The sequence below is a fragment of the Diadema antillarum genome, unplaced genomic scaffold (genome assembly GCF_040938485.1).
Source record: "Diadema antillarum isolate AM-2024a unplaced genomic scaffold, OU_Dant_1.0 seq00000527_RagTag, whole genome shotgun sequence".
NCBI classification, from domain to species: domain Eukaryota; kingdom Metazoa; phylum Echinodermata; class Echinoidea; order Diadematoida; family Diadematidae; genus Diadema; species Diadema antillarum.
In genome coordinates, this window is record NW_027271479.1 from 422,223 (window position 1) to 494,311 (window position 72,089).

The 72,089-nt window shown below is 38.2% G+C and overlaps 1 protein-coding gene across 1 annotated transcript; it reads right to left on the minus strand.

The window, feature by feature from the left end:
* Positions 1–36,095: 36,095 nt before the first annotated feature.
* On the minus strand, positions 36,096–58,821 carry LOC139734470 (adhesion G protein-coupled receptor L4-like). Its single transcript, XM_071645253.1, has 18 exons — positions 58,696–58,821; positions 57,564–57,726; positions 55,134–55,394; positions 51,555–51,712; positions 50,975–51,011; positions 50,628–50,732; positions 50,274–50,476; positions 46,645–46,688; positions 45,883–45,991; positions 44,373–44,479; positions 43,770–43,872; positions 43,012–43,159; positions 42,371–42,437; positions 41,211–41,277; positions 40,480–40,565; positions 39,177–39,312; positions 38,098–38,139; positions 36,096–36,698 (listed from the first exon to the last, which is right to left on the minus strand). The coding sequence occupies exons 1-18, from the start codon at positions 58,765–58,767 to the stop codon at positions 36,597–36,599; spliced, it is 2,010 nt and encodes a 669-aa protein (XP_071501354.1). The 5' UTR covers positions 58,768–58,821; the 3' UTR covers positions 36,096–36,596.
* Positions 58,822–72,089: the final 13,268 nt, after the last annotated feature.

Sequence of the window (72,089 nt, forward strand, 5' to 3'; positions counted from 1 at the left end):
TGAAAGCCCAAAGTTGCCCCAGCATTTATAGAATATTGAAATACATGTATCAGCTACGCATAGCTTGCAATGAATATCACCAGCACCTGTTTTGATTTCGACGCACATTAATTCTTCATTTTCCTGCATATCAAGTCACCAGATAACCTTCATGTAAACTACTAAAAACTAAGTTTCCATTCCATTTATCCATACATTTCGCCGCATAAACCAATCAATCACTCATTCATACTTGATTCGTCAAAATGCTGTACTTTTTGGTTCTTAAAGGAATTCAAGTGGGTTCTCGACACCAGTCAGACTCTCTGCATTCGGCCATGTGATTGTATCTTGTCCATCATACAAAAGTGTGACATCATGGACACAAAATTTTGGTTAGCGGTGGTAATATATTGTTATTGTTTTTTTTTTGGGGGGGGGGGAAGGGGAAGGAGGGGGTCCTTAAAGAATCGCAATTTTTCTTTTAAATCTTAAGATTCTGACTAAAAGCAGGCACATTGATGTTTGGATTTCTTTCTTATTTTTCAAAGAGCCCTTTCCGCAGTGGTATGTGTGCACACAGTTTGGAGCAAGTATGCTTGATGGTCTCTGAACGTCACAGCTCCCACTCTTTACGGAAGGAAATGCCTTAAATGTTTTAGTTGATGTAAATTATTCCCATCAGTTATGACAAGACAACAATGAAAAAGTAAGACACTATTCTAACATGTTCGAAGCACCGAGTCCCTTCGTACTGGATCGTAACTGAACAGCAATTATACCCCGCTTTATGCTATCATAACTGATCTAAAGAAAAGGTATTACTAGTTTACGCCTATCTTATGTCTTTTATGACCCCTGTGAACTTTTACATTTGACCTCATCACACCCAAACTCAACTGTTTCTCTCTTACTTCATTGTGAACACATTATGTAAGTTTGGTGAAGATCCGATCTTCCATGCTTGAGTTTTATAGATGGGAGATTAGGGTTCTTTCATGTTCTTAATGACCTCTATGAATTTTCACCTCATGACCCTCAAATTTACACTTTTTTGTTTATCGTTACCTCATTATGAACACACCCTGCAGGTTTTGTTGAAATACGTTCATCCGTTCTCTAGTTATGCATAAGCAGGCAGACATATATACATACTGAAATTTTTTCCAATATGTAAAGGCCGTGTCACACCTTTCCGGGCAAGCTACATGTACGCGGGCTTGTTGCGAGTAGGGATTTTCCAGCACACAGGAGAATATCTGCGGTCGGACAAGAATGTTTGCGAGTTTTGCACTTACGTCTTACCTGCTAGACGCGTGCTACTTACCTTCTACTTGCGTGTATTCCGTGCGATCTGCGTGGGAGCTTTGAAACCAATCCGTTTTCTGTTACGAGCGACTTACAGGTACTGCGAAGTACCTGCGTTGGAGTTTCCTGCGAGGTGCTGCCGGTAAGGGTCTCCTACTGGTGTTCTGCGTGTAACTCTGCGGGCAAACCCCCGCGAGTCACTCGGAACAAGTTTGAGCATGCTAAAGGCCTTGTCACACTGTATCTGGGGAAGTTTTGCGGGTTGACTGGCGGGGACCAAATTTGCTACCCGGAGCTCTCCGCAGTTGGTCCGCACCTGACAATACCTAGGGCGTACCTCGCCCGTAGTTGCCTGGAGGTGCGCACGCAAGACCGATTTATCCGCAGCCAATGTTTGAGCACGACCAAAACTATTTCCGGGTGAGTCGCGGGGATTAGCTGCAGAGGTCAACGCAGAACGCCAGTAGGAGGCCCTTAGCAGCACCTCACAGGCAACTCCAACGCAGGTACTTCGCAGTCCCGTATGCGGCCAAGATAAAGACATTCTGTGGGACTTCTGTCATTCCTGCAAAGGAATTCCTTCTCTGAGTTGTCAGCCCCCACGCGCCTGGCACGCAGGTCACACAGAAAACCCGCAAGTGGAACTTAAGTAGAACGCGTCCAGCAAGTAAGACGCAGGCAAATCTCGCCCAAATCCTTGTTCGCCAGCAGAAATTGTCCGGTATGCTGGAAAATCCCCACACGCAACAAGCTTTAGCCTTAACAAGATTTAGCTTGCCCGGAAAGGTTTGACGGGGCCTAAACATGGTTGGGCGTAAAAAGGATTTGCGTGAGCACATCCGGGCGACTACAGGTGAGATACGTGCTATGTACTGTCATGTACGGGTCATCTGCGGGGACCGCTGGGTAGTAAATATTGTTCTTCGCAAGTTGCACGGAAGGCTTGCCCGGAAAGGGGTGAAACCGCCTTTACATCCGCATAACTAAATGGTAGAAGGAAACAAGAATGAGAGGATTGTGATCCCTTGCCATGTGGAGTATCATTCTGGAATATCGTTGCTGTGCATATTGAGCAGACATGTAACATTTTATTTTTTGTCTTTTTGTACGTCCATACGAGTTAAACAATTCTATTCGATTCGATTCTATGTCTCTGAAAACGAGACAATGCTTCGAAAACATATAGTTAGAGGACATTGTGTACACAATTATAATCATACAAAATTGTACTAATTATGTCAACATCAGAGTTGCATTTTGGAACATTCATTAAAAAAAAGAACTACAAACGGTAGGAATAAAAAAAAAATCAAAACTACAGGTTATCACCTGCCATAAATCCAAAAAAATATACAAATAAAGAAAAACACAAATTGGCATATGGTATATGATATAATTTTCCGGGCAAGTCAGAGAGAATTGTCACGAATTTAATTTCTTTTTTGATTTTGGTGTTGTTTTCACTGCTCCTACCAGCCTGCTTTTTGCTCTACTCGCAGAGAACAGTAAAATACGAGGAACTCCGATAGCTTTGAAAAGGAAGTACGTGACCTTATCTATGCCAAACAACAACAACTATGATCAATATTGTTGAATCGTACCGCCGCGTAATTAACAAAATCTTCCAAATATGACACTTCCCCAAGGCTGTCATAAATTGGTTTTTACTCTGTCATCAAATTAGTTTCTTACTGAGCATAGCTGCCTGGCGTGCGTATTGTAGATTAGTTTGTTATTCATTAATTTTTCTCCACACACAGTGTGTACAGTGGGCCTGCAATTGAATTTTAATGTTGGAGAGGTTGGAGGTGTACCATGCGCGTTGCTGTCAATGATTAAAAAAAAACATGATAGGATTGCTAGAAACTACAGGATATTAATTGACTGGTGCTAATATCACTTCAATTAACCTTATTTCTCCTCATTCAAATGCTTCTGGCAGGATGTGTGACCCTGAGAGTGCGAACACACCTCGCAACTCACCGTCCATCGATCTGGCCGCCCCATCTGACACAATGCGTGACGACTCAACGAGCCCAGCCAATCCATCTACAGGTGCCATCTCCAAGTATACAGAAAGAGCAGTCGACAAGGAGGCAAGAGACGAGAAGGCCACGAGAAGTCGACATCTCAGAGTTTCTTCGTCAAACGAAGTAGACCACTCGACAGGAAAGTAACCAAACACAGGCAAAAGAAAGCGATGTAGAAAACATCCGCAGGGAGAGACAAAGACGAAGCTACCCCATCTCCCCTGTCTCCAGAAACACCGACCTCTCCTAAACAAGAAGAAGGCATCAAGAAAAGGAAACATAAGAGGCGATGAACTTAATGATGGAACAAAAATCAAGCGCAGTCATACCAATGGATATGAAAAAAAGTAATTTTAATGTCAGCAATATAAACGAAACAAAAGGAAATTAAATCACTGGAAGAGGAACGCAATTTGAGTGTTATGTCAACAGGTGAAGTAAAATTAGTGGATACTAAATTAGTGGAAAAGATAACCCAAGTGAGGAAGAGGAATGAACAAGCGTGTCGCTCTAAAATTGAATGCGGTCGAACAGTACAGTTTCTTGCAATATTCCCACTTAAGTTGAAATGGCTACTTTTCTCTACAAAACTATGGTTAATATTTTAACGGACTTATATCGAGGAGAAAAGAAATCATTTCTTTTTGTATATCTCAAGAATACTAAGTACTCCAGTAATGACTAGTGTTGATCATAGCATACTGATACCACTTTTCTATAATCAACATGGCTACTGCAAATAAAAAAAAAAGCCACATTACATTGTTGATGTCTTTTATGCTTAGCTACGCTTTTTCACAAGTAAGCGATTTAACTCGGCGTGGATCAGGTGCACAGTATACTGCACACGCATTCCTATTTTGCAACAACCCTTGTCAATCAGAGTCAATCAGAGAAATTTGTCAATCAGAGAAGGTGGGGGAGGATAAGCCCTATTCCCCCCCCCCCCCCTCCCCATCCTACATGAGGGAGAATCTATATCTTCTGATTGTATTTAAACGTTTTGGTGCAAACATTTTGTGGCATATTTGGAAAACTGTCTATGTTCAAAGTGTAGCCACAATCTACTTGTATGCATGGGGGCGGGGGGGGGGGGGGCAGGGGGCGGGCGAGCAGGGAGAAGGCGTGGGAGAGTGCTATCACCACCCTTCCAGTACGAGGGAGCTTTTGCCTTTTTAAAGTTGAAATTGAGATATCTCGTATAGGCATATTTGATGGAATATTTGGGAAATTATTAAAAAAATGATCTGGGGGAACTGAGCGAGGAAAGGGTTGAATAAGAATGGATATTCCCCTTGTACATGAAGGAACTTTCGAGTTTTTGGAATATAAGTGATAAGTCTTGTGCACTCAGAACTATTAAGATTTTTTTTTTTTTTTTTTGCTAATCTAAGGCTAGGGAAAGGGGCACAGAGGGGCAGGTTTTTTTTAATTGAAATTCAACGATCTGGTGCACACTTTGAGTGAAATATTGAAAAAAAATATGATCTTGCTTGATGACAGGTTGAAAGGGAGACCCGTATTCATGTACATGCATACAGTATGCACGCATTTTTTATACGCCTTCCAAATCACTGGTCCAAATCTTAGGGGGGGGGGGGGGGAGTGACCGCCCCCATCGACTCCCGACGTCCCCACCCCCTTGGCTACGCCAGTGGTGGCCCGCCCCGCCTATACATGGAAGTTACATAAAAATACAAAAGCTCCGCCGTGTGGGAGGGGGCTATACCCCCTCCCACACGGCGGAGCTTTTGTATTTCTAGGATTGACATTATAATGATCTGATGTGCACTTTTGTGCACGTCTTACATTTATTAGAATCGATATAATACATGCAGATCTGAGGCACACTTAATGAAACATTTGACAATCTGTCAATCTAAAAGTGTATAAAGTAGAGAAGGACTGAACGGGGAGGGTATGGAAGGGGGTATAGGCCTATCCCCCTCTCACGCGAGGGAGATTTTGTATTTTCAGAATTGAAATTCAGCCATCTTTGGGTGAAACATTCAGACAGTTTTCTCTAAAAAAAGTAAGAAAATTTCCACACCTCGGGAGTTACGAGGAGGAGCAAAATGATATGTTTGTCCCCAATATTTTTATGGGGGAACCATCCCTCCCCCCTTTCGACGCCTCTGCATATGAGGGAGCTTTTGTAAGTAAAAGATCTGCTTCACACTCTTTGATAATATATTAGGAAATACGGCAATCTCAAAAGTGTACAAAGTCTATCGAAAGGGACCCAGTAGTGGATCTTTTGCATGTTTATGATTGCAATTTAACAATGTGGTGCATAGTTCTGGCGGTATTTGGATAATTTTCCATAAAGAAAGTTCAAGATTTGTCCTCATCTCGGGAATTGCTTGGGGGACAAATGATTTGTCTACCCCCAACGTCCCTCCCCCCTCGAGATAGAACCGACGCGACGCCCTGATCATCCCTATGTATGCCCATAGATGTATTCTGACTGAGTCATCTGAGTCATCATCGTTTCAGGAATGATTCAGGAAATGGAGGGGGTTCAATTACGGCGGTATAGTTTTTTTGTTACTGTTTGTTTCTTTGTTTGTTTTCGTACATAATCATTTGCAGATGGTCCCGAGTTGCTCGCGTTATGGTATGTTTACATGTAGGCCTACACAATTTGACGTTGGCAACATCGGGACCATACCTTATGTCGATATTACCTTCTTCGCGAACGAGCGAAGCGAGCGAACGCTTGAGAAAATTATGTATACATTTATCCTACAAGATAGAATACTGTTCAGCTCGGTTACCTCTCTGAAGGCGGGCGTACGGACGTCATGGAATTTGCCAAAATTGATAGTGATACAATCACATTTCTGCTTCCTCAATTTTTTTTTCAAAATTTCGGGGGGGGGGGGGGGGGGAAATGATTGTATTGTGTTTATTCAGTGCTTATAATGCTATAAAGATTCGAACCAACACTTGCTGTCGAGCGGAAGCTTGGTGGTCTAGTGGAGATGTCAGGCGATCAGGAGGTCGTACGTTGGAATCCCGCTCGAGTATGTACGCCCATGATTTTTTATCATGGCTACTCCTACAACACTGGTCTATTTAATGCTTATTTACGTCGGTGTAGTGCAATTTGTCAATCCGTTGCAATGAAAACATATCGATGGAAGAATTTCATGAATTTGAATAATTACGCAGTACCCGCTGCATGCTATAAGAATGTGAACCAACACTTGCTGTCGGGTGAAAGCTCGGTGGTCTAGTGGAGATGACGCCTGTCCGGTGATCAGGAGGTCGAAGGTTCGAACCCTGCTCGAGTATGTACGCCCATAGTGTTTTATCAATGGTACTACTAAAACACTGATCAATTCAGTGCTTATTTACTTTGATGTAGGGCAATTTGTCAATCAGTTGCAATGAAAACTGAATTTCATGAATTTGAGTATTTTTTATATTGCTTGAGTTCAAGAAAGCTTTTGATAATATCGATCATGATATTTTGTTTAAAGTTTTGAAACGCTACAATTTCGTGATTTGTTTATTCGATGGATCAGAATTATTCAAAAATGAAGATTTGTAAAGTTATGAACAATGGTTGGTTATCTAGGACGATTCCAATTACTGAATGGGTTCATCAGGGCTGTCCTCTTTCAGCATTGCTGCTCCTTGTACTTGAAATAATGATATAATGAAAATAACTATTCCTCAATGTGAGCAGTCAAATCTAAAAGAAATCAAAGTATCTCAATTGACAGACGATACATTGCTTTTTGTTGATTCTATTCAATCGTGAAATGAAGCGCTGAAAGAAAGCGAAGCTTTTGGTATATGTGTAGGTCCAAAATTCATTTTTTTTTTTTTTTGGTTGAAAACACAGGCAATTATTTATGCTTACAAGGAAACTGCAATGAGTGTATCGCTGGTTTACAATGGTCTGAGGAATGGTTTTGGAATATTCATGGTGAAAATTTTGAATATTTGAATTGGTTCAGGAAGATTGAAAAAATGAAAAGAATAATTGATATGTGGAAAGTGAGAAATTTAAGATATTATGGTAAGATGAATTATTTCATCAATTTTGCAAATAATTTATGTAGCAACAGTTTTTACGATTCCTCCAAGATGCATAATCATGATAATTGATATTAACAAGGTTTGCTCGCATTTCTCTGGAACTCCAAGAGAGAAAACGTGAAGAGAAGTGTGGGAATTAATATTCCAAAAGCTGAGGGTCTTGGTATGGTTGACATTGAGCACTCATAATTACGTCCCTCTGCGCCTATAAACTAGCGAAGGCGCTCAGATTGTCATGGTTACCCAAATTTTTTGATAATTATCCTCACTCCTGGAAAAACACTGGTAATTTTCATTTTCAGAAAGTTGCAACACCTCCCACAAGTTAAGTGATAAATGTTGACTCAAAAGATATGTTTTGTTTGTGTAAGAAAGTTGAAATTCCATCATTCTCTATAGCTTCATTGACTTATTGGGCAGAGATACGATATATGGAATCGTTGCGGGTAAGAAATATTGGCGTAGAATTTTAATGGTTTAACAGTAATATCAAACTTGGGAAAATGCCTTTTTTTTCAAATTTGGAGTAATAATGGTGTAGATATAGTGTCTGATATACTTGTAAATGTATCTTGGGTTGATCAAGCCCAAGTAAATAATAGTTTGTAGTCTGAAAATTTGCTTGTTTCTTTTCAGTATCAGAAACCGAAACACGCCTCCCCTTATATTTGGTTGCATAAATTATGCAATAAAGAAAATAAAAATGACATGAATAGTCAACAGATGTTTGACGTGTGTAGAAGTAATGATTTTTTATATCCTCGGCAAAAGAAAGCCCACAATGTATTATATTGTTTAAAAAAAATGGAAGTTTCAGAACCGAATGTGTTCATTATTTGGCAACGTAAACTCTACCTGCCGTATACATTTGATTGGGTGTAAGTATTTCATTTTAAACTGTCGAAATTGAAATTGAAATTCAGCAAGATAAAAACAATTTAATTTTAAAGTTATGAATAATATCTATATTATATATTTATATTATAAGATGATTTACTGAATGGAATATAACAACAAATGCACAGTGTAAATTTTGTCATGAAAATGAATCTTTTAATGCATAATTTGATGTATTGTCCGAAAATAAGAAACATCTGGCCAAGGATGAGTGACTTTATTTTGGAATATTCAAGAGAAAATATTATTTTAGATGAAACAATTATAGTAATCCGGTATAAAATTGGTAAGAAGGAGTCTTTGTTTATTAATTCAACAGTCATTTTTATGGAATACGCAATTTATAAGGTATATATCATGGAAGAATACAGAAATCAGCGTTTTACTGCATCGTTTATTCTAAAAAAATACAAATATGAGTTTCTGTTATAATGTAATGATACTGCCATAAAAGAGGTAATTCGAGCAATCGATGACAAAATCCGTTACATGCAGAACTCTCATTTGACATAAATTGAATTATGATTGCAATTGTTTTATGCTTGTATTGACTTTTGCACGATTTCGAATAATTGATTTTAAATTGATCTTAAAAAACCAACCCCCCAAGATTCAAGATTCAAGATTCAACATTTAACTTTATTTTGAAACCCACCCCCTCATTTCTCTTGATCATTGTCTGCACCAACGGTGACTATTCTGCAAGATCACAGTGAGCAACGAAATGATCCTAATTAGCTATGCAAAAACCATGTACATTGTATCCCACACAATTCAGAGCCAGGTTTACGTATATAATACTGTATGTACAAATACACACACACACACACACACACACGAATACGTGCACGCACACAGACACACATTAATGTGTATTATGACAAAGTGGCGACAACACTTTTTCAGTGTATATGTAGGCATAAAATATTACCGATGATCGTACATTCTTTATGTCGAAGCAATATCGAGGTCAAATTCTCAAACGTAAAGCAATTCAAACGACATTGAAGAATTAAAGATTAACCATTGAATACACTTGAAGTGTGTCTATTTCAAACTTGAACATGATCATTGTTATTACCGCACTTAAAAACTGTGACTATAGTCTCGTATCGACTGAAAAAATTGTACTGTTGGCGTCAATAATACCTGTATATATATATATATATATATATATATATATATATATATATATGACTTTGTAGAAACATATCGAATATCGCTGAAAAATGACTGCATCACTTGAAAAATGAACACAATACGTTATAAAAGTCTTCTGGGATTCTCTTCCGAAGACAAGTTACTTTTGTTTTATATGTGCAGTAAAATATTCGGCATTCGGGCATTGGAACAAAATTCACCATTACATGCAAATATTATATACTGAGAAATTTGTTGCTGTTATTGTTGTTGTTGTTGAGTTCAGAAAAATATCAGAAAAATCTATATCTTTATGGTATGCGATACTTAACGGAGTGTAGTCCGTGCAGCTATCTACCCATGTACCTGGCAAACAATGGTTTTGAAGAAGAAGAATTTGCTCCGACGACACTTGCTCCCATAAAATATCTACACGCTAAGCCAAACCTCTACATTCTACACACGAATATAGCCCTTATCCTTATCCTTACATCAAACTAAACCAAAGACCCTACGTACCCTTGACCTAACCCTCAGTCCTTGGAGAAATGATACCGGAGTAATCGTCGCCGGGGCAAATGCCTTACCATTGAATTTGAAAAGAATTTGAATTCCGGAGGTTAAAACAGGGAGGGTGTATAGCAACAGCAACAGCAACGGCAACTACCTAATACCAAGGCCCCGTATTACTGAGCTAAAGTTGGCTTCTTTTTGTGTGGTGTGTGTTCATGGTTAAACTAACGTACTTTGTCGCTGTTGGGAAGGCATAAAACAATCTAAATACATTCAGACTTGAATTCCTAAGAGTGATTTGTTGAAGCTTGAAAAAAACCGATACCAATGCAATTCTCCAACATTATTATTGAACAATATGGGCAACTGCTGCCAAACCCATCAGCATAGCCACATCCTAGACTAAGTCATAAAATGGGGGGGGGGGGGGGGGGCGCTGAGTGAAATAAAACTGCAATTGTGATTCCTATATGCTTTAGATGAAGTATGCTGCAATTTTACCTATACACAAGCCCTGAAACACAGTCTTATAAGGCAATTAAGTACTGTACAGTGCGATACTCTACTGTATTGATAAATGTTCAAATTATTAAGTCAGACAGACTATGATTATGATCATGCTGTCATAAGATTTAGTGATGTTCATAATTTTAATGCCATTTTATTTACTTTGATTAAATTTTCAACGAAAAATGAATGCATAATTGTTATGGACAATCATAGACACAACGTAATTCTAAATGCAAGTATTTCAATTATCTACATAAACATGTGAATATCTATATGATATGGAGATAAACAAAACTTTAAACACATTCATATAAAGTTGCGTAATAAAAAAAAAGTCTAGACAACGAGAGGTATCGCATAAAACTTAATTTTGATGTATAATGTGTGTAGTTCTTAATGCTGTCATGATCTTAAACGCATTATATCGGTAAAACGTAACCCATAATATTAAAGAACAACTTCACTTTTTTTAAGGGTAATGAAATACACGGTAAGTGGATTTAATTACATAATTACACCTACGTATGTTTCATTACAAAGAAAATGTAACCATTGACAGTGCATAGCAATGTATTTATGATATAAGATATGAAACGCACACAGTTGAAACAAGTGGTCTGACACTGAGTTTAGTGTCCTTATGGGATGTCATAATGATAATGCACTCGTCCTGATGCGACTAGTTCTACACCTGATCTGCCTGAGTCCGTTACTACGTCTTTATGTAAGGGTTTGATAACTGTGCTGGTATGATGGAAACCATGAATCAGAAATTCTGCATGGAGTGACGCAGCAAACCTCAGACACGTCACATAATGTGGTCATGTTGCACATCAGGCTGCCATTGTCATAAAACCCGATTGATACCTTATTTTATACAGTCACCAGGATTATTAGCAATCATATCAGTATTATAGGGGACGCAGATGCTTCGCTCCCTCTCTTTCAAAACACCAGCTATGTCAGGACTATAACCCTTTGAACCCTGATTTTGCTTGCTTGAGTAGGTTTTTCCTGCAGTGGACCCCCTCACTTCCCCCTAGAATCCGGAACACTGATCAATACATGCACCCATATTATACATCTCAGGTGAGCTCTCATTTATTCCCCCATCTCAAGACATACACCCCTTGAACCAAATTCGAATAAAGAATTTACAAAAAAAAAATAAAAATAAAACGAAAAATCTCATGACACATGTAACCACGTACCTTTGTCCTGTTCATAGCACCGAGGGTCCGATAGACTGAAGATGCTTTAAAGTATTTTGTACTGCTAATATATATCTGTCTTGTGATATTACAGTCAAAGGTGATTTGATTAAATCTAAACCGTATTGCGCAGAAGGGCTATCAATTAATCGTCTACTATTTGGAATTTGCTTACAATACATAAAATTGAATGGTTTACCAATAAACTTGTCTGGCTGACGCGAATTCATTTTGCCAGGATATGGTGCTGTTTTGGAGCATTAATATCAAGATCACAGATGAAATATAATTTTGATCGTAGTACACGATTTTTATTCCTGAAGCGCCCCTAATTCCCATGCAGTACAACGTTAGAAGAATGTTACGTGATTATTGATCGCACCCTCTCAATCGTATTTTACAACAAGCTGCATCGTGCACGCGATTGACTGTACCGCGAAGATTGATACAACATGTCTTGGCCCGATGTTGTCGATTATCGATAATCGATTTTGTTGCTACCACGGGTCGGGCATTTTCTGAGATTGTAATACTTCCGTGAGCCTTTTTGGCTTACATTTCGCATTTTTGTAGCAACCAAACGAGGTCCATATAGTACCAAACAAATCTTTGGTAAAAAGGGATTCCCCGTTTCAACTTCTGTTAATTTCCCGTGGTTACTTGTGGACAGAATCCCACATAGAAAAAGGTGAATAACAGGATGAAAAGTTGTCTAAGACACTTGCACATAGGCACTGCGCATAAGTACGTGATGTAAGCTACCTTGACAAAAAAAAAGTATGCGCAGAGATAAAATATAAAACGTAAACGTTTGACGTTATATCCTGGTGTTGGGTGGTGGTAAATATGTCTACATTTCAAAGTAAAATAATGGTGAACGAAGAAGCTTTAGAAATAGCAGATATTTCAGGAATTCAACCCCTGAGTTTAGCAATGTTTTATAGGTATTCTATGCCCTTTTACAAATAAATTTCCACATTTTTAGTATGGTTTTCCCGCCCAAGTTTATCAGATTTGCATTCGATTTTACGATGTGGTCATTCAAGTTGAAGTCAATTTGAATAAACACCAAGATCAAAATTCAAAAAGGTTTAATTCATTCAATTTAATTTCATCAGCATGCGATTTCAAGAGTTTCTCACACAGGGGTGTAAAAAAAAAGGGCTTTCAAATTAAAAATGCAAGTGCACCGCATTCAAATTCGCATCAGCACCGCCGCGCCGTGGAGAGCGTTTAGGTATTCAAATTCACTATAAAACAAACAATTACAAAGTATGGGCAGTCTTTTTCGTTGCTTGCTTTCATTCCTTGCAGTTACTCAGCTGTTTGAATATGCAAACTGTGATTTTTACTCATACTATAGCTAATAGCTCGTATAGCCCCACTTTCAAACACATACATTTTTACACTTTATTCATACACGATTTTAGCCGCTGCTACATTACAGAGTATGCGTGAACATCTCAAATACGGACAGAATTAGTGGATGAAACGTGACCTTGACATGATAGCTGATCCGATTGTGACGACTTATGGTAAGGACATGGGGAACTAAGAAGTGGAATCAAAATGGGTCAACATGATCAATATGGATTTGGACGTATAGAACCCCTGAGATATTCTGGGATATGGCGGTTACCTAAAATTTAATGTTACATCCATACCACTGTTAGGGATGAGTTGAAGGTCGACAGGAAAGAAATACATAAAATACAATTAAGATGATTGAATGGGACTTTGAAATGAAAATGAAATTGTATCATCCAATGTGACAGTGAAATAAAAGAGGCCCGTAAAAGTTTTGTATGTTGAATGAATTCAAAGTGCGAAGTTGTGTTCCTATAAATGACATTGAAACTGGTATTTGGCACGAATTTGAACGTCTATCCAGCTGCCGCGAAATTGCATGCCAACTTTGAGTCGTTAAATTGAATGAATTTCTCTCTGAATTGAATGAAATACAATCTAAAAGGAATGACATGAAATAAAATTAAATACTCAAAGAATTAAGATGAACCGTGAGAGCAGAGTAGTGACCGAAATCGCTTGAATATGAACGACTTTTCATTAATTCGAAAGCAAATCTGATGAAATTGGGAGGGAAAACCTAATAGATAAGCTCACTATAGCCATACACAGTACACCAGGACTGGCCGGATGTAGCCAGTGGAAAAAAAAATAGGTGGATCGAGCTCGATACGTTTTTCCAAGAGAGGATCACGTGGATTACATATAGAGCCTCCCCGCAACAAGTGTTGCTTTTGATAGAATACCAGAGAGCTTCATTGCGTTAATATTCAATTAACACTTAGCTCGAACTGGAGGGTTGGGAGCGGTGTTAGGTGTACGCAATGCATTTCGTTGGGTCATTCCGGCAAGTATCATGGCTGACGAATGAGGCTAACTCGCATGGATGAACGCGAGGCCGAGTGGCCCAGCTATACGAGACCTTGTGAAACCTCGGTTTTCCCTCGCTACGCAAGCAAATATTTGAATTTTTCATGTTACAGAGCGGCTATATGGCTCAGTCAGGAGCGTGTGTGTCACCTCCATGATAAAGCTTCAGCAATAATCAATGTACTTTTATATAATACATAAGTGGAATACACTGTTAACCCTTAATGTGATAACCGCAGCAACGGTGAAATGTAAGACATTTTAACACCAAATGTAATAAGCGTCGACAACCCTAAAGAAAATGTAATTCATTTCGTATTTGAATCTAGCTGTAAATTTGATAAAGATTATAAATGTAATGATTTTTTACCACAAAATCTAGTATCAACTCAAGTGCAATAACTTGAGTATAAGGCATTATTGACCCAAGAAATATCGACCCTAAATGTAACAAAACTTGAACCGAAATGTGATAATCAAAGTAATCCTAAATGTAATAGCCGGAGACATCGTTACATGAAACACATTTTTAAGGTAATATCAACCCTAAACCTTTCAGATCTTAACCCTAATGTAATGTCTACCCTAAATGTAATAACCAGAGAAACCTTAGATATAAGGCATGTTAAAAGCGATGAGACATCTAACCATATTATTATCTAGATAACCGTCAATTTCCTTTAAAAATAAACTAAGTAATTACAGGGATCTCTTTTTTTCAGCACGTTAATTTTTACATGAATATTGGACTTTTGTTTTTGTTTTGCTTTTTAGGACTATCATTTTTTCTATGATATCAAAATATAGGATCTTGATTTAGACCATACATTTAACTTCTGCCTCTAACATTGCAATCATGGCTGTCAGTGAATTATGTTGCATTAGCCATGTATGAGTAAGTTGAGCTGGAAGCGATATCGATGTACACTGAAAAGATTTAGTCATAATGTAGGCTTGCTGATCATCATGGGGTTGAAGAAGAATTTTGAAATCCCACGCTGTGAGACATACATATTTAAAACTTAGAAGCAAAAAAAAAATCATGTAAGAACTAGTTGTCAGATTATATTCCTATAACCATGCAACAGCCGATGGCACGAGTGTTAGGAATTTTATCCTTGGTTTTCTCGTGCAGCTTGTTCGGCCTTCCAAGGACATTGACATTACATGAATAAATTGATTCACAATAGCGTATCCGGCAATAACTCGAGACAACAATTCAGAGTAACTTACAGTTTCTTTGACTAATCTATATTTATAACAGGGAAGTCATATGACGTCACAAAAACAAGCAAAGAAAATAAAAACCAGCATCGTTGCCTTTATTTCACGTACGCTCCCCTTAAATTTGGAGTTCTATATACAATCAAAGATGACACTCCATTAAGGGTTAAACATGTTATATCTCATTGGCGTCACGGGGGGGGGGGGGTGCGCTGGGTGCGAACGCGTCCCCCTTCAGACCCTTAGAAAAAATACCACTTCACTCTGCCAGCAATCTCAACGCCCGACGCTAAATAATTATTCTTTTTTATTATTTATATCATCATCATTATTACTTTTTTTTTGCACGTACCCGGGCTCTGCCAGCACTGATGTTATACATATCTATTTTACAGTGTTTACTGTCTATCGACCGAACTGTATCCGTACGGTATATTACACTAATTGTGCAACGGATTGTTGAATTTCAATTCTGAAAATGCAAAAGCTCCGTCGTTAGGTCTCCAACCATCCACTTTTCAATAGCAAACTTGGGGGATTGACAAATTTCAGAATATTTCACCAAAAAACATGTTTGATATCTGTCACTTGAATTCATATATATTCAAAAGTTCCCTCATCCTTTTTGATTTATCAAAGTTTCCCCTGCTCGGTTCCTACCCACAGATTAACAAGACTCAACACATTTGGGGACTGACAATTTTTCGCAGTATTTCAAAGAAGTGTGATTCAGATTGTTCTATTTCTGTTCTAAAAATGCAAAAGCTCCGCCGAGTGGGAAGGGGCTACCACTCCAACACCCTTCCCCTTGTGAACTTCCATGCATTACTATGCCTACACAGTGATGTTGCACACGTGGAAACAAGGGCTGAGATGCCGCGAGTTAGTCAAGCAGCTATCTTTTTCCTTTTTTATATGAAAAAAAAAATTCACCAGAAGTGTGCACTAGAACGTTGAATTTCAGATCTGAAAATGCAAAATTTCCCACAAGGTTACTTGCCCCCCCCCTTAAAGTGCCCCCTGTAACAAATTATTTATTAATTATTTACAGACTAAAATAAACAATAAAGCCACTTTTTTCGTCTAACAGTTGCCAATTTTATAATATACATTATTACATCTATACACTAATATTCAATTATGAGTAAATTTAGTGTATAGATGGTAGCCTCGCGTCCTCGAGTGTGCCCCCTGAAACATACCTTAGTAAACCTTACATATTTTCTTTTCTTCTATGCTTCTATGCTCATAAATATAAGAACCAATTGTATTGCTCGAACAATGCGATCACGTTTAAGCTTTTAATGAAAACATTTCAGACGAATGGCAAAGTAAAAGTAGCTCGCTCCCCCTGCCCGTACTTATAGGAAAATGAATAGTTTTTATAAGTTATGGTCATAGTCCTTCGCAGTGATTTTTCTTTATATTTTGTTTAATTCCCTCGAAATTTGATTTAAACATGCTCTGTAAACAAGACTTTTATACTCTGTTTTTACAAAAAGTTTCTACCGTGGGAGGGGGTATCCCCCTCCCACACCCTCCCCCGCTCGGTCGCTTTGCTCCTCGCCGAGGATCTCACACCATCACATAATGTACCCCGTATGTTATAATCATAGTCCTTCACAGTGATATTTTCCACTATGTTAAATGAATAATTTTCATAAGTTATGATCTTAGTCCTTCGCAGTGATTTTGTTACTTAGAAATTTGATTTTAAAGCTCTATAAACCCGACTTTTACACCCTTGTTTTTACAAAAAGTCCCTACCGTGGGAGTGGGTATCCACCCCCTCCCACACCCTCCCCCCGCTCGATCGCTTTGCTCCCTCACCGAGGACCTCACACCGTCACATAGTGTACCCCCGTATGTTAATCATAGTCCTTCACAGTGATTTTTTTTACTATGTTAAATTCCCTATAAATTTTCTTTTAGATGCTATACAAACGCGACTTTTGTACTCTGCTTTTACAAAAAGTCCCTACCGTGGAGGGGGTATGATACCCCCTCCCACACCCCCCCCCCCCCCATCGCTTCGCTCCCTCGCCGATGATCTCAACTGACGAGTCAACTTTTAATGTGCAAGATTTTACCCCCCTCCCCAACAAAAAAAAACACAAAAACAAAAAACAAAAACAAAAACAAACAAACCAGAAGTGTTCCGACGCGCTTGTGGGTGGGTGTGTGTTACTTTGCGTGTTTAATCAAACCATGACTAATTTCAGTTCCATACGTAAAGTACATGTAAACTTCCCGTGACAATTCGTATCCAATACTGAATACAAGAATAATGTCGTTAAGCATGATATTTAAAACGATACTCAACAAGTGTGCACCAGATTGCACAATTTCACATCCCAAATATGTGTAGGCCTACATTGTAAAGGTAATGTGGAAAAATACTTTGAAAACAACTTAACGCTTATGAATACGTGCCACTAGCAATGTATATATACCATCCCATGTATGCATAGTGTATATATAAATGTACATGATGATACAGGAGCCAATCAAACAAATAAAAAAAAAATCTCGCAGGTTACATTTAGTGTCAAAACGCACCCCCCTTGAAAAAAAGCTGGTGACGCCCCTGTATATCTTAAATGTCAATCTAACACTTTTGGTCTATATTCATCAAGGATTGAAATAAATTGCATTTAATCTTAAGATGTATTACATTAGTTTATGGTTGATATCAAGATAAATACATTTAGCGGCAAAGTGTATAGCGTGGGGTGAATATTATTTTTTTGCGACAAAATGTATTACATTGAAAGTTGATATTACATGAAGGGTTAATCTATAATAGTTGGGTTTGATATTACATATACTTATGTAAATTGTAGTACGTGTAGAACTGATACATCGTGCCTAACTCACAATCAACTGACCTGTCATGGAGTACAAGGTGATGCCTTTTGAATGATATGTTGGTCACTGCATTATTAAGATATGTTTTTGAGGTTGTGGTCAGGAGAGGCAGAACTGATACATCGTGCCTAACTCACAATCAACTGATGAATTTCCATTTACATGAGCAATATTGTGTCTATCATGCCGTTCCCTCTTAAACTTACGGGCAAAAACACTTAGCCCCTAACTCGCTACAGTGACTGTATATATATATGTATATGTGCATGCATATGTATACATTTATATATAATGAGTATGTGTGTATGAGGGGTTTGTTTGCAGGGACCGATGGGCATTTTTGAAGATTCTGGGGTGCGGTGTCTGTCATGGAGTACAAGGTGATGCCTTTTGAATGATATGTTGGTCACTGCATTATTAAGATATGTTTTTGAGGTTGCGGTCAGGAGAGGCAGAACTGATACATCGTGCCTAACTCACAATCAACTGACCTGGGTTGAATTTCCATTTACATGAGCAATATTGTGTCTATCATGCCGTTCCCTCTTAAACTTACGGGCAAAAACACTTAGCCCCTAACTCGCTACAGTGACTGGTTTTTAAAGGGTACGTTCTGGTTTCTAGTTTTTGTCTTCTTTACTTTCTCGACATTAAAAAGTCAGTGGTGTTCATTTTAATTATTTTCGGTTACTCACTAGAAACAATATGGAAATCGAGTACAACTGTATTATTCTTGTTTAAAAGGCCCTTCCTATCCACCTGGAATAGCATTTTAAATCATTCAAATAAACTTTAAGGTATTTGATCCTTACTTATATATATACTTGTTTATATATATATATATATATATACATATATATATAATATATATATATATTGTATTCATCGGAAAAGATGTTGCATTGGATGATTGATAGTTATTGTCATTGTTATATATCAAGTTATCAAATAATTAAATATATATATATATATATATATATATATATATATATATATATATGTATATGTGCATGCATATGTATACATTTATATATAATGTATATATATATATATATATATATATATATATATATATATAAATATATATATATATATGTATGTGTGTATGAGGGGTTTGTTTGCAGGGACCGATGGGTCCATTTTTGAAGATTCTGGGGTGCGGTGTCTGTCATGGAGTACAAGGTGATGCCTTTTGAATGATATGTTGGTCACTGCATTATTAAGATATGTTTTTGAGGTTGTGGTCAGGAGAGGCAGAAATTTCCTTGTTGTTCTCTTTGTTCTTCTTGACCTTTAATAGTCGCATGTGTCTCCATTTGGCAAATATGGACTTGTCGGTTTTTGCAAGCAGGCTCTTCTATAAGAATATATGTGTGTATATACATAAAATGGGTGCATGAATATTATGTGATATGTATAAGAAATCACGATTATAGATAGAGAGAGGTAGAGTTGTGCACCAGAGAAACAACATATATAATACTGTATATATATATATATATATGTATATATATGTATATATATAAAATGTATGCATGTGTATATGATCATAACATGGGTGCATGAATATTATGTGATATGTATAAGAAATCACGATTATAGATAGAGAGAGGTAGAGTTGTGCACCAGAGAAACAACATATATAATACTGTGCGATACCGTTTTGTTATATCATGTGGGAATTAGCATGAAGATTTTGTCAGCAATAATTTTGGCATATTTTTTATTTCTGTGTTGTGTACCTAGGGATAAGCGGCAAAACATCATCCCCTCCTTATCTGTACCCGGGTTTTATGTAAAATGAGACTGTAATTATGGAAAAGATAGAATGTTTGTAAAGGATTGCGATTTTTTGATGTTGTATTGGTTAACTGATAGGTATTGTTATATATTCAGTTATTATATAATGTGGATAGAAGGAATTATATAATCATTATGTATGTATGTATATAATATTCATGTGTATGTATGCATGCATATGTATATATATATATATATATATATATATATATATATAAACGATCTCAATATGAATATATATAAATATGAATTATGAATAGATTAATAGACAGATTGATAGACGTGTACACAGCAAAATTATACTGTGCGACACAATTTTGTTATATTATGTGGCAAGTGTATGAAGATTGTTTCAGCAATAATTTTGGTACATAAAATAATGTGTATATTGTATATTTCTGTGTTATGTATATACCTAGGGAAAAGTGGCAACACACTATCCACTCTCTATCCACTCTCTATCTGTAACTGGGTTCCATGCCTGCTATTTTGATTGTTGGTACATCAGCTATAGGGGTTAATGACCATTGTATCGTAATTGTTAACAATCCTTTATCTGCACTGACACAACTGACACACTTGTAACACTGAACCTAATTCTTTATACTACCCCACTCCTGCCTGACATGCACCACCGCACACAAACCTTCCCCCAATATCACATGATCACTCACATCCCGCCACAAGACAGCCACAAGACATCCAGGCAACTCAAACGTCTGCTTAGCAGGTAATTATATTATTTAATTATTTATGATATATGTTTGATGATTTTTATTGTATGATATGTTTGTATGCTACATATACTCACTATACACTCATTTACAGTTATGCATTGTTGAATGTGTTGCAAAGTGCCAAAAAATATTGCCAAGTATGTCATGTAACTATTAACTCATGCTCAACTTATATTTAATATATTGTGTTTATGACTTCAGATTTGTTATGCTCAAAAACATTTATATTTCGTTTCACAAACAGATATTAAAGCTGAGGAAGACCACGGTCGAAAGCTTCACAACTCTGCCGGTTCCATGCGACATCTTCTGTTATCTACATTGTCTCAACTATATATATATATATATATATATTTTTTTTTTTTTAACGGAAATATTTTTTAGAGCAAGAAATGAAAAGATACCAACCTGTTTTCAAATATTTTACACTGGCTAGCCCCGTCCCCGAATAAAAAAAAAGAGTTGTATCGTAGGGTATAGCTTGTGAAACTTATAGCAGGGCTCGACACTAACACGTTTCTCAGGTGGCTTTAAATGTAAAATTTTGGTGGCCCGAAAAAAAAAAATATATATATAGCGGCCCAAGATAAAACGAAACATACAATTTAATCTCGGATTTTAGCTGTCCGATCGGGCCACCAAAAGACTACTTTGGTAGTATGAAATCAATTCTTAGTGGTTTCGGGCCACAGCTAATGTCGAATCTCTATATCCAAAGGACACAGGTCACGAGTCTGATGACTGAGGGATCTAGGACAACTACCCCCTAGAAAACCACCCTCCAGTTAACTACCACCCGGATGATTACCCTAGGCAATTACCCCGATCAGGGCAATTAACCCCTAGGACAACTACCCCGGACAACTACCCTCCTAGGGTAATAACCCAGGGCAATTTCCCCTAGGACAACTACCCCCTTGCCCTGTAATTGCCCTGAGGGTAATTGTCCAAGTAGAAAATGAAAACGGTGAATAAAGAATTTTGATAAACACCGAGTTTATCTACCATTGGTGGTAATAAGTAAAATTATGATATAATTTTAAAATTTGGGACTTGTACATTTCCCGGGGAGACGTTTGTACATTTCCCAGCATTTGTACAAATCCCGGCCTCACATGGCATCCAGATGTTGCGACACACACTCCTACCCAGTTAGCTAACCGCACAACGGAAGAAAATGAATTTGCAGACATAACAGGAGAGTTGAGAGGTTGTGCTCTAGTCTTTCTTCAAGGACTTCTTCGTTATCATGTTGTGTATGCGGAAAAACTATGAAAGCCAATGAATGATAACAACATAATTATTATGATAACATATCCAGCGATCATAAAACCAAAGGAAGAAAGTTGTTGAAAATCCAGCTACACAGATTCACAAACATAATCCACCACAATCTAGGCGAGGTAAGTATAAATGATTCACACATACATTTCCAAATCGTGACTGAACATATACAAAATCAGTGTCCACATTTTCTAATCATGAACTGAATGATATCACTTTATCTTTTGATAATAATACATAAGTTTGTATCAAATTAAACTTACAAATGACATGCGAGACAATGCACATAACATACCTGCCAACCCTGAGACTAAATAAATCTGAACAAAGAGAAATTATTGAAAAATCTGAACTTTCATAAATTTCATATACTATTACAGATATTTCCAAAAAAATCAGAACACACTGAAGTTAATGTGTTTTCTTTCAGTGAAAAATCTGAATATTCAGATTAAAACTGAACAGTTGGTAGGTATGACATAATATTCTTACAAAACAAAGCTTCTCATATCGCAACCTGTGTCCTGTTCTCTTAGAATAATTCAATAGATTGCAAAAGTTCGTATGGCAAACAAAAAGAAAATTTAACAAATAATAATAGACATTTGATACAGCTATAAATTCCGGTTTAAAAAATCCTTCCTTAAAAAGCAAGTGCTGCTCTAACAAAAAGTCGCCAGACATGAATTTTTAGTTAAGACCATATTCTGAAAGAGCAGACTTTAAGCTTTAAAATGATATATAACTCAAATCAAATGGATTCTCCTAACCTATCTGAATATTGGAAAGAAAGCACAAACTCAGGAAAAGTGTGAACTGAGAAAAGAGGCTGTGAAGTACAGTATATATTCAAGCGCTTAATCTTTACCAAACCGTGCTGGCTGTGCGATGATTGGGACAAAAAACAGGAAGTAAACCACCAGAGTAACAACAATGAAGAGATTATCAAATTAAACTGAAATTAAGCAAGCCTCATTAACACATTCTGTCCATAATTAATGCCAACTTTCAAAGCAGTAGCACTCTCCTTTCAAAAGTTATTAGAGGTGAAAGTGAAGAGTGTGGACAAGGTTTTTCAGAAATGAAAAAGAGATTCTAAAGACACACCTAATCACACTATTCTACCAAAAATGTTCAAGATAAACTGCTACGAAAACACACTTTAAATGCTCTTTAGATCAATTTAGATGTCTTGTATCCTACTTTTTCTCCTGCTGCCAACCTGTATCATTGTTTGTGTGTCCACGTGTGCTTGTGGATGTGAACGTTGTTTTACGCTGTACATTGAAATTTCATCAACCTCTTCGAATTACTGGTATTCATGCAGATAGGACAGAATCACCTTTGACTGCATGTTTTCCGCGGATGGCGATGTTTTCTCAGGATCCAGGAGCGTTGCGCTGCCGCAACAGCAGTCGCAATGCATTCTTTGTTTCATCGCTATTGGTCACACTTTCTCCGCGGATCTCATTGAAATTTTTTGTATGTATTACAAAAATGTAGCCACAGTTAACTTGGCTAGAGCGCCCTCAATGTTTAACTTGCTCTACAGCAAAAATACTGCTATTTGGGGACCTGCAAAAACGTGCTCTAAGGGGAAATCCAGTCAAAATATAAGGTAGTCTGATAAGAAAGAAAGAAAGCTCAGCGGTAAACTTTTGATGGAAGTCGAGTGAAAAATAAGGAAGTTATGACATTTTGAAGCTTCGCTGACTTTCAGGAAACAGTTCTTGAACGGTCAATATGAATATGCAAATGGAAAAGTGAGCATGTCATCCCCTCACAACTTGCCATATAGTTTGTACATAACATTTTTAAATTTCCATTTTTTCATTCAAATGCAATTATGCCCAAGGCTCAAATCCTGGTATATCTACCTGATCACTTTTCTGAAGATATTCAACCAGGAATAACATCATGTTTCAGATTTCAATGACAGAAACATTGAATTTTCATCATTTTTTTTTTACACGATGAATGGAAAATTGCGAGGTTATGACATGGTTAGCTCACTCATTTGCATATTCATATCCATTGTACAAGAACTGTTTTGCAGAAAAATGTCATAACTTCCTTTTTTTTGGTCCGATTTTAGTCAAATTTTTACCGTTGAACTTGTAAGATATTACTCTTTTTTTATTATAATTATTTGGACTGGATTTCCCCTTGAAATACAAGCTACACGTAACATGTAGCCTCATTTAATGGTTTTCCTTAGATTTTGTGTAGAGGTACTAGTATACTATTAGATGGGAATAGGCATGTGTACGACAAATGGTGCTACCCTTGTTGATCCATCATTTAAAGTGTCAACGCTAACACGAACCAGCTAACAATATGCAAAATTCCTTGTGAATGAAAGAGCTTTGCTTTGTCATGCTCACTGCATTTCATCAAAACTTGGTGCAGAGGTACACGTCCTGTCAGTTTGATATATAAAGATGTTGTCTTTTGTTTTCTTACTCTTTACAGGCTACTGAGTAACACTTCTTGCTTCCACTTTTTTCAAGCGCCATGAGCACCGAAAGGTGAACTTGTGCGCTATGCAAGTAGTCACTGTTATTATTATTACTCTCCTATCTACGATATAACATTTCATGACAGCGTCAGCAGGAGTTTTGCTATGTAGCAGACTCCAATTTCACAAAATCATGTGATAAAATGTTATAAGGGACTTCAAAACTTGTAGAAATTATTTTGTCTTCATCGAATTAGCAACTCTAAATGCCAGTGAATATCGTATGTTACAGAAAGATTAGATGGAACTGGAAGAATTCATTGAATTCACATAAATTGGACGTAATTGTTAACAAATTTGCCAACTTGAGAGAACATCGATTCGGATCGTTTATGTCCTTGACAAAGAAAGCTCAAGTCATAACAATAAATACGGCAGTACATGTCCACAGAAACGTGTTTTCTTGGAATATCTACTAGTACTTATGTGATGAAAAGCATGCCTTCATTTATTTAGACGCGATATGACACATGACATGTTGACATGTGCACACCATTAGTGAAACGTTTGCTGGAATCATGAAAGAGGAGATAGCTATTACAACTTTCAGCTGCCTCCTTGAGGGCAGTTTGAGGTTTAAAATAACAATCAATAAAAATCATGGTAAAAGGACATAAATGGCCGGTCGAGCACTTGTAGAAGAGGATAGCTTCATGCTTGCAATACAAATTTCAAAAGTTCATCACTAAAGATCAAAAGTGGAGCTCTATCATCTGAAATAATCACGAATTAGTTATCAAGAGAACTGTCAGCCTCTCTCTCTCTTTCTGGAGTTGCGTCCATCCTGTGATTGAAACGGTGTCATCTGCAATTTGTTTCCTTCCTTCTTGAAAAGCTTATCAATTGTCCAATAAGAAAAGAAAAATGCACTAACCGATAAAAGGTGTTTGTTGTTGTTTTTGCTAATCTAGTTCTTTTTGTATAAGTTCAATCATCTTGGCAATAGTTCTAAATGGAATCAGAAGAGAGTCGCTAATCCAAATGATACTCCAAGTAGGATAAATATCGCATTAGGATCTGATTAAAAAAAAATACACACAAATGTTTTGTTAAGAGCTCATGACGTCTGGAAGAGACGTGTGTTGCGACACGGATTGTCGCCCCTACACGGATTGTCGCCTCCTGCTCGGGGCGACAATCCGTGACGGGCGTTGGCGGCACGGATTGTCGCCCCCTACACGGATTGTCGCCTGGCGACAATCCGTGTAGGGGGCTGGCGGCACGGATTGTCGCCCGCCCTCGAAGCACATTTTGCTGGGTAATATCGTTCTGGACATAATCATTGAAATACTAACACATGACTTACATGGCTACATCCATGCAAACATGCCATGTAAAAAGTCATGGTGAGGTTTCAAGGAAGTGTGTATGTGCGCGTGCACATGATAATTTAGTGTCCGTTGCGTGTGCGTGTGCGTGTGCGTGTGTGTGTGTGTGTGTGTGTGTGTGTGATGGAAGAATGTGTTTATTATGTCAGTTTTTTGCGTATGTGTTTTTTAGCTGCGCGTGGGGAGGGATACCTAGTAAGCTGTTGCTGGCATAAGCATTGATATTGATTTTATCAGCAGCTTTGAATTTGATGAGTTTGTTTGGCAGATTTGTATATGAATTCGGAGTGGAGCTTGCGTGCGGGCGGATGCTGCTTTTCTGCATACGGTCCATTATGTCTTATTTATCGACTTTGGGAAATCGTTTCATCAGGAAGGATGTGGTATCGGTTCGGGTGTGCGTCGGTATGTGGGAAGGGGGTTACATTTCGTTATTGCAAGAGTTTGTTATTCTGAAGGCTCATTCGTCCGAAGGCTCATTCGTCCGAAGGGTCATTATTCCGAAGGTTCGTTATTCCGAATTTCATTTTTGGATCAACGAACCACTAGGTATAGGGAATTGTGTGTTTCGGATAAATGAAGCCTCGGAAAAAACGAAACTTCGGAATAACGAACCTTCGCGTGTGTGTGTGTGTGTGTGTGTGTGTGTGTGTGTGTGTATGTATGTATTTGGGTCGGTGAATGTGGGTGTGGGATGATTTAGGTTTTGTTTAATCAGGGGTTGGTGGGTTGGGGATTGGATTTGAAGAAGGATAGTTATAAATGGTATGACGGATGTTGGTAGGATTTAATATTAAGGATAGATGTAGGCCCTAGATTTGTTTCGGTTTGGGAGGGGAGGGGGTGGTGGGGTTTTTATGACTGATTTCATTCTAGATTTGTGTAATATATTTGTGTGTTTTTTTATGTATATGCCATTGTAAGTAAGAAGGTGTTACATGATCCAAACCAATATATTCAAGGAATATAGGTTTGGTAGGGCCCTATACATGTCAAAACTTTCTCGTGAAGAAATTATTTGTAGGGTTGGTCTATAATCGAGTTATCTATGTTGAAGTGGGATTATTTGTGGTATAAATTGACAAATGGATTTGCTTTTGTTTCGAATTGCCATTTGTAACTTTTTTTGTTCATGTTGCACCCAGAATGGGTCGATTTATGAATGATTTGAATGAAATCAATAAATATCAAGGAAAAAAGTGTTGAGTTGGTCTGTTTGCATTATGAGGTTTGTTTGAGTGTTTGTTGGTGTGTGTTTGTATTACGTATGTATTAGCGGTGTGCAATGGCAGCTCGTTTGTCCAAAAATCAAGTAACGATTGACAAATTTTTTACGGCGTGTGGAAATTATTCGCTCATGCATAAAGCATGCCAAACCTATTCTGGGACAAAGAATAGTGGTATGGACGTTCTAGTTTATAAGACTGATGGAAGAAAATGACTGCAGGGAAAAATGAACAAAGACAAATGACATTTGGGGAGGGTACCTCCCTCGTATGTATTTTCTCTCGGTCTCTCTCTCGCCTAGCCCGCCTCACCGCTGATATTTGGTTGACACACCCATACTATCTTTAGATCAACGCTGGTGTGAATTCTTTAAACACGTGCTCATACACTCTGAAGGCGTTTGTATTGCCACAGTAGCGCCACTATATTCCACATACACACGCAAGCATACATGCACACGTATACACACAGACAAACAAACCACTACCACTATGTAACCACCACACATGCACAATTTCTACATTATTGTATTATTATACTCCAAACACACACACAATCACACACACACAACAAATCATACACATCACATATCATGCAGCTCACAATACACACACACACACACACACACACACACACACACACACACACACACATACACACACACACATACGCATAACTTACCAGTCATACCCATCCCACCAAAGCTTAACACCGGAGGAACCACCCCGAGCCCGGGGCGACAATCCGTGACGGGGCGACAATCCGTGTCGCAACAAATTTTTTGCCAACACGGATTGTCGCCTTCGAGGTCAAAAACTGGGAACTGCACAAGCGTCACGGATGGTCGCCAGGCGACAATCCGTGACGGGGGCGACAATCCGTGCCGCCAGCGCCCGTCACGGATTGTCGCCCCGAGCAGGAGGCGACAATCCGTGTAGGGGCGACAATCCGTGTCGCAACAGACGTGGTTGGTTGAAAGAAGATAAAAAAGATGAAGAATTTCTTGCCTACGTTTTGTTTTGTTTAAGCACACACACAAGCGTTTGAATAGAAAACAACTATTATCATGTGAAAATTCTGAATAAACTACGCACACCACTTCAGATATTGCAGATACTACTATTACAAAATTTAATGCAGTGTCTTAAAGAAAATGGAAAGGAGATCTGTAAGGGCAGTTGGAGTTATATTCATCAACAATTGCTGTGGAATACTTCTTAGAAAAGCACGGGAAAGAATACGTTTGACCTTGGATATGTTTCCCGAAATATCTTTCTTCAAATTTGAAATGCAAAAATTTTAACGAATTGTCCATACAAACAATGTACTCGATTGTGACCATTTTATCTTAAATTTTTGTAAAGATTTTCATTATAATACCTGTATTTATTTCTTTAATTTGGCAAATAATAAGCAAAACAGAAGGTGTAATACACTCCTGCTCTATGTATCCCGTTCCTCCCGCAATTCTCCGAGAGCCTCCAATGCCCGCAAACGAGATTCTTTTTGCAGGTCGCAAGAGAACGCACAGTTTGGTGACCAACCTGTGCGAAAGCAGACAAGCAGTGCGTGTATCCCCTTTTCACGGTCAACTACATGTGCCATCGAACAACGCAAAATATCGATAGAACGCGAGGTATGTCTAGAGCGTGCGCTGATGGGCTCAAAAACTCTTTTGTTCTACACAAAAGAGGCACCTGAATGGGGTCAGCGAACGCGAAAATCTATAATAATGCTCAATCTTAATACAATGATCAAACACACCATGCGGCAATTTGTGATGAATTTGTTCAATCATTACAACTTCAATTACAAATTGGTATAATCTATAAACATGTAGCATTTGTAAATTATGAAATAAAAGGCCAGTGTGCTTTCTACGTCCTTTTAACAGATTGCACGCATCAATTGCTTAGTGCATGCAAACAATTATAGCAAAAATACGGAATGTAGATATGAATGGTATGTACATCCCCAAACCTCTTGTCCATAAGTCATCGTCGGAAGGATAAGGGTGTTATTTAATTATTGTAAGATTTGTCTAGGCACAGGTGTTCAAGTCTAAATATGATTCCAATTGTTTTCCTCATTGAAAAAGAAACACATCCAATATATATATAGGACCCTATATATATATATATATATATATATATATATTGGTGATGATAACTTTTCGTCTCAAATGTAAACTCCTAGAAACAAAGTTTAGTGTACCTGTTCTATCAAATCTGTTAATATCATTATATTCCCATTCATTTCCACATGTCTGCGTTAACTTGTAGTAAAAATGTACTCTGTTTATTTTCAATTTTTAGTATCACAGTATTTTTAAACATCTAATAAGTTATGTTCAATTTCCTTTAACTCAATATTCTTGGTATCAGACAGAAAAAAAGAATGAAATAAACTCGAATCAATCGAAAATTGATATAATGTACGGATTGTGGCAAATCTTTTATATAACTTATGAACCATGCATATTTAAATCGGTGTGATAAATAACTGAGCATCCATTTTAATGGTAACCCATGTATGCCATAGTGTTGCAATTTAAAGAGCAAAATGTCATGATTTATCATATTAAAAGTTTCTGCAAAGTCTAAAAATAAGCCAGCAGTAATGTTACACTCATCCATTTGTTTAGCTAATTCATCACTCTACTGGTGTGGTATTCTATTTTCTTCCAAGAATTTAATCAGAGGACTGTTTACAAACTTTTCGAATATTTTACCGATTATCGGAAGGAGAAAGGGATAGGTCGATGATTTGAAGGCGCATCTTTAGCTATGTACCGAGCAGCATCAATGACAACTCTTACTGTGATATAATCATAACTACATCCCTTATTTGCGTTCAAAGAGAGAATAACACAGTGTACTTCAATAACTGTCACAGGTAGCATGAAAAATGATTAATTTAATATCAACTTCTCGTTTCATGAAGGATCGTTTTTACTACTGTCTATTTTCTTAGCTAAGTTTTCTCCCATTTCAACAACAACGACAAAAAATTATTCTACCCTTCAGTTATTTCTCGAGATGTTTTTCATTCCTTCTTAACCCTGCTCACTAATCTGAAGTTTCTCTACAAACGGTTTTCCTATTTTATCATTTTTTGTTTACCATTCCATTAATTTTTTCCCATGTTTCCCGTATGTCCTTTTTATCTTTATTAAAAAGTCATGATAATGCATCGACTTCGCTTTTCGTAAAACCTTTGTTAAGGTATTTCTATAGCGATTGTATTTCCCAATCAAATCGATATCATGCTTAGATACAGGCACATGTTTATACAATGTAAGGTTAGGAAGGAAGAGAAGCAGGTTTGTTTTTTATCCGTTCAAAATGACCGCTCACACAGTTAAGAAAGTTATCAAAGGACCCACAATTCAAATAAATACATTAAAAGATCTTATTTGAGGAACGACACAGTGATGTCAAATATGTTTATTTATAGAGCTCATGAGTAATTACATCCGTTATTCATGATTAGATCAGGTTTTAATAAGATATAATCTCATGGCGGCCCCTATAAATGTAATGACGTGACAACGGCCTTGAGTATGATGACTCCCTTATTACAGATAATTTGTAAAAATATTTATAATATATCTTAACATTTTCATTTACATATTTGCCCTAACTCCAGATATAAATACAATTTTAGACCTGAATTTGATTTTGAGTGGGATCAGCGATTTCTTGAGAAATCAAAACAAGCCTACCCCCAAAAACCCAAATAAATAAACAGAAATGACTAAAACAATATTTCAGCATATTCACTTGAATCTGCGTTATCTAGTGAAAAGGCAATCCGAATGAAAAAAAAAATCCAAACGGAATCAATTCGTGACACTTCCAGTCTCGAAGATTCCGAGTATATAAATGAACTCAGCAGCGAACAATGTTTGATAATATTTTGATTTGTTTGATAATAATAATGATAACAATAATAAAAATAATAATAGTAATGATAATAATAATAATAATAATAATAATAATAATAATAATAATAATAATAATAAAAATACAAATAAATAATTGATAAAGCTACGGAACAGGTTGAATTTCCTAAGATAATGAACTTTATAAATGCTTACATTTTTCATAATAACGAAAATAACTATAATCAGATATCCATACAAGAAATTCCAATACAAACACTGGCACAAACCCACCAGTTCCAATGAAGTAGTTGATGGTTACAAATGTAGGAGACAGTAATGAGTCATTCAAGAGATAAGCTTTGTGTAGGACTAATTTGATCTCAGACATGAATTTACAGGCTAAAGTATCGCATCATAGGACCAGTAACACAAATCAGGGAGGTGCTAGAGAAGGAGAGACAACTACTGCTCTCCTTTGAAGTCATGCGCGGCACCGCCGAGAAGTTATGCGTTCAACTACAGGTGTTACCCATGTGCTTTGACAAAAGAGAGCATCAATAATCGGGACTAGCGCTCTCACATCTAGAAATACTTGCCCCTACTGCAATTCGCTCTCTTTTTCAATGTGATGGCAACAATGAATTTGTGTCCCTTGAATTGGAGCAGCGAATCAAAATGCAGTGTAAAACTGACAATTTCAACAGCAAATAGTTTAAAAGCACGCTGGAACACGCTTTAGCGGAGTACTTTATTTGAAAGATTAAAATATACCACATTGAAAGATTAAAATATACCACATTGAAAGATAGAAAACTAACATGCGGAAATGTGTGCATTGTAGAAAAATATTAGGTCTTCAAGAGGGCCTAATTTTCATTTCATTTCGATTTGCGCATTACGAAGAAACTAGAAATACATGTTTATAATATTGAATTCTTTCCTAAACTATTCTAAATCAATTCGAGTATTTCATTTAAAATTTTACGGTGAAATAAAGCTTGTAATTCAACGAAAGAAGAAATGAGTTCTTCGTCTCCGAACTTCGTCTTGCAACTAGAGCGGTGCCGAGCATGACTTCAAAGCGTAGTGGAATGCTAGAGATCCCATTGTAACGCCTTGAACCCAAACATGTGTTTGCATGAATTAAGAAGAGTTGCCACTCCATCTCTTAACACCTCCCTGCAGAAATTACTCTTTGCTTGCCGTTACAGCGAACGCGGTTTACCCCAATCCGCATTCTGCTTTCGGTACAATAGGCCTATCAAAGATTCCACACTCTAAAGAAAACCAGATGGTATATTTACAAAAGTCAGAGATCCAGCTCTAGAGTTGAGGGGTCTCATTTTAACAAGGCACGTGTCTACCCAAGGCGAATTTGAAGAATCGATTTCACACCTGAAACATGCATAATATGCTGTAATAAAACATATCTAAAATATTCACATATTCATATATACAAGCTTGAAGCTACGGGAAATACATTGTCTTCATCATAAATGTTAAAAGGGTGATACCTTGATTTAATTTATATGAACTTAGATGTTGTAATCTATTTCAGTATTCACATTACTATTCGAGCTTTTTATCTTTTTTTTTTAGTATAAATCGAAATGAGAAGCTCTCAAACTTCCAATTATTACACGAACACACTACATAAATGAGTGTCAGAATGCATAAATCCTCAAATCGAAAACAACCAGAAACATTGAAAGGAATTAACATTGAACATCTTGTGTAGACCTCGTGAGGTGATATTGTCGAAATGCAATAGGAAGGAGTTGAAATTAATATTTGTGAGCAAGCGTAGGCTCTACATATTTAAAGGACAAAACCATACAAATCATCTCAAACAAGTATCAACTATCCTACCCAGGTATTAAGAAACATCGTACTCTTGAAATTATGTTGCGGTACAGTTAGAGCTTGAGTATTTAATACTATCACGTGTTGGGTCCCATAAGGACCCTAAAAAGAAATTTGGCACTGCGACATAATAGATGAATACTCTTGATTTTCAGTAGGACGTCCCGAGTCCGAATTCCGCCACGTGCCTATGTCTTCGGGTCAGATTTTTTTTTTTGGTTTTGTTTGTTTTTTAACCTGCCGTATATTTTTAGCAGGTTCATATTGGGTAACTCGCAACAATGATAACGGCAGGGGCCTCTAGTAGAGCAGTGGCTATACTGAAGAGGTTACTCGGGAGAAAGGAGACCATTGTTGTGTAATTGACTTCAAAGAGAAGGAAGGCTGCATTCCCCAGACAGTAACGCCACTATCAGATTTTGTGTGTAATCTTATTTGTATGATATGTTTTACATAATATTATATATATATATATATATATATATATATATATATATATGATATACCACAAACCAATTTGACAGGGGTATCTCCACATTTATCGGCTAACTCCTATATTAAAATGAGAACGATCTGTTCTAGTCATGCATGAGTGACTATGCAGTCATGACAGAATGGTCACTTTTCATAGGTCAGAATAGTCATTTTTATGAATCTGTGAAACACTGTTTGCTGTTGGTGTTTTATCCATCCTTTGACCCCTCACGTCTATACTGACATTTTAATTCTTTTATCTATTTTCTTTTTACGATACGATGAACACAGTTTCATGGGAAAATAACTGTATTAAAAATCCTCCCTTAACTGCAAAATCCTTTCAATCTTGAAATGACACTGAATGTTTTTTTTTTTCATTTTTCGTTTACAACATGATAACGGCACATCGTGTAGTGTGAACATAAGAGGGAGTCGTGTTGTGGTTGAGTGAGCGTACTGTAAAGATGGATTAGAATGCTAAAATATACTGTTTATACATGTATGACATAGGGTCCAAACACTTAGTGAGTAAACAACAGCAGTAATTAGATTACAAATTGTTCAATCTATTCCATATATTTATCTTTTTTTTTATTGTGATTAAGTACTCATACGTGTGGTCATAATTATGGTGTTATCTGTAGTTCCAGGTCGGTCGGGTACCAAGCTATTAGTGAACCCGTCAAATTAAACCCCGCCTTTTGAACCGACCAGAAATCAGGCCCCTTCTCTGTCGGCGAGGTGGGGATGGGCCAGATCGATGCTATCATTTACAGTTAGTTTTATTTTATTTAATTTCACTTCATTTATTGTTTCTGCAAGCTACATATCGATGCATCACCTGAAAAAAAAAAGATACTATTCATCATGGTTAATCTTGGACAGAAAATAATATATAAAATCATCGCGATAAAGTACAGAGACATACAAAGAAAATCAAAATTACCATCAACAGTGCAAGCTTAATGTTTGGAGCCTCGTTAAATACACAGACATACACAAGATGTAATACACTATCGATATTATAAGCTACAACAAAACAAACTATTTCACAAAACATAATGTACACAAGTGAAAAGGAAAAAGAAAAAGAAAAAGAAAATAATGTGAGAATCTAGGAGAGAATGTAATAGAAAGACTTCTCGTCCACTGTACAATTAATGCGATTGGTGCGTTCACCAAGTTGGCAGGTAACGGCTGGGTAAAGCAACTGAACCAATCATTTATTTGAAGAAAAAAAAAAGGTGAAAATATTCTGTAGCTTGAAGTGCTTCAAATAACAAAAGAATAAATTTGAGGCGATTTGTAGGTTGCGTCAAAGATATTTAGCGACATACATGCATTCAAGAGATTTTTAAACGAATCCATCGAGTAAATTGCACGAGTCTGGGATGGAAAAGAATTCGATAAGTCTGGGCCACTGGGCCGAATGCATAAAACAAGCAATTGCTTGTAAGCAATTGCTTCAAGCAAAAGCACAAGCTCTTCTAGCAAAAGGTCTAGCTCAAGCAATTGCTTAAATCCATATGCCTTATCTTTTGCTTGTGCTTATACTTTTTGCTTCTCCCTCACAAGCAATTGCTTGCGTTTTCAACAAAAGGGAAGCCACGCCTGTGTGAACACAAGAACAAAGGCGAGTGTGGCAGCATGTATTTGAAAGGGCATGTGTGTGCGGAAACATTTCCTGACCCAGTAGAAGAGCTATGAAATGACACTCATAAATGCACACACAGACGCACACACACATCTATACACACACACATGTACTGGCTGATTCCTATAACTGTTTATAGTAGCCCGGATCTCCCAGATCGCACGTGGAGAGAGAGGTCTCCTTGTTCTCCACCGAAGTCAGACATCCTACCTGTTCTTCATCACATTTTGTGTGCTAACCACTGAACATTCCCGTTGTTGAAACGGAAAAGTTTCTTCGGAAACGGAAACGAAAAAGTGTGGTCGGAAACGGAAAAGTGTGGTCTTTCTTTTATGAATATGAAAATGATACTTAAAAGGGAAGTCCCTGTTAAGCAAAAGCTCAAGCTCATTTTACAGAGCTTGCAAAATTGTAAGCAATTGCTAGCAAGAACAAGCAAAAGGTATGTTTTATGCATACGTTTTTAAGGAAATGCTTTGGTCTCTAAGCAATTGCTTGCGGGCAGCAAGCAATTGCTTGTTTTTATGCATACGGATTCGAGTAAAAGGCTAGCACAAGCAATTGCTAGCGTTTATGTATTCGGCCCAGTGTGTCGAATGGATTTATTAGTGTGAGCTCCATAATTAGTTCCGGCACAATACGCATAGCTATCTGTTGCGATGAACTGAATTCGTATAGTACTGTACGAAATTGCTATGAAACATTCATAGCTGATGACGTTGACCCTTAAAATCTCACAAAGGGAAACCACAACATTGACTGGATACAACATCAATAACTGGCATAACGAACTTCAAGAACACTCACTTATTACCAAGCCTTATGCTACCAAAAAATATGTCATAGATGTCACTTTCTTTGTTGCTGTCATCACCTGTTGCTGCGTGAATACACATAAAAGAATAGACAAACCTACAGTCATGGCTGTACAGAAGTACTATGCATGTTTTTTTCTTAATTCACTGTGTCAGATATAATTATACACACATATCTATTTATATAAAGAGAGAGAGAGAGAGAGAGAGCGGGAGAGATAGACATCTAAAATTATGTGAACATCCATCACAAACCAACAAAATCTCGCACACCCTAATTTTATGATACTTGAAATAGGACAACCTACTCAATGTACAGTTGTTTTTTTATTTCTTTTTTTTTTCTAAATGTGCATTTCCTCTATATAAATCTCAAGTGTTGGATCATAAAACGAATGGGAAAATGTGACTTCCTTTTCCTTATTTGCATTTTTAGCTCTTTTCGTAGAATAGTGTGATTAGGCATGTGTTTTCATATTAGTGGCACACCTTTTTGAGATTAAGCACTTAAGTACACACTAAAGTGCAAAGCCTGTTTCCTCTGTTCGTACTTTCCCCAGAGTGCGTATCTTTCATTATATACATTATAAATGTCAATTGTATATTACACTCATACACTCTACATCATTAGACAATACAGTGTATATTGTTCTCATAGAATCTGCCCTTAACTACAAATCCATGTCTGGGAATCTTTGCTGATTTTGTGATACAGGATCACGCATTTATGGACAAATGAAAAAAATATGTATTTTAAAAGAGGTTCACGCAAAAACCACTCAAACAATCTGGGGTTCTGAGTAGCCAAATCGAGAGCAAAATATAAGCTCTTTTAGAACGTCCTTTTGTCCTCAACTTTCTTGTCACCGGCCGCATCGAACTACATCGTTGACGTAGCTGTCGAACTAACAGTCCTGCTGTTTGAAACCCAAGTGCTGTCTTTGACACGGCGACGGTATTTCATCTGAAGAGCACTCTTGACCTGCAAAATGATTCAAACTTTCTCCGGTAACAGATAATAAGGTTTCATAAGCAAAACAAAGTAAACCGAAAAGAGTATGAAATAATTGTGGAACCTTGTAGTAATTATACGTTGTGATAAAAACTGAAGTGATGAAAATGAAATAACAAAACGCAAACTTCGGAAAATGGAGGGACCCACTAAAAAGCTTGTCGAATGATAATGACAAAACTTGCAGAATGATAACACAACACTCCGTCTGTCTGTCTGCCAGAGATTCTAAAGTTAATGACTTGTTGCTTTTATTCTTGACACTGTCAGAATAGAATTCTTTGAACTGGCGCTATGTGGAACAGCGTAAAGCTATTTGAAAGATTATAGAGCGTATAGAATATCAAATGTGACCGTGCACCTCAAAACGAACATAAAGTCGCACACACTGATTTTGCGTGAGGACTGAAAACAAGTGAAATGGGTCAACCTAGCCGAACTTGACTTCTTCATATTTTCTGAAAGAGCGGGTCTTCTTTTACATTATGCTAAAATTTGGTATCATAAAACGGGCAGGAAAGTGTGTTCTTTAGCAGTTTATCTCGAACATTTTTGGTAGAATAGTGTGATTAGGTGTGTCTTCAGAATCCCTTTTTCATTTCTGAAAAAACCTTGTCCACACTCTTCACTTTCAACTCTAATAACTTCTGAAAGGATAGTGCTACTGCTTTGAAAGTAGGCATTAATTATGGACAGAATGTGTTAATGAGGCATGCTGCATTTCAGTTTAATCTGATAATCTCTTCATTGTTGTTACTCTGGTGGTTTACTTCCTGTTTTTTGTCCCATTCATCGCACAGCCAGCACGGTTTGGTAAAGATTAAGCGCTTGAATAGACACTGTATTTCAGAGCCTCTTTTCTCAGTTAACACTTTTCCTGAGTTTGTGCTTTCTTTCCAATATTTAGATAGGTTAGGAGAGTCCATTTGATTTGAGTTATACATCATTTTAAAGCTTAAAGCCTGCTCTTTCAGAATATGGTCACAACTAAAAATGCATGTCTGGCGACTTTTTGTTTGTTTTGAGGTGCAGTGTCACAAATGGAAGTCGAACATTAACCATGTCAAACCGAACACATCTGAACTTGGATTACTATTAGTTAATGTAGAGTGCGACTGTGAAGTTTTCTTACATGGTATCGCAGCTGCATTTAAAAGGTGTACATACGAACTACCAGATTAGGAGATCGTGAGCTGAACATATTAATATTCATAACACGTGGTAGCTCTGTTAACTGTGACATCTATCAAACATGACGCTCCAGCTCCTGAATTTTTAAATCAAAATTTCCATTGACAATCAATCACGATAAAGATTCTTTCTTGTCTTTGCTGTCCAGTTCTTAGTTTTGCCAAGAAAATGTACTCACATCTGGGACATGGAGGCAGTGGAAAATCAGGATACAGACACCCTGTAAAAGAATGGAAATCAAAACGTGATCATAATTAGTTCCACTCTCCTTTTCCATGGTTTTCGGAGCTTAGAAACGATTAATCTTATTTATCAGGCAAGTTTTAAAACAAGATCAGGCAAAGGAATGTGTTGAAGAGTGTTCCAATCATGTTATCATTGTAATTTAGTTTCAAAGGGCTGCCATGGATGAACGGTTAAAACCAGGCTGATGAGACCACAGGATAGCTTTCATGGATGCTTGCAGCACCCGGTTAGAGTCCCATCCCGGCAGATATTTACTTTGGCAAAGCACTTATTATCATTGTCAAGTCTTTTTGAGTTATGCCGTTATGCCGTTATGCCCACGTATGGAGGGACGTATTGAAACGAACTCACTTCACCTCTGGTAAAGTAAGAGAAACCCCCTTTGAAGTGATTGGAAATACAAGGCCTTTGATAAGGCCTATAGTTGTCGATAAGTTGACTTTTCCATGCCCTGTCGGACTAGGGGACTACCAAAGAAATTAATAATATGATTGTAACGATGCGATAACAATATTAGTAGAGATAACGAAAGTGATAAACATAATATTGATATGAAATAGCTGGTACATAATGAAAAGAGGCATGGTGTATATAAATAATCATGCGCAAAAAGGCATCATCCAGCATTAGGCAGATCATGAAAATGAATAAAGCCACACCGATCTTTTATAGTTCAATGTAATGGCAATCAGTTCTTACATGTATTCTTAGACGTTTGTCATTCCATTCGTTACAACGGCACATTTTGTGTTAAAACTTGCTGAATAATAGCTTCTCGGTATTCACATCTTGCAAGAAATCTTCATGTGTGTGTGTTTGTGTGTGTTTGTGTGTGTGTGTGGGTATGTGTGTGTGTGTGTGTGTGTGTGTGTCTGTGTGTGTGTGTGTGTGTGTGTGTGTGTGTGTGTGTGTTTAAGAACCTACATAACACAACACGTACTCTAAAGGTCACCCTGTATAGGTATAAATTTGTGGAAGATTTGCAAATTGCATCTATACTTGAAAGGTTACCTGCAAACTGAAGGCGATGATGAAAAGATACTGAAAAAAGATCATGTCGTCAGACTTGGAAATGCTGGTAATGGTTCCTGCTACCCACGTCAGTCCAAGAACAGGCAGAAGGATGAGGAGGGCTCGAGCCGTTGCCCTGTAGGACAGACCGTTCATTGATATTGATATGAAGTGATTATCTTCACAGGTTGTTGTTGTTTTTTTTTGATGTTGGCTGTCGCCATAAACAACAATATCAAAAGTTCTTTTTCTCTGTTTTTTTTTTCAATTTGAGGATATTTTCATTGCTCTTTAACTAGCAACGAACTATTCGTATTTATCACCTGTTCTACCTTAATTCAATCTAGCTTGCGTGAATGAATTGTGACCTATTGGGGCGAGTTAGACTTTTTTATTTGGGGGGGGGGGAGGAGGTACAGAGACATAAAATTATAAAGAAAAGTTGAATACATTAGTAATTAAAAAAATCAAGATAACGATGTGAATAGGCCAATATTGGGGTGATGAATCATACTAGTACGTCATACAAATGATTGAATGATTAAAGCTACAATGACACTAGTGGTATGCACAGAGGCAACAACAGATTTAGTGAGCGATTATACATAACAGCAATGTCCTTAGCTCTCCCTAAATAGGCATGCTGGAAAGCCATGAAATGTTGTCCTTTGCAGTTATCATCTGATTTGACATAGTGGATAACACTCTTGGCCTCTTATTTCCCAGGTACCTGCATTCAGCAGAGATGGTAAGGGATTTCCTCCTTGGGGCACTTAAAAATCGTTAACCTCTCAAATGTCCACATTAGGACAAAACAACGCAAAACTCAAATATCGCAAAGGAAAAAACCAATAATTATGACATTGCGCCTTCCCGGGAAGAAATAGTATCAGGTGTCGCGGGGGGGGGGGGGGTGATACTTTTAGGGTCGGTAAAAAAAATCAAATTAAAAAAGAATTGGGGGAAAAAGATGGGGGGGGGGGTCACAATACTCATATCAAAGGAAGGTTTCGTTCTTCGATTCTTTGGGTCTTAAGGAGGGGGGCAAGCTCTCGGTTCTGATCTCCCGTCCAAGCACTAAAAAAAAAGGGGGAAAAATGAATAAATAAAAATAGTATAATGAAAAAAGTATTGAAGGCAACTGGATTCTTTCCTTGAATTCATTGAACACCTCATTGCCTCTCTCCTGTAGGATCTTGTGTGTGTCTTCCATATATACTTTTTTTACAGTAGAATTCATAGGAGAAGGGTATAGATAAAAGAATTTACAACATAACGATTCGACAAATCTAGAAATGCTCACTTCAGCTTGTCGACGTTGTCTTTCTGTGAATTCGCCTTCAGAGAGATGAACGACTTCATGACGAACCACAGCATCACGGCATTAAACTGATGGGGAATTATGTATGAATCACGTAAAGATAGCACCAACACACTTGGCATTAGTGTAAAAATAGACAAAGTAAACATCTATTTTCTTTGACAGAATTGAACCTACATGTTGCTCCAGAGTCATTATCTTTTTAATCTAGTTATAAAAATGCCTGGCGATTGAACCACAATGAACTCGGGGAGACCTGATTGCATCGACATGAGAATGAATTCGTTGGCAAATCAGTAGCACTTGTAAGATGTACATAAAATGCACAGACGTGATGACGTTGCATTCTTGTCAAATATGTTGCTTTCCATCTCTCATAATTTATGTCCTGGGGGGGGGGGGGGGGGTGGCGAGGAATAAAGGGAAGTTCAGTTGAACTCTTTTTTGGTAATTTTCTTTTTTATGTTGTTGTTTATATTGTAATTATATTTACTTCTTTTTTCTTAACTCTCATAATGGCTAAGGCCAGAGTCGGCCAGGCAGAAAATAATAGATGGAAGGTATAAAACGAGGTTATTATGAATATAATCAGTAGAGCGTTACTTCTAAATTGTTTATGAGAAACTACAGTCTATACAAATTGCTCAGCCTTGCGCATAGGGTGGGGGCAGACAAAAGCAAGCAATTACGGGATGAATCAACCTGATGCTCACCAGCACTGTGGCAAAAACGCAACCCACAAATACGTAAATTGTGTTGTCCTGGTGACGAAGCCAGCAACTACAGTGAGAGAGAGTAGAGAACGATGATTACGCGGCAAAGAGTGTATTGTAAAGTTAGCACTTAAAACGAAGCAAAATAGAAACTACAAAATGTCAACACACTAAGGGGTGAGGAAAAATCATACGCTTAAATGACATGTGTAATTATGGGAAATACTGTTGGTTATACAAATCTACTTTTCTCTTTGTTGAAGTTACAAACCGAGTCGAGTTGATTTGAAACAGTTTCAACTTATTCTATCTCTGCAAATGAAATGTTGATTACTATGAACAGCAATAACATGCATTTGATATACAAAAATAATATAGAAATACATATCTAAGATAGAATCCTCCTGAAAGTGTGAACAAATCACGAAAGAAGCTCCAAATTCTTGTAATTACAACGTTCATTCTTGTATTTAAGGGTAATCGCACTGTGAAAAACAATATATTTTTTTATATCTATTCTTTATTGACTTTTTAAGAAACAGAAATTTATGACTATCTTCTGTTCATTTTTTCCAAGCCTTTCTACATGACAGTAGACACTTTGAAGATTCATTTTCACCAGCACTTTCACTATCCTTTGATCCTTCCATCTACAGTGTACTGTGGTTGCTTCTATGAAATTGAAGAATGTGTGTTTCGTCATTCAGCGTAACACTTAAGATAATACTAGACAAGAAAAAGAAAATGTTATTTGTTGTTTCCTGAAAAGTGTCATGTTGAATGACGAAACACGCATTTTTCGATTTCATAGAGGTAACCATGTACAGTAGATTGAAGGATCAAGAAGGATCCTCAAACAACAATATTCAATAAAAAGTAAGTTTATGGATTAGATGAATGTTTGCTTTTGGGGGAACAGCAAGTTGCATTTTCTTTTTCTTTCTCCCTTCGTTATTGTCCCTTCATACCCTTTGGAAGCAGAAACCTGATTGTTGATTCATCACTCATGCTTTCTCATTTGAAGTGCTGGCATAACAGAAGTCAAATCATCACAGAAGGAAGGCAACAGAAACAAGAGAGAGAGAGAGAGAGAGAGAGAGAGAGAGAGAGAGAGAGAATCACGGGAACCACATTATATTTTGCATTGATTATAAGCTTACAAGTTAGTAGACCCGTATCCGTCGTAGAGGACGCCAAACGACACACCAACCACCACGAGAGCTCCACCTTTAAGAGCAAACAGAACAAAAATATTCTTCAAATTATTTGCACAGACACACACACACGAACACACACACAAACGCACACACACAAACATACACACACACACACACACACACACACACACACACACACCAATACACAACACACAAACAAACACACACAAAAAACCAAACAAACAGGAATAGGAGCACACAGTTACCTCAGAATCAACTTGCACTCAATCATGAGCAAAACTAAGCTAGAAATGCAGACACGCCATCAATATAAGGACTAGAGACAGTTAGGTACACATAAATATTTGAGCAAATCGTGATTAGTGACATTCAAATCTCAATAAAATCAAGTGCATATTTTCAATAATGTCGCAATGCAATTTCTTAAAAGCCTAGTGAAAAAAGCGCCAAATAATAATTGAAGTTTGATGGAGCAACGCGTGAGGAAGACTGGGCGTTCAGACACAGCGAGCCAATCTAATAATAATAACGATGCCCTTCATGCTCTAGAATATTGAAAATGATGTACCCGGCTACTGCACTTAGCGTCGAATAGATTTATGTAATATCCTCTGTTCTCTTACCCCATGCGACCATGGAGAGATAGCCGATGTGCAGTGGCTTGAAACCGATGGCAGTGGTGCGGTACAGAAAGATGCCCTCTATCATTGTCCAGGCCAAAGCTGCAGTAAACAGATACTGCAGAGTAACGGCAACACACTTGCATAGGACCTGTTGACAGAATCGTTTAAAATGTGAAACGAAAAGTGAACATGAAATTCAAGACCAACACGACTTAAGTTATCATCAATATTTCACAAAGATCTTGAATGCCTTTGGTACTAAATTAAGTAATTGAATAGTTGTGATATGATCAGGGATACCAACGAATGAAAAACAATGAATAATCTAATGGTCCAGGATCATTCAGTTACCTCGGATTGAAAGGATATTTTGCTGAAAAGTACTTCTCATTTTTTTAACCTCTTATATAATTACCCTATGACTTAATTCTATTAGGAATACGTTGTTCAACATTGTGAGAAATATCAAACTAATGTCAGTCCTAGGGAATCAACAAGTGGGTTATGCTGCAATCTCTCATACTAGCACATGGCACAAATTCGTACAATCGTTGTAATGAATTCGGGGTTGGGTTTGTAGTAGATCATGGTCTACAATGATCCGTCATTAGGGAGTTTGCAATCTTCATTCTTCCATTTTGGAATAGCTGTAATGGTAGAGGGTTTTGGCCTCTCTCTGATAGTGGTAACAGGATTGCCCATTAAAATCAAGCATGAGATATGTAGGACTTGTCTGGAACCCCCCGCACCCATCTTACCGGGTATCTGGTGTCTTCAGCCATAGTCAAGAAAAGAAGTTGTCCTAGAGCAGTGGATATGGCGAGATTCATATGAATCTGAATCTTCAGCAACTTCCATGTACTGATGAAAAAAGAAGTTTGGGGGGGGGGGCAGTGTGCCAATCATTATTTCACAAAGTATATGATCAAAAGAGACAAAAACATTCACCATTCTTTTTGTCATTTTTTTTTGCATTATTCCATCATTCTTATCTTCCCACTGTCGTTATCATTATTGTCTCATTTCACTCTTCTGTGTTTTTCTTTATCTTCTTTGTTTTCTTATTACCCGTATTATTGTCATCACATGGATGGTCATTACACAAAACCACACACGCATACACACACACACACACACACACACACACATTCACATTAGTATATATATATATATATATATATATATATATATATATATATGTAGGTGTGTGTGTGTGTGTGTGTGTGTGCGAGTGTATGTGTTTATAGCGCATAAGGGGAGGTGAAGTTGAATAATCGCTCGTTACAATTTTTATTGAAATAAAAATATCATAAATAAGAAGAGCGTAAATGATAATTACTCAACCGAATGTTAGTACTTACCCCGTCACGCAGTACAAAACAACAGCAAGTACGAGACAAGCAATGGATAAACCTCCCAGAGCCTGTGACAGAATACTTTGTACTTTGGCGTGTATTCCTGTGGGTGGCTGAAATTGAAAGTATACAAAACAGCAAAGTCAAAACAGGCAGCATCACCTATATAGAGCTGGAATGAAATAATTCATGCACTTATTTTCCCTCTATCTGATTTCCTGTTTGGTCAACGAAATCACATGCTTCCTTGTTGAAAAGAATCGTTGACAGAAGACGATGCTTAGAACACTAGTTTTGTTTTTGATTTTGTGTTTTGTTTTGTTTGTATTTTATGTTTTTTAACTCCCTGCCTGCTGCAGAGCTGCGAAGTCTTTCGGACCAGACTTGCATACAGACGAAATCTCTGAGATTTCTATAAAACACTTGTCATTTTGTATTTTGCTATTTCTTTCCCCTTCTTTGTAGACAACAGTCAGGAAGATCGTCTATGGCCATATAGTGAAAGACGCCGTTCAGAGGTGTCTAGAGCATTGTGGTGAACTTAATTAAAGATGATTTCACTATAATGATAATCTACATCCTTGCTCAACATAAGACAATCTTCGTTATCTCTTCATGGCCATACTAGAACGATATTTCAAACACTTTTATGTTTTAAGGGTTTTTATTTGTCAAGCTTATAGAATACAACAAATCTCGAGACGCCCGATGCAGTCATGTCTTCCAAACTTTCAAATCAAATTGTCAAAATGCATTGATTAAACTAGCAGGCGACTAGATTAATCACCTTTTCCGTAACTTCAATATGTGTATAGCTATGCTCACCGTACCACACATTCCGCTTATAAAGCACCTAGGTACTGTCGATTACAAAATGTCGTTTCATCAATAGTCAATCAAGTAAAAGGCACTAGAAAACTTCTATTGTCAATAATTCATTTCACGCAATCACAAAGTTAGGTGTGATTTTGTTGCGGTTTTGTTTCTATATATTTAGATGTCAGCTTAAAGACTGACAAGGAAAGAAAGACAGACAGACAGACAGCAGAGGAAAAAGAAATTTGGTCATATCCATAAAAAGTGACATTTGAGAAAGTGTGTAAGTGACGACAATTACAAATTAAAAACAACGAAAAAGTAACATCGGTTTCAAGTCATCATGACAAAAGACTTTCAAAGTATACTATACAAAACCTCCACCTTCGACAAAACATTTTTTTTCGGCCGCTGTTCTATAATGATAGCGGCATGTCTATAATGGACATGGAATATCTCTGCACACAAGACAGAACTTCAGATAGACAGACAGACAGATAGATAGACAGACAGGCAGACAGACAGACAGACAGAGAGTGAGAGACGAAGCGACAGCTTTCAAAACACTGTTCATAAAAGCAATACGTAGTCATAGTAGAATAAGGAACAACAAACCGTCTTCGGAGGAGAGACGGAGCGAGAGAGGCAGAGTAAGGAGAATTTGCATTTAATACAAATCTGTAGAAAGTTATGAATTTACCTTTGCAGAAAGGAGAACGGCGAAGCTAGTCAAGTGGTTGGACCTACATCGCACGACAGTATCGTTAGAAAAGATCGTTTCGCAGCCATTTGTGGACCAGATTCCGGCACTTATTCAAGTAAAGTAGAAAGAAATGGAAGTTAAAATGTATGAAATACAAATACATTGAAGACGTTTATGATGTTGTGAATATTTCAGCACGTATAGGATACAAAACAGAAGTCATCACTGTGAAGATTAACGTGCATGTTATTTTCCATTGCCATTTTTCTAATAATACGGTAGACGAGGGCCATGGATGAAAGCTATCAATCATTATAATGAACCTCTGCAATAGGGCGCCACAACCGACAACCAATCACGAGATTAAACAAATTATTTGCATTAATATAAAAGGGGTTAGGGACTGGGAGAGATAGGGATTATAAATTATTAGAGTGGCATCGAGCAAAGAGTTACGGTCTGAGGGATTGACGCGAGTCCCAACTATTATCTTGATTACCATTTGCATCAGTGCAGCAAATATTCACACGCTTCAACAGAAATGGGTACTGTGCCCCATATCATGATTGAATTTTAATGACATTGAAGGGGTACGACGGATGAATAACAAATTGTACATTTATCACCAGAGTACTCACTACAACGGCAGTGTTGTTGCCTTTTCTCATGTTATCCCCAATTCCGTTTAAACTGCACGCGTGAGTGTGATTAGCATTCAAACACGATGTGAAATGTAACGCAAAAGGAACAAAAGCTCACCTTTCGTTTACAAGAAAAGCACAGAAAACCTTGTCTGTGGAGACCTGTGTATGCCGACGAGGAATAATTCAATGTACAGAAAGTGTCCAAAAAGAATATTATCACTGCTACTGAATAAAACCTTTGTTGAAAATACGCTTTTTATCTCACGGCGATGATAATAATACACTGTTGGGAATATGTATAAAACCATTTTTTTTAATCTGTAAGTTCAATAGTAAGTTAGCAACAACAAAAAAAGTGTTTGAATGCCGATTCATTCAGTGCACATGTACAAGTATATATATACGTCATAATACCAATTACACCTTTAGGAGGATATGAAATAACTTTATATCTACATACCGATGATTTCATCGGCAACGACAACAACACAATTTCTTTGAATGCAAATATATGTAACAAGATTAGGAATTCAAATGGGCCAAGGACAATAATACTCTGTATTATATGCACACCCGCACACTTACGCACAAGATCTTCAAACATTGACGAATAGCATCTCGCACCTACACAAAGTCAGATTAAGATCTGATGCAGAAAATCGGAAATCAATATTGCTGACTCAAAATACTTATTTGCAGTCCCAATGAAAATTGACTTATAGGTCTACAATTTCATGCGATGTTTATGATGCAAAAGTCATTACCATACATCAAGGATGTACATATAAACATATATATATATATATATATATATATATATATATATATTATACATATATATATATATTTATATATACACACACACACTCGAATTGAGAGAAGAGGTCGAGCTGAAACAATATCATCATAATAGGAATAATGTATGTTACTGGAAACTGCAGTGTAAGTATTGCCAGTTATGAGAAATGATTAACTAATAAAGCTGTTCTTTTTCTTTCCTTTTTCTATCTTTTTTTATCTTTGTTTAACGTCCGAGTCACATTCAGTCATCAATTCGAACAGAAAGGGACTATTGGCAAAACCAAACGTTGCCCGAAGCCTGTTTTCAATACTTCAACTTAACTGGTAAGTCTTCAAATTGAAGAAATTTATGGATTTTAAGTTGATATTTACCCGCGATACTAAATCTGTCATGATCCTGAATGCTACAATGCGAAGCCCCATTTAGCTATGCGTATGGGGCTGCTGGTCGCAGTTAGCTATGCGTATGGGGCTGCACGCTGCTGGTCGCAGTTATCATGTAATAATGGTTTCGTACAATACGTGTACTACCTCGCCGCCGTACGGCGTCGCATACTAGTAAGCGGCTATTGCATGATTACTAAGACATGAGAGCACTTTGGGGCGAGTAAGTCTGACAGTGTTAAATATAAAAGGTACTTTAACCTGAAACACAAACTAAGACAAGGAAATTCAGGGAAACTTTTGAGGTACCAAAACTTTATACTTTAAAGATAGCCCTTCCCTTTTGCATTCTTTCCCAAATTGTACAGAACATGATATATTCTACCAGAATGACAAGACTATTGTAAATCTATAACATTTATGTGATATTAGAAGGTTGTTAGCCGTTCAAATTCACATAATGCCCCAAACGCTCACCGTAACGTATTCTGTGTACTAGGCACAGCTGCATACATTAATCCTCCTGTGGTTGTAATAATTATACTTATACTTCGAACAAAAGATATGCATGTTAAAGCTGTCAGTTAGAAATGAGGAATTCACTAGCTTCTCTTACTTTGTTGTCAATAGCAAATAACAACACACCACTTACATGAACTACACGTGCAACTAAGTGCACCACACAGGTCTGTAAAACTAGACTAGTAGTTTAGATTTGTAAGTTTTTCGTAGTACGAAAAGAATATTCAAATCTTAAAGGGGATGGCTAGTAACCGATCAGTGGAAATCAGTGGGAATGCTGAGGGATGATTGTTCCAATTCTTGTGGGATTCATTTAAAAGTACATTATATATCTACTGTTGTGTGAAAATCATTTGCTTCAGAACGGTCTCATATTCAAGTAATATGCAGATTAATGCCCCGTCACTGACCAGGCACGCTAACCTGGAAACATTGAATTGCACATTACTTGAATATGAGATCATTCTGAAGCAAATAATTTTCACACAACAATAGATATATAATGTACTCTTAAACGTATCCCACAGGGATTCAAACAATCATCCCCCAGCATTCCCACTGATTCCCACTGACCAGATACTAGCCATCCCCTTCAACGGTCAATTTACTTAACAAATACAGACCCTCTTGAGTTAAAAATTTACAGGAGGTTTCCAAATAATGTTTTCTTCAAAACCTAAGTGTTCTCACCAATTTTTCAAAAATTTGCATGTAAAAGGGATTGGCTGCATCCGGGACTAGGAAAAGATGCAGCTAATATCTAATGCACTTATTTTAAACATGCTTTCCCTTTCATGAATGTGAATGACGGAACACAGTTCAAGGCAGTGTGCATCTAGATTTGAATAAATTTGCTAATCATTTACACATGCTTCCTATTTGAATCTGAATAATTTCTTTGCACGGACAAGAAGCTCGATGGGGAAAACTATTTCGCGCACACGTAATGAAATAATTTGCTTTCAGTCTACTTTTTGATGAATCATTTAACGAAATTTGTGTATGGAATGAATTCAAATAAAAGAAAATGAATTTGAGGGCCTTTTCCAGAAGATTGAACATTAGGTGAGTCATTCAAAGATGTCTTTGTAACGATAAGAGATTTGAATTAAGAGACAATGAATTTGGACGTTTAAAGGCGGACGATCGTCATCCCTAATGGCACGTAAACTCCAGAACGACCGAAGTTTGTGCATGCAATTGCGCAATGCCAGACTCGGTGCTATATCCATAAAACGTGTGGGACAATGCTGCCACTAAGGCACGTGTGTGTGTGTGTGTGTGTGTGCGTGTGTGTGTACGCTTCATACACAAACATTGTGACCGCGAGCTGCGGTGATTGGAGGAGAGAGGCTAGAAGACGCGTGGCTCTTTTAGCCACTACTCTTCATGCGCATGCGCACTGAGAGTGTGCGTCCATTCGGAAGATCTCGTGGCTCGCTCGGACCGCCATTTTGGGTCATGAGATTTGTAGCACAGAACTCTCGTAGTCTAGAGTGTTGTTTGCTGTCCCATTGAGCCAGCGCTATTCTCATTCGGTGTCGCTTCATTTGATACAGAATGGGGGAGGCAGCGTGTTGCGTTCGTCTCCGTGCCGCACAAACCACTCGCCACGATTGTATGCCTTTAAACCTTTCAGAATCGTATTCTCCCTATTCAAATTTGCTTAACTTCTTTAAAATGTCTGTTGAACGAATAGATAATAATCATGAATGAAAGAATACACAATTAATGAATTCGAATGACGTTTTACGTCATGACGATCACAACTATCGTGAGTACGAGTGTTTTTAAATTAAATTGAATGACAAAGAAACCTATACACTTCTCAACCTTAAAGACCGTGTCACACCTTTTCGGGCAAGCCTTGCGTGTGACTTGTGAAGAACAATTTTTACTACCCGGAGGTCCCCGCAGATGACCCGCACATCTGCGGGGACCTCCGGGTAGTAAAAATTGTCCTTAGCAAGTCGCACGCAAGGCTTGCCCGGAAAGGTGTGACACGACCTTAGATATCTGCACAAACGCATCACCTACTGTTATATCTACAGCAAAATCGATGACGATGAAGTCGTCAGGAGGGGTTAAGTTGGCTGTTTCGTTCCCGATGCTAACAAGGATCTCGAGAACGTTGCTGATAATGGATAGGATGTTGCCGGAATCGTCGAAGCCGTCTTGCCTCACGTTTAGATGTCCTCCAACTACGTCCGTGTTTCTGACGGAACGGAATGAGGCTATGGCTGCGGAATTAAAAACGAAATGCCCCTTTTGTTATTCGAAAGTGAAAATAAAAATAAACCATACAACAATCACCAATAAAACCTCTCTGGATTCCTATAAAAATACTTCAAACGGCAGATTTGTGTATTTTACATTAACTTGTGTCCTTACCATTCATGGCGTACAGTGAAGGGGAGGAGACAGCAAATATTGCTCCACAGTTCTCGTTGCCAAGCAACCGGTTGTCTCCCAGAGCAGTCGATTCATCTTCGCAGGCTGTCATGGACATTGGAACGAGTTAGGTGATTGGGTGAGGAGATGAAATAATATTCAGTATATCATTCAATAACCGCAGCAATGCACTCAGAAGGACATGGATTGTTCAAGTGAGAATAAAGTAATTTGATAATCTAATAATCTGAGTAATTGTACGTTCTATATTATTTTTATCTACACAGGTAAAAAAAAAAAGGTGAAAGAGTTTGAATAGTACATCAGTGAGTGTTACAAGTACCCACCAAATGTAATTTCGGTTGTCTCCTCGTCGTCCTGGCTCTGTTGTGTCGGAACAAAATTAATTGAGAAAGAAAGAAGGAAAAGAAGCAGAATATTACCAACAAAATGTGCTCATTATATTTTGGTTTCGATAATCAATCCCAAATGCAAAATGACAAAATAAAATTGTAATTCGTAGATGTAGAAATTCAGAAAGATAAATGAAATAACAATTTCAGCTGATCCGCAACAAATGTCCAAACCAATTTGAAATTTGAAATCTGTGTCCTTTGCTTTTTTGGTATGAAACCATAGTATGAATAATATTACACACGCACACTGTACTCAGATTGTTCAGTATACTTTCTGTATACATACTGTTTTGTGTATATCTGCGTGTGTGTTCTTGCACAGTCAATGCTTATACTGGAAAATGATCAAACAGACGACTTCCGGTAGACGAAACTTGTTATGAGTCAAACCCCCCCCCCCCCCATATTATTACCTTACCACGAGAATTCAGAGAAAGGTAGAATAAAAAAGACAGAGAAAGAGAGGGGGTGGAAGAATAAACAAAAAGACGACGACGAAAAAAAAAGTTACCTCTGTTGTAACTTCGCAGATGAAAGTATCGAGGTTTGTAGGTTGACTTTCTCCATTCCACCAAATAGTTTTGAGTCCATCGCAAAAGTTGCTATGGAAACCTTCGGGGCCATAGCTCAATAGATCTCGCGCCGCCAACTGATAGGTTGCAGGCCCATCTACATAATCATTGAGTGGATGAATTGATGGATTTAATATAATTACCTGATCATAATAGGCTGATCAGTAAATTTTGGGAGAAGCAAGGGGGATCCCTCCAGTTTCATTCAATTTGTAAGGCGTTTACACGCCAAATTGGCAATTTAACCCATTGGGAAGCATAGAGAGCATTCTTATGCAATATGTGTTGAATAATAATGTCAGCATAAAGCAAATCATATGATGTGTCTTAGTAAGCAACTGGCAAAGAGGTGCATTACACTTGAGTGCCAGGGCCCAAGTTTTCGGGCAGGATGGTGCTACTCGCTCTTGTTTCGGCTACTTGTATTAGGCCACTATGGCCAGCCAATATTCTAATACAGGGTGAGAAGTTGGGGCAGTTGGTTTGCTCGAAGTCACAAGGTATTAGGTTGTACCATGGCCAGTCCATCTTGGTGGTACCCGGGCTAGCCGTCAGCTTTCGTTATGGTGGGAGGTTGGGCTGGATTGGGCAGCTTGCTCATTGCCATGAGCACATTTATGGGGCACCCGGGCTAGCCCGCTGGCTGATGTAATGGTGGGAGGTTGGGCCGGATTGGGCAGCCGCTCATTTCCATGAGCATTTTTTGTCGTTATGTCGTGCGTTTGTCTGTTTGGTCGTTTGTTCTGTCTCTTGTGGTGCTGGGCTAGCCCATTAAGTTTCATTATGGAGGGAGGTTGGGCTGGATTGGGCAGCTTGCTCATTTACTTGAGCAGTGTGTGTTCTGCTTTGTGGGGTGCCTAGGCTAGCCCGTCAGCTTGCATTATGGTGGGAGGTTGGGCCGCATTGGGCAGCTTGCTTATTTGCATGAGCACTTTGGGTGGTACCTGGGCTGGCCAGTAAGCGGCAATATCGTGCGAGGTTATGAAGGTGGCATTAAACTTCTCTGGGCCCCTATACTTCATAAAGAATAAAAGCTAGCACCATCCCGTTGGCGTAATTGGGTGCTGGGACGAGGTACGATCGCCCAGCAAGTGACTACACAACCCAAAACCGAGACAAATACGTTTTATTATGGTGTCAACAATTATTCATTTATTCAAATGCTCCAACTGGTTTAAGCTCTACCTTTAATGGTAGTTTTGATAACATTGATGAGAAGTGCAAAATGGTTACATTAGTGCTGAGCTTGAAATGCCCGTCCATAGATGATGTTTTAAATCTAACTGGCCGTGTTATCAGCAGTGAGCCAAAGATAAAATGTTGATCATTACAGCATATTATTGAGTGAGCAATGAGCATATGGTTTAGTGCTCAAACATTGTTTAGTGAGCATATTGTTTAGTCCAACTTATGTGTTCAAACATATTGTTAGCGTTTATTGTCAAACATGACAATTTGTGTATACTATGTGAGTTACATTCAAGCATTGCCTGCGGGCAGAAATAAACCATCAAGCAATGGCAACCAAGGGTCCACAGTGCTTTCTTTACAAAAATCAAATTTTCGTTGATGGCGGACGGCGGGGTGGTATTATTACTTACTGAGTAGGTGAGTGGTAGAGTTAATAATCCTTTGTGAGCGCTGTTGATTTCGATGAAATTTTCTCTTTGAAAACAAATTGTGTGCGTATGAAAAGATATCCACTTTGTGCCAACGTGTAGTGAATTTCGATTTTTACTTTGCAGTATACTGGAGAAAGATAAATTCCCTGGTATGCTCTTGAAACATGTTTTGGACATGGGATTGTCTTTAATCTGATTTAGCATTGCTACAATGTTGTATTACAATTATTTTGTCAGTCCTTATACATTGACGGTGTATCATTTCATTGTATACAATGCCCATTTCTTCTACATTTCCTTCTTTGAATAAGTTTGTTAATTTGTCTGTATCTTTTTTATTTGGTTTTTGAAAATCAATCATTTCTTCCCTTCAACGTAACTTTTGCCAGATTTCTCAGATGGAATTCAGATATCAAATTCTTGACAAGATTTTGAAAGGACTGTGAATTGAGTCTCGATGGAGCAACCAAAAAACAAACAAACAAACAAACAAACATTGGTTTCACTCTGTTCACTTACTGATAATTTCAATCGTGATATAATGCCATTTTGTATGACATGCATCATCGCAACATCGTAAAGAACAATGCCCATCACCATCACACACGACTTGGCATTCCATTAAGGGCTCTCAATGGTGCGCAGTGGGATAATTTGAAGCACTTTCGTTACCGTTGGCAACCTGTCTGCATGAAATATTGGTTGTTGTTGTTGTTTTTTGTTTTTTGATAATGTGGTCACGGCAGGGTATTAGCCTGGAGTGATCAATATCAACCATAGATATCAGAGACAATTATCATTTTTAAGACAAAGTATAGATTATACTTAGTAGTTGCCTTGGCTATGTATGCGGCTAATTCCTCATTCAAGACAGTTCTCAGATCTTACTGACCCAGACGACAGCTATACAGTAAAAACTTACGTACACTTACGTCAAAATTCTCTTCGGCTATTTGTGTGTTACCAGAAAAATCGGTTACTTTAGGGGGGGGGGGGTGAAGATCTCTGAGTTTCGCCAGAACTTCGGCCGGATTATGAAGATAATGAGTGCAGTACATTTTGCCCTCATTGCTGATAGTATCCCGTAGCTAGAAATGTAACGGTAGTGCCGCGCAGACCCTATCAACTGGATCAATGGGATGATTTGTGCTGCTCTGCTGATATCTTGTATCTATCATGATTTGTTGACTTTGGTGATGCATTGAATTCCTTTTCGATCAAAGCGATGCTTTTTTGATATTTAAGAAGAGGATGTACTCGCTGATAAGAAATGTTTTGGCAAATTGTAATTGATTGTAAAGATGAAGAAATCTAATGCAGCCATTTCTAGTAACATGTCTTCTTTCTTTCTTTAAAACAACAACAACATAACACGTCAAAAGGCAACAGATATGCAACTATGAATATTATTGTCTGTCCTAAGTGACATGTGAAGAGTAAGCCAAATACTTGACTAATGTTTCTGAATAGAAAACATCTAACGTACGATTATTTGAGTATTTACTTTACTTAAAGTAATAATCTTACTTAGGTATTTTTAGACAAATACTTAAGACAAAATATCGTCCTTTGAATACCGCTTTTGTCATTGATCTAGGCCAGTTAGGCAAAGTATATGTCTTATCATAATTGCGATCATTTTTTTGTTTTGTTACATAACTATTGAATTGAATACCGGCCCAGTCCAGTAGAGCCGTCTGGGCTCTATAGGAAAAAAAGAAGAAGAAGAAGAAGAAGAAGAAGAAAAAAAAAAGTGTATTTTACTTCCCTATCTCTCTTTCTCTCTCTGAAATATGCGCATATGTATCTGTATTTCTGTCTACCTTAATCTTTGCGCAAAATAACCAAAAGTGAGGTACAGCATACAGTACATCTTAAATTAGCCATGAATCTTACACGTGTAAGAGATGCTGACACTAATAGCGTGATCCGTGCCATTGGCATGTAGACACACAGATCGTGAATAGACTTCCAACAGGTAGTAAAGAACGTCGTGACATGTCAGCCGGTTACACGCCACTACACCTTGGGCGTAGGTTGTGAGGTCCATCGACTTGAAGCTTGAGTCGAGACGGACGCTCTCCACCACGATGTCCTCAATGTCCACCAAGGGATCCTTACAAATGAATAGTTTGGGGGAGCAATTCTCTAAACTCTCTGAAGGAAAGGGTGGAAAATGAGAAAGTGAGATAAATCGAGCGGCGATGAGGCAAGATAAACACGGGCAGAAGAACGGAGAACAGCTATACAGCAGTAACAACAACTTCAATCATTTGCCAATGATTAGATGCTACATGACAACCACTTTATTTACAAGGATAGGACACCATCTGTTGCTTGTCCCTAACGGAAACGCGTAAGGAAGCTTGCGAATGGAGCTTAACTTTTGTTCTAAAACACGGGCAACGGGGTCGGTAAGACATTGTCAATTTTACAACTCCACAGCATACGTAACAGACATATTCTTCACATGCACTGTACAGAGTAGGGAAGACCCAGGTAGTTTGTAAGCAGAGACCCTTGTCTGTGGTAAAGGAGTTTGTGCCAATGCCTGCCTTTCAGGTCTTTACATGTAGACCTACCATGCATTATTTCCTGCACTATACAATAGAAAATTTCCCCATTTTTCAATAGGAAACTTGCAGAAATATTGCGGATTGAGCTGACTCCTTTAGTTTTCGGTGAGGTACTGATCACATTTAGAGACATAATATTTTGTTTAAACGTTTTTTAATGTTTTAGTTATATTAGATACGTAGGCCCAGCATGGTATCATCGTTTGTTTTATTAATATGTTTATAAATGTCATTGTATAGTTATTGTGTGATTGTATGTATGGGGTTCATTGGAAGAACTGTACATGTCCACGCATGCAGTCCACGCATGCTGTGTAAATGTCATTCTTTTGTTATTTGTTGTGATTGTATGTGCAGGGTCCCTAGGAAGAACAGTACCTGCCTACTGATGGGGCTACCCTGTTGAAATAAGACTAAATAATTAAATAAAGTAATGATATAATAAAGTAAATGAAATAAGTACAAGTGTTAGGGGCTCCCGACAAGGGAACAGCCACAGTACACGGACTCTGGTGCATGTAGGCTTTTGGGGGCAGATTACTTTACGACCGACAAGGATTTGTGTCTGCAAATTAAGATCTAGGTGAGTTGAGCCACAAAGCCTACCTGACAGTTGATTCACTTCCAAGACTACTGTAGAGGGTCATATATCGTTCTTTTTGGTCAAGGCAAATATGTACATATCAGCTTTATGGACAAGAGGATAAGGAAGAACTCTAAATTGCTGAAGAAAGGGGATAACAGAGTTAGAGGTTAGACCTTTTCTGTCATTTACATAGAATCATTTATTCTGTGATGCTGTAGGCAATATGTATCCTATGCAATTGCAGATTTATTGAGGAGGTTTTGATTGAATTTTAAATGGGACAAAGCACGTGTCAGAATGGTTGACCGAATTTATTATAATTTGGTCATTAATAATCTGAATTTCATTAAGCATCATAGCGAGAAGCCAAGAAGAAGAAAAAAAAGTAAGAAACCAACGATGATTAATTTTAGGTATTATGATGAGAGTGAAGCGTAAAAGTAAAGTGAAAGACAGTGCTGAATGGTATGGGGGTTAAAAAAAGGAGAATGGGGGAATTAAGACTTAAGTGAAAAAATAAAGACCTTATTCGTTCCAAAATTTCACGAGGATAAAATGGCAGCCATAGTAGTTTGTGCAGGCACAAGATGCACTGTGTACAAATGAGCACATTGTGGGAGAGGTTGATTAACACCTTCAATAAAACAATTGTAAGTTTATTTGTTTACGTATTGTCTGGATGCACTGCTGCAAATGATTGAATCTTATTACTAAACATTTCGTGAAATGTGTGCTTGTTTTATCCGAAACTTTTGTTCTTTCTCCAACCATCCTCATCCCATTACCCTCTTCTTCATAACTCTACTTTATTTCTTTCTTTGATTGCACGAATAGAAAATCGATCACCTGATAACGAGATTGAACGCCCCAAAGTTCATCGGGACTATCGCGTGAATTTGAATGCACGAGTAGGAAATGTAATGCTTGCATTTTGAAATTGAAAACGCACATGCTGCGTGCGCTGTGTGAATTGGATGCACATTCATGAATTGAAACGACACACGTATGAAATTGAGAGGGAAAATCTATGTGCTTTGCACTCATGAGGGTGAACAACCGCTTGCTTAAGTGTTTATCAATATCCTTACTGTCGGTAACAGAGCTCGCTCCTCCAAACACATTCAAAACAAAACAAAACAAAACAAAACAAAACAAAACACTTACGTGTATAGACTATTTGGCCACATGGGTCAAAACTAACTGTTGACAAAGAATCAGCTTGAGCCGACGATGACAATGTTGATGACGCCTGAGCTGTTGAGATTATGCCTGATGAAATGGTCGAAATTTCGTTGTTTGAACCAATCGCAGTTGTAAATGGTGAGGACTGTGAAGTACAGAGTTGGTTTTATAATTGAGGTCAAAAGGATGTGTTTGATTGATTTCTTTTCTTTCATTCACAAACAAGGAATGGCTGAGTTACCACTAAATTATTTTGTCCGCGCATTAGTAGGATACATCACGATACGATGTATAGTCTAACACGACACTCGCTCCTCACTGCCCTCATCAGATCGCGGTGGACCTGTAGCAAAACCACTTTATTTGGAGAGACAATCATGCATAGACGCGTAACAGCAGTGAACCGATGCTAAAACACTCAAGAAAACGTCACATTATTGTGATATATTATGTATCATGCAGGCGTCACACTGTCCTAACATGATAAAGAAAATTTACAAATACGCCTCTGAACGTATCAACATTGGGTATCTCAGGCTTTGCAACCACTTCGTGAGCTGTGGCGAAATCTTCGTGAAGCAATGTGTCTTCAGTGTACATTTGTTAATAAAGATTCACATCTTCGTGTACATGTGTAGCCTTCGTGCTTGGCTTGGTTGCCATCATGCGACCTTCTGTAGAGATCATATTTGTTGACCGTCTCTTTTGACACTGTACGAAATTGAAAATTCCATATTCGTGTGGCCATCATGTGTCAATTTCGGGACAGCGTGATGCCACCTTCACGCACACATGCATCGAAACACATAGGCCTTCTTTAACATTGTAGCCTGTCTTCGTCAGTCGCTTTGTAATGTAAGCCGTTTGATGTGATCATGAAGGTCGGAATACAAAAAAAAAGATAGACAAGGCTATTAGAATCATTAATGTCGTAAAGTTTGAAGAAAGGTAAATATCTTCATATTGTATTATGAATATTTATTTTAGAACAGCCTAAAGTCACACTGACCGTATCTTATCTCAGAAAAGTCATGACTTGTACGTGATGCATGATCAAAAGAAAGGTATAAAGAACCAGGGAGGTGAGACGTCTCACCTCCCTGAAAGAACGTACTTCCCCCAGTGATGACGAGTGTTCCGTTGTTTGATGAGTTGTCAAGGCTCTCATATCATCATTAGTCGTCATGAACACAGTACAGTCAGTGCCACTGAAGTCTTCCAATGGCTGGCTAGATGGGGTTACACTGCTCAAACGGGTTTGTAACCCAATATTGCATGTGTGAACATTGAGGTATACTACGTGAATACTTGTCTGAAGCGGTATGATCGTGTTATCTGTCAACGTGCATGAGAGTGAAAAAAGTAACACACAATATTCATTATTATAACAAATATAGTGAAAAAGGAACAATTAGTGTAGTGACTACTCACTTACAGCAACAACAACAAAAAATAAAGAAATAGAAATATTTCATCCCCAGTTCAGTAACCAGTAATCTTTGATCTTTCGCCCCAACATTTTTCTCCCAAAATCTGTCTCCACACATACACCTGGGCTTTCTGGTGTCAAGACTTTAGTGTATTCCCGACACTTTTTTCTTACTAGCTCAAATCGCAATTTGGGTTTTGACGGACTTACAGATAACAAGAAAAGATGATGTCCACTGCAACCCTCTCGAATGAGATAAATAAATTGTACCTGTGATTCGTCGGGAGGATTTTACACTAATTGTTCCAACTGCAGGAGACGTCACGGAGACGTTGCAGAGAAGTCTCCGCGACCAGCGAGACTCGAGTCACCATGAGGTCGATACCGAGTCTTCAATGAGATATATCACTGGGTTGTGTAAATCGATATTGGTTAGTTCCGCTATGTGTTAACTCAGGTAAATGTGGTTTATTCCAAAGTGTCATTATTGCGTGTTATTCACTTAATTTCCGCTTTTTCATTTTACTTGAAAGCAGAGGAACTTACTGACCAATTCCAGTGGGCGAAAACCCATAGGTAATAGCAATTTCAACGTAAACGAAACACACCAGGATTGTTTTTTTTTTCATTTCATTTCAATTTATTTTCATATTTCTCACATATATCACAATAAAGTATATAAATACGAAAATTATACAAAACATAATTTAGATGAGACCTCATAGGAATGTACAAAAGTTTGATTTGTTATAAACACAAGGGCCCGAATTCACGAAGGTGGTACAAATAAAACCATGGTTTAAACCATGGACAAAAACCATGTAGCGCCAAGCATAGGCGTACCCAGGATTTTTTAAAGGGGGGTGTTCAGTGGCGTACCGTGGGTTAAAACATTGGGGGGGGGGGGCACCTCATGGAAGCAACATCAGAATTGCATAACTGTACAATTAAATGCGAGCGAGCGGAGCGAGCGAGCTTGAAAATTTTGTCATTTTTGACATACAGTCCCCAAACTGCCGTTTGTGGCTATATATGATAATATATGTATATATATATATATATATATATATATATATTTGCTTTGGAAATTAAGGGGGTTGCACCGGGTGCAACTGCTGGCAGTTGCTGGCAGTAACATCAGGAGAATTGCATAACGATTAAATGCGAGCGAGCGAAGCGAGCGAGCTTGATAATTTTGACATTTTACAGTCCCCAAACTGCCGTTTATAGCTATATTTTTTCGCTTTGGAAATTAAGGGGAGGGGGCGCACCTGCTGGCAATTACTGACAGCAACATCAGGAGAATTGCATAACGATTAAATGCGAGCGAGCGAAGCGAGCGAGCTTGAAAATTTTGACATTTTACAGTCCCCAAACTGCCGTTTGTAGCTATATTTTTTCGCTTTGGAAATTAAGGGGAGGGGGCGCAGAGGGCGCAACTGCTGGCAATTATTTTCATTTCATTTCATTTTCATTTCATTTATTTCCACTTTCATAATTGGTTTACAAACTTTGCATTAAAAACAAACAGGCAGACAAACAAACAAACAAAATACATGGTGTCAAATATGATAGTGGCGGAATCATGGGAAGCACAAAGTAGGCTTATTGAAAATGATCCCTTAAGAAATATTGTGATGTAAATATATGTAATCATTTATAACCATTGGTTTGTAACTGAATTGAAACAAACATGAATACAAAATATGATAAGATTTACAACTTGAATCAATAAAAAAACGGATACGTGTAGATATGAAAATAGAGAAGAAAAGAAGAAAACTCCATATTTAACTATTCGTCAGCTTGTAACTTAATTGCATCAAAAAGATGTTGTTTATATAATTATTGACAGCAACATCAGGAGAATTGCATAACGATTAATTGCGAGCGAGCGAAGCGAGCGAGCTTGAAAATTTTGACACTTTACAGTCCCAAAACTGCCGTTTGTAGCTATATTTTTTCGCTTTGAAAATTAAGGGGAGGGGGCGCACCGGGCGCAACTGCTGGCAATTATTGACAGCAACATCAGGAGAATTGCATAACGATTAAATGCGAGCGAGCGAAGCGAGCGAGCTTGAAAATTTTGACATTTTACAGTCCCCAACTGCCGTTTGTAGCTATATTTTTTCGCTTTGGAAATTAAGGGGAGGGGGCGCACCGGGCGCAACTGCTGGCAATTATTGACAGCAACATCAGAAGACTTGCATAACGATTAAATGCGAGCGAGCGAAGCGAGCGAGCTTGATAATTTTGACATTTTACAGTCCCAAAACTGCCGTTTGTAGCTATATTTTTTCGCTTTGGAAATTAAGGGGAGGGGGCGCACTGGGCGTAATTACTGCTGGCAATTACTGACAGCAACATCAGGAGAATTGCATAACGATTAAATGCGAGCGAGCGAAGCGAGCGAGCTTGAAAATTTTGACATTTTACAGTCCCCAAACTGCCGTTTGTAGCTATATTTTTTCGCTTTGGAAATTCGGGGGGGGGGGGGCGCACCGGGCGCAACTGCTGGCAATCACTGGCAGTAACATCAGGAGAATGGCATATAACGGTTAAATGCGAGCGAGCGAGGCGAGCGAGCTTAAAAATTTTGACATTTTACCGTCCAAAAACTGTCGTTTGTAGCTACATGTATATTTTTTTCGCATTGGATGGAGGGGGCGCCCGGTGCGCCCCCTGGATCCGCCACTGGTAGTCAAGGGTGTCGGTTTATGTTCATGATTGGGGGAGGTATGACCAGCGAGGGGGCGTCGAAGTGACCAAGCGGGAGAAGGATGTCCAAAATCTGTACTTTATATAGAGCATCCCCTAATTTGTTTGTGTTTGTGAGTGTGTGTGTTTCATATAGATGGAAAAGTTAGGAAATAGCCAAGGTCAAGTCTTATTATTGGCAATGCGAGGCATTTTAATATAGACTAGTATGTATAGCAACACTGCATAATCAATGATCAAGCTTTGATAGCAAATGTGTACAACCTATCAAACATCACATTGCGCAACATTGCAGCGACTCTTTTTGCCATTCCGATATTCTGAGTCACTGCGCACATCCTGCTTGTATTCAAAATGCCAACCAGGAATCACGCTGAATCACAATCTTCTGTCGACTCCGGGCTTTTTGAACAATGTTATACCTCTTTATTATGGTTAAAAGAAATCTTAGAAAAATATCTTTTTTTCTTGATCATTCTTTCATGTCGATTTCAAAAGCAGTTTACTAACCCTTGAATTATCATTTTCGTAGGTTTTTTCTTTTTTCCCTTGTTTTTTCTTGTTTTTTCTTTTTTTAACCAGCGGATTGGGGGGGGGGGGGGGCACGTACCCCCATGCCCCCCGTAGTTACGCCACTGTTCCTAGACCTAGATATCTAGTGAATTTTAGGCGCAATAAAGTCATCCAACCACAATTTGTAGACTCACACTCAGTTATCTTTCAGTTTTAACTTTCAGTCATTGAAAAAAATCATATCTACTATTACTAAAGATTACCAAGTCCATGTGCTATTACTAATTACATTGAGTAGCAAGTAACTTGCTACTCCCAGAGCTTCCAGAGCTTGCTGCTTCCAGTAGGCTACTATACTGACAGTACTTGGTAGTCAGTGGCGTATCTAGGGAAAACGGCGCCCGGGGCAAGCGCGAAAATTGCGCCCCTAATTTCTGAAAAAGTGTTCAACCCCAACCCCATCCCGGTAGGGACTTAAAAAAAGTCCTCATGATATGCTTTTTGAAGCGCTTAAGAGGGGTCTTTTGAGGGTGATTTAAATGTAATAGGCAACCCTAAATTTTGATATATTTTGGCGAGCGAGCGCAGCAAGCTAGCCGAAAATTTTTATATTTCAGCTTTATACATAACATGGAATTCTTGTCATTTTTGGTTATTAAATCTTCGAATTACAATTCTAACTATAGTGACGGCCTTATAGATAACGATTTATACCAACAGTGTCCAACCCCATCCCGGTAGGGACTTAACAAAAGTCCACATGATATGCTTTTTCAAGCACTTAGAAGGGGTCTTTTGAGGGTGATTTAAATGTAATAGATATTGAAGAATTCTGGCGAGCGAGTGCAGCGAGCGAGCCGAAAATTTTTGTATTTCAGCTTACAAAACATGGAATTCTTGTCATTTTTGGTTATTAAATCTTCGAATGACAATTCTAATCAAGATATAGTGACGGTGTTATAGATAACGATTTATACCAGCAGTGTTCAACCCCAATCCCATCCCGGTAGGGACTTTAAAAAAGTCCACTTGATATGCTTTTCGAGCACTTAAAAGTTTTTTTTTGAGGGTGATATAAAATCTGATAAATTTTGATAAATTTTGGCGAGCGAGCGCAGCTCGCGAGCCGACAATTTTTGTATTTCACCTTGCAAAACATGGAATTCTTGTCATTTTCTGGTTATTAAATCTTACAATTCTAATCAAAATATAGTGACGGCTTCATAGTTAACGATTTATGCCAACAAACTAAGGACTTGGAAAAATACTCTAAATTACTACGAGTGAGTGAGCCGAAATTTTTATATTTCCACGTCATCATTACGTTTTGTTCTTCTTATTTATTTTTTTGGATAAATTTTGGCGAGCGGGCGCAGCGAGCGAGCCGAAAATTTTTATATTTCAGCGTTACAAAACATGGAATTAATGTTTTGTTTTCATCTTGTTTGATTTGGTTTTCTGCCCCCCCCCCCCCCCCCCCATTCTCCTTTCCCCCGTCCGGGCGAGGGTTTTTTTTTTTTTCTTCTTCTTCTTCTTTTTCTTCGTCGGTTTTTTTTTTCTTGTTCTTCTTTTTCTCGTTTTTTTTTTTCACGTGCCCCCCTTGCCCCCCCCCCCCTAGATGCGCCACCATGGCCACTGTTGGTAGTTGATACTACTAACTTAGCATGCAATGTGCCTATAATAGGCTGCAGCGCAGCATGCATTGTATACACACATAATATTATGCATCATACACAATTTACGGGATACCGCGTACGGTATAATACCGGTAAACGATGAACATTATGCGCAATGTATCTCCGCGATTCGGTCAGAAAGCAAAGCAGGGATCGGGAATGTCTGCTGTTTGCGCGTCAGCTTCGCGCGCGGTGCGGTAACGTAGTATTAACACGTACTGTACACGAGTTCTTTAGTGCGTATATTATGTAACTCAATAATGTGTCATCGTCCACACAAACATTAAGATAAAACAAGGAAGAGAGAAAGAGAGAGAGAGAGAGAAAATGAACGCAAAAGAAAGGAAAGGCGGAATTCAAAACGGAAATAAAAGCGGCAAAGACAGCTTTTGTTTCATTTGTCAACATCTAAACATTGCTGAAGAGGGGTGTTGAACAGCTCAAACACCTCCCTTTTGCCCAAGGGAGGTGTTTGAACACCTCAAACACCCCCCTTTTGGCAAAGGGGGGTGTGTGAACACCCAAAACACCCCCTCGGTACGCCCTTGGCGCCAAGTGTCGCATGCAATATTTCGTTACAAAATCAGTCATTTCGTCGATGAAATGATTATTTTGAAACAAAATGTACATTTCGTCGACGAAATGATAATTTCTCTAAAGAACGGTCATTTTGTCGAAGAAATGACCAATTTAGTAACGAAATATTCCGTGCGACACTTGGCGCTCCATGGTTTTTGCCCATGGTTTAAACCATGGTTTCATTTGTACCACCTTCGTGAATTCGGGCCAATGTGTGTATACAGTACATGCGAATTGAACTGTGGTCATGATGCGAAAAATATGATGGGCCCTGCGTAAAAGCATTAGCTTGTACAGGTCCCGTGATAAATCAGATTAGGGGAAGTTTACAGGGGCGAATCCAGGAATTTTGTAAAGGGGGGGGGGGGGGGGCGTGACTAATATTTCTGGTGCCACTTCCGGGTTTCATTTCTTTTTTTTCTTTTTATTTCTTTTGTTTTTAACGGAAAATAAAGGGGGTGGGCGTGCGCCGGTTGCGCCCCCCTCTGGATCCGCCACTGAGTTTAGAATACAGATGTTTTTTTTTTAAAGACCAGCTATAACTGGGGGAGACGATTAAACAAACATAACAAAAAATCCAATTAAATAAGTGTTACTTAATAAAATACAGAAAGGTCACATGTTGCAGCAATATAAGGACATTGGTACAACAACAACTAGGATAGCAGAAATTCATAAGTAGAAGGTGGAAAAATGATGAGATTTGTCGTGAATGTAAACACTACCGTGTACTAGGGCAAAAAAGCTCAGGAGTAGCATTCCAGCATGGGTCCTAAAACCAAGCAGGCCGTGTGACCATGGTAACCGACAGCTGTCACGCGCGAGAATTTCGATAATCGAGTGGAACAATGTGATAGGTGCATGAAGAGTGCAAGAGGCAGACTGATCAAAAATAGTGTTCATGTTTAGGATCCCGCCGGACTACTAATAAGGGATAGACTAGGGTTAAAATAAAGAGCAACAAGTGCTATACACTATGCATGCCGTACGATGTAGCTGCTAAGAAGATATTGCTTCAATTTTTGTTTGAATGAGGTTACAGTGGTACAACTTCTAAGTTCCGTAGGGAGTTCGTTCCAATACTTGGGCCCAGTGAACATAATGTTTTTTTTTTTTTCGCGAAAATTGTTCGGGTACGTGGAAGGTGATATGCGTAAAGTTGACGAGTTGGATAATCATGAACTGTATAATTTCTTGTAAACATTTGGGAAAATACATCTGGTAATTGGCCAGTTGAAAATTGAAACATAAACAGGCCAACGTTGTAATAAAATAACTCGGGAATTTTCAAAATGTTGATAGACCCCGTTTACAGTGCGAGGCTCGGCCGCGGCTCGGCCCAGCCCCGCTTCAGTGTAAACGCGCAAAAGGCCAAATGCGGGGCCAAAATTGGCCTCGCATTTGGCCTCGCTCGCCTTTTCTCAGACCCCATTTACAGTGCGGGGCCGGTATTGTCTGGTTTTCAGACCCTTTGCCACATGAATTCCGTGGCGACGAAGTCGCCGTTCGGGCAAAGGCCTTTGCCGAAGGAAAGAATCCTTTGCAGGACAAAACCACCTTAAACTATACTAGTTTTCGACGTTGAGGGGGTTAATATCCTGAATAGCGAAAGATAAAGGCAGAGGGTTTGGAAGCCAGACTAAAGTTGGCCGCGCAATTGGCCGCGCATTTGGCCCAGTTTGCGTTTACACCAAGAATAGGCCGGGCTCGACCGCGGCTCGGCCGCGGCCGAGACCACCTCCAGAGCGAGGCCAAATGCGAGGCCAATTTTGGCCTCGCATTTTTTTTTTTTTTTGCGCGTTTACACTGAAATGAAGGTGGACTCGGCCGCGGCCGAGCCTCGCACTGTAAACGGGGTCTCAGTGTAAACGTAAACTGGGCCATATGCGCGGCCAATTTTAGTCTGACTTCCAAACCCTCTGTCTGTACTATTTCGCTGTTCAGGATATTAACCCCCTCAACGTCGAAAACTAGTATAGTTTAAGGTGGTTTTGTCCTGCAAAGGATTTTTACCTTCGGCAAAGGCCTTTGCCCGAACGGCGACTTCGTCGCCACGGCGACTTCGTCGCCACGGAATTCATTTGGCAAAGGGTCTGAAAACCAGACAATACCAAATTGCATTTGTTTACAAGCAGAGCGCCACTACGACAACATATTGAAAGGTTTGAATCAAAAGCGCGGCCAAGCCCGGCAGTGTAAACGGACAAAATTGCGGGGCCCGGCCTCGCAATTCAGGCCGCGGCTCGGCCGCGGCACGGCCCAGCCCCGCACTGTAAACGGGGTCTTACTATCAAAACCAAAAGTTCATTCGTGTGGGATAAATATCCAAAGTCGCCACGGAATTCATTTGGCAAAGGGTCTGAAAACCAGACAATACCAAATTGCATTTGTTTACAAGCAGAGCGCCACTACGACAACATATTGAAAGGTTTGAATCAAAAGCGCGGCCAAGCCCGGCAGTGTAAACGGACAAAATTGCGGGGCCCGGCCTCGCAATTCAGGCCGCGGCTCGGCCGCGGCACGGCCCAGCCCCGCACTGTAAACGGGGTCTTACTATCAAAACCAAAAGTTCATTCGTGTGGGATAAATATCCAAAGTTGTTAACAATTCTAACAGCGCGTTTTTGTACAAGAAATAACGAATTGATGAGGTTTTTAGAAGCATTTCCCCACACCAGAATCCCATAATTAAGATAGGGAGTTATTAAAGTTGAATATATGCTCTGTAGAATATTACATGGAAAATAATAGCTAAGTTTGTTAAGAACCCCGGTATTTCTAGCAATAATTCTGCTTACATAATTAACATGGGTTCTCCAAGATAAATCACTATCGATATAAAGACCCAAAAATTTTGTACTATTGACCTGTGACGGATCAGTGTTGTTTATCTGGACAGAGAGAGGTAACACAGGTGGCGAATTACTAAACAACATATACTGAGTTTTATTAATGTTTAAGGATAATTTGTATGCAAAAACCCAAGATTGATCAGAAACAAGTTCTTTATTCATTATGTTTATAAGCGCATCACGATTTTGATGAGAGAAGAACAAATTGTATCATCTGCAAAACAAATGAAGGAAAGAATCTTAGAAGAGTTCTGGATGTCGTTAATGTATAAGATAAAGAGAAGTGGGCCTAACAAGGAACCCTGTGGAACACCACAAGAAATCAGTTTCGGTTGAGAGTCGTGACCGTGGATACTTACAAATTGTTTTCTATTTGTCAAATAATCAGTGAACCATTCTAGCGCCCTTCCCCGAATTCCGTAATGGTTTAACTTGTAAAGTAAAATGTCATGATCTACTGTATCAAACGCATTGGAGAAGTCAAGGAAAACACCGACAGTATGAGAAACATCATCTATAGCATGACCTATCTTATCAATAAACTTGAGTAATGCGTGAGTTGTACTATGTTTTTACCGAAATCCAAATTGAGATTCAGTAAATATTTTTGCCTGAAGAAAAAAATTAAGGGTACGTTTATACACAAGTCTTTCGAGTATCTTTGAAAAGGAAGTTAAAAGAGAAATGGGGCGATAATTATTAACAAGGTCTTTTCGCCCTTTTTTGAAAATGAGAACAACTCTGGCTACTTTCATTTTATGAGGAACTTTACCAGTAGATAAAGATTGATTGAAAATCAAAGAAAGAGGCGAAATCATTTCATGAATCACATTTCTAACCAAAAAAATTGTGATTCCATCATATCACGAACTTTTTTTGTTATGTAACCTATCAACAGAAATGCAATCATAGCAATTTGTATTACAATCATAGCAATTTGCATTACACTTTAGTTTAAATGTCATATTTAGTGAAGATTAAGAGAGCTGAAATGTTTGCCCTTGGTTGGAAGTGCTTGATATTACAACGATAACCCAAACATTTGCTCAAAATTTTGCACCTGTCCACGTGACTATCAGGGGGTGAATATCACGAGACCGACACCCAAGAGTCACACAGCTCATGAGTCACACAGACCACGAGTTATACATCCCACGAGTCATACAGCCCGCTGAGTTCGACACTAAGCAAACAAGGCCCACCAGACCGACACATGCAGACCCGTGTTGTATAATGTCGAACTCGTGGGCTGCTTTACCTGTGTTGGACTCATGGACCTTATTTGCCTAGTGCCGATCTCGTGGACTGTGTGACTCGTGGGTATCGGTCTCGTAGATGACACCGGCTCCTCAAGAAAGGCAGTGGTTATGGTGATTTTATCATAAAGGGTCATACCATTAAGCCTTATTGATGCATTCATAGAATTTCCATAAAACTCTGAGCTTTGCAATGAAAATCTGTCGAATTTTATTTCCGAAAGGAAACCACATGAACAAATCCAGGATTACGGAATAGGAACCGGCCGCACCCATTCAATTCCTCATGTCTTGATCGAGGGTATAGTTCTGCAACAATACCAAACTTGATTTATATCCACATTTGTTGTCAGTAACTTTATGAAGGTAATTTCCATTATTTTTCCTTTAATAAGTAAGTATTTTAATAGATTGTTTCAGAATCGCAAACATGGGGTACCTAATATACGAATTGATTTTGAAAATTGTATGAGAACGGAATTACATTTCATGAAAGTATGTTTTCGGATGCTAGTACGTATAAGACCCCGTTTACAGTGCGAGGCTCGGCCGCAGCCGTGCCCAGCCACGCTTCAGTGTAAACGCGCAAAAGGCCAAATGCGAGGCCAAAATTGGCCTCGCATTTGGCCTCGCTCTGGAGGTGGTCTGGCCGCGGCCGAGCCGCGGCCGAGCCCGGCCTTTTCTTGGTGTAAACGCAAACTGGGCCAAATGCGCGGCCAATTGCGCGGCCAATTTTAGTCTGGCTTCCAAACCCTCTGCCTGTATCTTTCGCTATTCAGGATATTAACCCCCTCAACGTCGAAAACTAGTATAGTTTAAATAGGTTTTGTCCTGCAAAAGATTCTTTCCTTCGGCAAAGGCCTTTGCCCGAACGAACACGGAATTATTTTGGCAAAGGGTCTGAAAACCAGACAATACCAAACTGCGTTTGTTTACAAGCAGAGCGCCACTACGACAAAATATTGAAAGGTTTGAATTAAAAGCGCGGCCGAGCCCAGCAGTGTAAACGGACAAAATTGCGGGGCTCGGCCCCGCACTGTAAACGGGGTCAAAGAATCTCCTGTCAATACTAAATTCTAATGAAGACTCAGAACAGAATGCATTCATAAAATTTCCATACCACATACTTCTGAGCATTCCAATGAAAATCTGGCAAACTTTGTATCCAAAACAAACCACTTGAACAATAAAAAAAAAAAATCAGCGATCAGACGAGCCATTTAATTCCTGATGAGCATGTTTGTTGCAATTATGGTGAAGTGTCAGAAACAGAAAAGGGAGGGGGTGGAGGGGAACGGCTGGAGGAGTTAATACAAGTTCTATTGACACCAGAGTAGCATTTGACTACGGGAACATTGCAACTGAGTCTAATGCATGTCCCTCACTAGTTTCTAGTCACTACAAGATAATTCCAGTATAAAACATTTTGAAAACTGTAGCCTATGCAAAGCATGATGGTTACACCAAAGTGGCATTTGACTACAGGAACATTGCACCTGAGTCTAATGCATGTCCCTCACTACAAGATAATTCCAGTATAAAGCATTTTGAAAACTGTATGCAAATTATGGTGTAGTGCATGCGATTACATTACATAAACTTTTATAAAAATGTATGTCGATAATTCTGTCGTTAAGTTGTCCTATTGCTGTTATTTTGTAACATGTTAATGAAGTTGCAGAGAATCTATTCACTTGTAAAGAAAATGGTATATGGATAATAAATAAAATCAAATTTAATCAAATCAAATCAAATCATATCAAATCAAATCAAATCAAAGCAAAACAGTTTAAGATTTTAGCAAGACGACTGTCACCAAATTTGCTGTATTGCCCTGATAATAGTGAATACTGGTTTCGATCTATTCATTTTCTGCTGTGTGATATTGTCATCAGGAGTGAATGTGTTTAAAACATTAGGTGCAGTTTTAGCTTTTAAAACTGTGGTATTTGTGAATGCAGCCCACTCCGGGAGCAAAATGTTCTCACCTGATCCAGTTGTGTAGTTAATTTGAAAGTTTATTGTTGATCCAATCATAGCGAGGCAGCTTTGTCTACTGTACTCGACAAGCAGATGATAGTATACGTTATTACAGGTGACTTCGCTGCAGTCGACAATGCCTTGCGCTCTAGACGTGGCGTCCACACCTTCGACGGATGCCCCGATTATGCGTATATCTCGAAAGCTGGTTGTGCAGACTGGGAGAGACCCTTGGCAATCTTGATTGTCATTATCATCTAGACACATTCAATGGTAATTGTATTAATTTGAGCGGTCATTTTGCGGCGGCATATTTCGAGTCTGATTTTTTCCCATCCTATTTCTCAAATTAGTACAACTTAATTTTTTTTTCTCTCTCTTCATAAGATTTTCAGTAAGTTCACCGCAACATTTGGATATTCTGGCTAATTACATATTTTTTTTTTTAATTTCCCCTCACTACTATTGTATGACGTCGTGTACCTTTACATTTATCCACTAGGTTGTGTGTTAATCAATACCTTGAAATTGATATTTAACTATAGACCTACTTTCAGGATAAAATGTCTTCCTTACTTGCAAGTGTGTTACTATATGTTATACATAATATTTAGGTTTTGTCATGTCTGCATTGGAAAAATGACATGAATTCAAATTAAATGTAGTGCATTGAAAAATTCATTTTAACCGAGACAGGAAGTGAGTTCTGAAATTTCTGTGAATCTTCGGATATAGCTGCGAGGCTGCGTAAGTGCATTAGTGTGTATTTCTAATGCTGAGAAGGTAATGACTTGATAAACATTCCGTGAAATAAAATCGAACAAATAAAGCAATAAATATATGATGAATCTAACGAATACTTTACATCAGCTTAACTCCGGAATTGTTTCAAATGTCTGTTTCAAGTCTTTTTTTTTTAGTACAATTTGAATTTACTAGTAGAGAAAGACAAAAAACCACTTACACCAATAAATTTCCAGGCAGTTATTACTCCCTAGAGCCTGAAACGAAAAACAAGCAAACACGAATAACAAACACAAGCAAATGAATCGATCGATATGCAAACAATATACATCTAAGGCCACACGTACGCTCTCTAATTCACTGCAGCACAGACAGAGACATTCAGACATTATACACATTTTTCTATTTCAAATGTATCTATTTCTGACAGTCTGGTTAAGTTGCTGAATGCTACATCATTATGCTAATCTATTTGAAAGATAATTCTACTTATCCTTTTGAGTGCCGATGAGAATACTCCTGTAAGGCATCATATTATATGTGTTTATTCTTTTATGTTGTATTTGTTTATCTATTCATCCGTTTATTGCAGTCTTTTTAGCAGGGTAGCCCTTTCTGCACACTCGAAACTGCTCTACTCAGGAGCCCTGCACCACATACAAGATAGAACTTAAAAGATACACACACACACACACACACACACACAAACTTACAGATAGGCGTTTCGAATGAAGTCAGGTAAACTGATCTAAATTTTAGATC

What these genes read in the sequence shown, in the direction of transcription:
- LOC139734470 (XM_071645253.1), bottom strand. Translation starts at nt 58,767, where the DNA reads ATGACGACTAATGATGATATGAGAGCCTTGACAACTCATCAAACAACG. An exon ending in TCTGCGAAGTTACAACAGAG is followed by an intron (nt 51,012 to 51,554) that starts GTAACTTTTTTT and finishes CCGACACAACAG; the next exon opens with AGCCAGGACGACGAGGAGAC. An exon ending in GACAACGTCGACAAGCTGAA is followed by an intron (nt 39,313 to 40,479) that starts GTGAGCATTTCT and finishes TCTGTCCTACAG; the next exon opens with GGCAACGGCTCGAGCCCTCC.